The sequence below is a fragment of the Leucopleurus acutus genome (assembly GCF_964270905.1).
Source record: "Leucopleurus acutus genome assembly, chromosome: 17".
In the NCBI taxonomy this organism is placed as follows: domain Eukaryota; kingdom Metazoa; phylum Chordata; class Mammalia; order Artiodactyla; family Delphinidae; genus Leucopleurus; species Leucopleurus acutus.
In genome coordinates this window covers 63,342,413-63,414,501 of record NC_139159.1, presented here as the reverse complement: position 1 = coordinate 63,414,501, position 72,089 = coordinate 63,342,413, and the positions used below count along the sequence as shown (strand labels likewise).

General features: G+C 40.6%; 1 protein-coding gene across 2 annotated transcripts; it reads right to left on the bottom strand.

Annotated features, from left to right (window-relative positions):
* Positions 1-32,493: 32,493 nt before the first annotated feature.
* Positions 32,494-51,498, bottom strand: MED30 (mediator complex subunit 30). Of its 2 annotated transcripts, XM_082858379.1 has the most exons (5): positions 51,192-51,498; positions 43,938-44,096; positions 41,888-41,992; positions 41,732-41,794; positions 32,494-32,679 (listed from the first exon to the last, which is right to left on the bottom strand). In XM_082858379.1, the coding sequence occupies exons 1-4, from the start codon at positions 51,366-51,368 to the stop codon at positions 41,771-41,773; spliced, it is 465 nt and encodes a 154-aa protein (XP_082714505.1). In that variant the 5' UTR covers positions 51,369-51,498; the 3' UTR covers positions 32,494-32,679; positions 41,732-41,770. The 2 variants fall into 2 exon arrangements, with proteins under 2 accessions (XP_082714505.1, XP_082714504.1); XM_082858378.1 differs by lacking the exon at positions 41,732-41,794.
* Between the last annotated feature and the right edge of the window lie 20,591 nt (positions 51,499-72,089).

Here is a 72,089-nt window from a genome sequence, read left to right as displayed (position 1 = left end):
TGTTAACATTGTGTAGGATGCATTTTGGAAAGTACTCATATAGGAAAAAGGCTTTCATTCCCTAAACCTGGTTTCCCAAATGTGACCCAGCAACTCTAATTATGGAACGAGAGGAAAAGAAAGACGTGGGACTCGCCTGGAAAAGGCAGGCCAGGAGCCTTGCAAGCAAGTGAGAGGACAGCTGGTGATTTAGCGGCTGGGCACTTATCTGCAAGCCCCAGCTCAGATCCTCCCTGGCCATGATGGCTTCTCTGGTGACCCCATCCCAGAGCCACATCTCTTTCCTGCTCATACCACTCATTGGCTACTTGACTACACTGAACGTTATATTCATGATGAATAAACATTTGAAACCGTCTTGAAAAACACAAAATCTAGCCCTTTTCTTTTAAGTGACGGAGAACCAGAGTAGATATTTTAGGTTACTTTTTACATGCGTAGATCACTTCACTGCATTTCTGTCCGTACTTGCAGTTGCTGGGGAAAGGGGTATGAATTTTGTGAAGACTGTTGATACCTATTACCCAAATTACCTTTCAGAAAAGTTTTACCAATTTACACTTCCAGTTTACACACTTGGCTGTGTATGGAAGTGACTGTCTTGGTGGACAGGACGTACCTTAAAGTTGCTATTATTATTAACTCATTATACGATCATTAGTTTCTGGGAACAGGGAGGAAAAATAGGCTCCCAGCATATCCTAGAGGCAGCCCCCTCCCAACCCCTAGGTAACTCTTGGGCTTTCAGCTGTTGGTGGCTGCCTGGTGATGGTTACTTGGTGATGGCAGGCTGCCATCAGCTGGCTCAGGAATAACCCAGTGCAGCATCCTAGAGCTTCTGGCACTTCTAGACAAGTGTTTTCCTGGCCAGTTCCCACCTACACACTTTAACTGGGTCTGCACATGGCAGCTTGACAATAGCCTGATATTTACACGTATGATCACCTCGCCCTGCAAATCCAGGGACTACCATCACCAAGGAAGGCGTGCCCAGCAGCCAGGTGTGTCGGATTCTGTTACTGATGTGGGCAACCCATTTGTCAGTCATGCCAGCCCTTCTCGTAAAATAGGGCCGAGAAAAGGATTTGTCCCGTGGATCCTGGTATTCCTTAGACCCTATAACACCAGAACTAAGAAAAATAATAAGAATAAAGCTCACATTTATTGAGGCCATCCCCTATTCAAGACCTGTCTAACCACTTTATATGCATTATCCAGTAGCCAAAGGATCATTTAAATCATAAGATTGTGTCACCTGCTTATGAAACTTTTCAAAAGCTTTCCATTAGAATAAAAGAATAAAAGCCAGAGTCCTTCTTACGAACTTCAAAGGCCCTGCATGGTTCTCCCACCCAGGCTCCTACCTACCCTACTGTAACCTACATGAACTCATCCCTCACTCTGCTCTGGACATACTGTACCACCTCATTTTTCCTCAGACATCTCAGGCACACTTTTGCCTCAGGACCTTTGCATATGCTCCCTACCCCCCGCACCTAGAATGTTTTGACAACAGATATCTCTGGCTACAGACCTACTTCCTTCTGGTCTGTACTCAAAAGTGACCTTCTCAATGAAGTCTTCTCTGGACATCTTACCAATCTGTTACTCAAATCTTCCTTTCTTGATTGATTGATTTTTTTCATAGCACTTAACATGATTTACATGCTTAATTTATCTGGTGTACTGTCTGTTTTCCCCCCTTAGAATGTAAGTCCCTGAGGGGCTTTGTCTCTCTTTGTCACGGTGGTATCACCAGCACTTAGAAGAGTGTCTGGCATATAGTATAGGTGCTCAATAAGTATTTGTGCATAATGAGTAAACTCACCTAATTCTCACATCAGCCCTAGGGGCAAGGGACTATTGTTTTCCTTAGTTTTTCGGATGAAACAACTTAGACTTTGAGAGGTTAAGCAATCATCCCCGCAAGCAGTGGCACTGGGGTTTGAGCCGCCCCCCCACCAGCTTAGCCACTCTCCTCCATGCCCCTCAGAGAGGTGTGAGAACTTGGAATCCTCCATGGGCACCTCATGAGGTTCAGCCTCCAAAGGCAAACATCCAAGACTCCTCGAGCCGGCCCCAACCTAACTTTCTAAACACGGTGTCTTATCTGCCGCACGTTTCAGCCAAACAGACCATGGTGTTGCCTCTTCTCTGATTTTGCTTACACTGTTCCTTTCCTCTCACCCGGTTCAAATCCTTTGCATACATCTAGGCTCAAGTCAAATGCCACGTCTCCACGAAGCCCTCTGATGATCGTTCTCTTGTTCAAGATACTTGCGCGTCAGGATCTTCTTCTTTCTGCAGTTCTTAAGGCAGAGGCCACATCTGTTTGACCTTTGTCTTTTCCACGATGTCGTGCGGAGACTCTCAAGCCCCCAGATCTGTTTACCAAACACACAGACGCCTCTTGCCACAATGGAGTAACATATTCTGAGTGGGGAATATTTTCAAACATGGACGTCCTAGTCCATGAAAATAGAGTTTGGTGCTGAACACAAAGCTACATTTAGGAAAGAGAAGGACTAGGTGGCTCGTTGATTACATAGAACCCGCCAATCCTCTCAATCAGCACAGTCTAGAAAATCAGTCAAGCCAGGTGTTCGGTTGTTTGACATTTGTAGACAGAACAACAAGTCGTAGATTGAATTTCCTCTGCTCTGTATGAGGGTTTTTGCTGTTACATAAAATGCCCTCAGACATTGAAGGTATCGTACAGATACGAACCTGTTACTTCTTTCAGAAACACATGATCACTTAAGAGTGTGGGGTGGAGAATGAGAAGCAGGAGAAAGGGAGGGCGTATTGGAAACAGATACACATCAAGTATTTCACACACTCATAAGTAAGAATGCACTTTAAAGCCACATGTGTAACTTTATTTTGCATGTAACATTAGAATTTAGCGTATCGGGTCAGAAGGAGGACTTGGGAGACTCACCCTTTCTGGTGGCTCCCTTTGTAACCTTGGACCGTTGACTCACTGAGTAAGCTTTGTGATCTCAGGGACCGAATGAGGACACTAACATTCACACCCAAATGGGACAGGCATCTTTTAGACAAAAAAGATACTTTAAAATAAAATAAATTGTATATGTGTGTGTATATATATATATATATATATAACATTTATGAAAAGACCTTGAGTTTTTAGCATCAAAAATACTGTAAGGAGCCAAATATAGTCCTTCCCCCTGTGAGGTATTACTTGGCATCATTAATTAATTAATTAACTGATTGTTTAATTTAATTACCTGTCACTTTAATCCCATCTACCTACTCCTGCATTGTTCTCACTTCTCCTTCAGTGCCTTCCTTTTCTTGCCCTCCCATCTTTTGCCTGTTGCCTCCTTGCTTCTCCCTCAAAACCCAAACCACAGACTGGTGACTGTGGAGGATGAGGATGGGGATGCTGGTTGAACTGGAAGGTGGGGGGCACAGTTAGACTTTGTCTTCCCAAGAAGTCCACCACAGATCCTGCCGAGAGGAACTATGAAATCAATGATAAGAACTTTTATGAACTGCATTATTATTTGTATTGCCAGCACTATTTTCTAAAACTGTATTTTCTAGTAAATCAAAATACGTATTTACAAATGTCTTGGCCAAGGTCTTATACTTTAGGCCAGGAAACGACGAAGGCCAGTCATTTTCAATCCTGACATACCTCTGAATCAAGTCCGTCTTAATTAAACCAAAGTAGTCTTGCCTGAAGCACAAATGCTGACATACCATTAATACACTTTTAAATTGTTTTTCCTCAGCTCTGGGCATAAAGGAAGCTTTAGCATCTGTCTCTGAATCTAGATCCAACCAAACCTGGGTCTCCAGACCGTGATCTTTGTGGACTCTTAATAAAGGTCCATGAAGGAAAATATCTATTGACAAAGTTGATTTTTGAAATACTGGGAATGCGAACGATTTCTGCGTGAGAAATATGAACATTAAACACGACTCTTGTGTAGGGGAAGGGGGCATCCATGAAAGAAAACTCCTGGCACCCAAGAGCCTTAGGAGGCAGATTTGAAATGAGAGCTGAGACACAGCCCAGTGAAGAGATCCTGACTTTCCCAACAGTGCAAGAGAGAAGACAGGACATCGGGTTCTGTTTATTAATTGAATCATAATTAATATGGATTTAATTATAATAAGCGTAAGGTCAGAAGGATTTTCTCATGAAGAATAGAAGACTGCAATCTGTTTTTACATTAACAGGGTGGAACCAAACCTTTTAATTCTCATCTTTCTTGCAGAAATTAACTACCACTCACTTACCATTGAAATTCCATGTGATGGCAGCTCTAGGATCTTCAGCTTCAGCGTCTACTTAGATACATTGCTATGGAGACAGATGCCTCATGGGCATCTTTTTGTGTCTCCAGTTGCTCCTGGTCAGAGCGACTGGTCAGGGTGACTGTTCTCGGGGCTGCTGGAGCTGCGACAGCTCAGTACGGATGGCAGATGAGCTCTGATCTGCGGCTCCTCTCCTCCATTCCTAAACTAGTGATTTCACACCTTCCAATTCCCTGTGAGTAAAACTGAACTAACTATTTAAATGGTCCTTTTGAAAATAGGTTCATTTATTGGCTTAATGGCTTAGGGTGCATTCTTTGTAAATTCAGCCCTAAGGGCCCAATCAGAAGATGAAATATGTGTGGCTTGGCCACTGCAGGAATTGATTAAAGGAGGCTCCTGCTTGCTTCCTGGTACTCTGCCAAACAGGAATTAAAATGCAAGCAAGATGTCCTCAGCTTTAGCAATTCCACTGAGGGGTTTTCCTCCCACTAAAGTGGAAGGGACTGAGGCCAGTTCAAAAGCAGCACCTTGGCTTAAGAAACAAACAGAAAGTCATAAAGGTTTTCAAAAAGGTGTTATTTAGAAACAGACCTATGTGTTTCCAAATATGGCCACCTTGCAGGGATTAGAATAAAAATTGTGTGGTGCAAAGACTGTCTGGCCAGGTAAAGTTGGGCAAGGTTACTTGGGGTCCTTCTTTCTCTGTAAAAATTGGGAGTAGGATTTGACCATCTAGAAGGCATCCCGGCCACTAGGACTCTGTGACGGAAGCCGTAGGGAGTGAGCTTCCCTCTCTTTGTGGCTCCTGTTGAGACCAGAGGAAGCAGACATTCGCGACTCCAGCTGAAGCAGGTCTCTAAAGACCTCACCTGCCTCTTCTACCACCTATCCCGTCTCCACTGTGATTATGAACTCTGCTTAGCTTCTCAGTTCAATCTAATCCACAGTGTTTGAGTGGACCCAAGCACAGAGACAGTAAAAGTTAGGACTCTGAGTTTCAAGTTCAGAAACCCTACTCAAACTGATTTTAAAAGAACAATCATAACAAGAGCAACAGAGAGAGAAAGAGGTTGACTTTATTGTCACTTGTAACTAAAAAGTACAAGAGTAATTTTCCTTCAGGCACAGCTGTATCCAGGTGCTAATATGGCTGCAACAGCGTTTTCATATGGCTCTTTTGTCCTCTGGTTTGGATTTATTTTCAAGCAGTTCTCCCTTCATGGGAAGAAAATGGCCACCAGTAGCTCAATACTTATATTGCAGTTTAGCAACCCCAATGGAAAGGGAGTGCTTCTTTCTTCCTCAGTCCCAAGATTCATTTAACATTCCTCAGATAAGTGGTAGGAGATGCAGCAGTGGGCAGGACAGGTGGAGCCTCTGACCTTGCTGGTTGGCACCTCACTGGAGGAACTTAGATGGAGTGTGTATCCCTGAGTCCGTTGCTTTGTTCAGGGGATTGGGATATGCTCTCTAGCCAGGTTAATCTTGAATGACTCCTGCTGCCATCCAGCAAAGCTGATATTTTGGAGGAGAGCTCTCCCTTGTCCCCAGTGTCTCACTATCTAAATGACACTTTCTGTCTTCATCATAAGGCTAGAACTGCATGGGGCCACCTCATTATCTACTCCAGTTTAGGAAGTAATGATAATGATAGTAAATGTTTATTGAATGGCTTTGCATACATTAACACGGGTAATCCTCGCCACAAACCAGAAGTTACATACTCTTTATGATGTCCATTTAAGGTGGAATAAATGGAGGTACAGAGAGGTAGAGAATGTAACTGTGGTGCCCAGGCTATAGGGAACTGTGAGCTGGCACTTACTGAGGATAACATGGCAGTTACTACTCCTTTCCTCCCATCTGATTCCTGTCCCATAGCAAAAGGAGAAGGTGACCTAGAGAGAGTTCAAGGGAAAAAGAGGGTCATCCTTTCTAAGCAGCAACTGCATGAAGTGTATTTCACCTCATGTAATAGGTATGTTTCTAAAATGTCTTTGAAAATCTCCCTTCTGCAAATCAATTCCTCTTTTCCCTTGATAGTTTTTGATAAAACACCCGATAAGTATCATAGACTCTTTCCCTTTAATGGAATTTTCTTGAATGGATGATTACTTGAAATAATTGGACACTGTTTGGAGCTTGGGAGTCTTTTTATGAGATGGTGGTTTCTGTTACAATGGGTGCTGGTTAAAAATGGGTTCTCACCTATAAGCCATCTAGCTCACCCTAACTGATAAGTTGACTCCGTCTTTTATGACTACTGTGCTTGTGTTCTTATAGAATTGGCCACCCTCTAATCTACTCAAAAGTAATAGTATTGATTTGCACCAGTTTTGTGGATTTTTAGTATCTTTTTCCTCAGCTAGGAAACATACCAGTTTCTTCCTAGCCTATCTGTAAAGGTCACTTGTATTCTTGGGATGCTTTTACTAGAATGAACTTGAGCTAAAGATCAATCAATGTAATGCTATTCCTGACTAGGTTTGGTGAACCCAGGTGACAGCATCATCTTGAAATGGCCAATTACTGAGCCTCTCAACTAGTTAACGATAGAAAAATGGGGGGAAGTAGATTGTTAGATGCCCACTGGCTTTGACTTACTCTTTGAAATATTGATTCTAACAACTGATTTTTGTTATGTTATTGATACAGCAGACCATTTGGATGTGCAGTAAGCCAGCCACCAGATGTGAGGTACTAACCCAGATGAGTGATCATTTTGTAATAGATACATTAAAATAATTTTGTACTTCCTAAGACTTTTAGAAAAGGCAGACAGGTTTTCAAGAAGAACTGACGTTTGTCAGTGGATTAGGAAAATGAAAGATATATCCACTCTTCCTTTAAAAGAGTTGACGTTTCTTGGAGCTTTGGAAACAGAAGACAAAATGCCTTTGACCATCAGGTCATCAATTTCAGAGGCTGTTGTTTTCTGGGTAGAGTTCAAGATTTGTTATGTTTGACAGTCATTGGTAGCTTCCTTCTGAGTAGAATAGATTTCGAAATTACAAACCACCAGGCAAGCATCAAACTGAATGTGAAAATCAATGACCCATCACAGTTACAAGCATGTAGATGGCCATGGCATGGTGAGTAGACCGTTGCAGAGAAGGAAATGCTTGAGGAAGAACAGACAAGGGCGGCTTTATTGACCCACTTCTTATCTCTGCCTTCTGCTCCTACCACCCTGACCTGTCATTGAAATGTGTCCGTGAATTTAAGTCAAGTGATAACCTGTGACTAATCTGTACGCAGCTCCTAAGCCGTTTCCTCTATTTCAGTTAGCAGAGGCATCTGCCTTCAACAACTGCCCTCCCTTCACAGAATCCCTCCTGTCATCCTCATTTACATACGGGCTCATCCTTCCAACAGCTTCTTGTAACCCTGAAGCTCTGTTGGCAAGAAAACTGAGTGCTATTTTTTAAGATCTTCAACTGGAAGCTTGTGGCTGCACAATAGGAAAATCCAGCCTTCTTTTATTATTATTTGTAACAACGGCTACTGTTTCTGTTATGGAACCACACTTGGGTCCGCTTGCCCATGCAGTATAGCCAACCTACTGACACGGGGACGTGGTGCAGGAAAGCGCAGCATTTATTGCAGGCCTCCAAGCAAGGAGTCCAGGATGGCTGGTGCTCAAAAGCCCCAAATCTCTGATGGGTTTCAGCAAAGCATTTATAAAGGCCAGGTGAGGGAGCGGGGTCACAGGGTACGTGTTCAGCTCGTGCGCAGTTCTGCGGTTGGTTGATGGTGAGGTAACAGGGCCATGTCGTGGGGTTAACATTATCCATCCTTAGGTGCCAGTAGGTCTGGGGGCTATTGCTCATGATCATCAAGTAGTTAATTTCTTCCGATGGTGGTGGTTTTAGCATCAGTAAACCAACCCAGGATAAGTGCATCAGATACTGTTACCTGGGTACTTCAGACAGGAGCTACAGCAGAGGATATAGGGGAGGGGTCTGTTCTGGGAAGGCCCCATAGGGTCCTGTGACATTTCTGTGAACACTTTCTATTTGCAGGCACTGTGGTAGCATTTTTAAACCTTGTCTCATAGATTCTCTGGAGGTGTCTGTGAGGTAGACATCGTTCCTCCCATTCTACAGATAAGGAGGAAGAGCTTCAGAGCAATTAATTTCTTCAGAGTGATTTAAGACCAGGTGTGCACTCTCAACAACAGCACAAAAATTAAATTAGAGAGTTACAGTTTTCACCTAGAGATGAGTGTCTCTCTCAGAAGGAACTGGGAAATCCCTCTTTATGAGATCTCTTTAAAAATTTGCTTTTAAATAAGTGTTTATTTTAGAATACTTTTAAAGAAAATTGCAAGGATAAGACAGAGAGTTCCTTTATACCCTGACCCCAGTTTCCCCTGCTGTTTATGTCTTACATTGGTTTGATACATTTAAATAGTATGATACACTTTTCACAGCTAATGAACCAATATGGCCCATTATTATTCACTAAATCTCCATAATTTATTTGTATTTCTTGAGTTTTTGCCTGATACCTTTTTCTTTCTCAGCATCCCGTCCAGAATACCACATTTCACTTAGTTATCATGTCTCCTTAGGCTCTTCTAGACTTTGACAGCTCCTCAGACTTTGTTTTTGATGACCTTGACAGTTTTGAGGAGTAGTGAGCAGATATTTTGCAGAATATCTATTAATATGGGTTTATCTGATGATCTTCTCTGGTATCTCAAGACTGTTACACAAACACATGATAGCTTCACCAGGAGAACTTCTTGAACTAGCTTTAAATTGTCAGAGCCTAGGCACGCAGATGAGGACAGGAATTTAGGCAAAGTATACATATGTACAGCAAGGACAACTACATTCTATTGGGTGAATGAAGGATTTCATCAGAAATCCTTCACCCCAGAAAACTCTCTCTCTCTCTCTGTCTCTCTCTCACACACATACACACACTGTGTGCCAGGTATTTATGAGAAAGTTAGAAATTTACAGAACAATAAGGTGGGTGAAGCCATGATTTCAGTTAATGATAAAATTGTCATTGTAAATGGCATGTTTGTGGCCAAGGAAAACAGATGTCCGTATAACAATTTGGAGCTATCCAACGCATAAAGCAATTTGTAGGTAATCTGCTAAGCAGATATAGTATCAAAATGTATTCATTGTCAATTGGACATACATCCAGGCTGCCTGTCTAATTGACCAGTTAATTTCCAGTGTGTCTCAGGAGCTACTAAACATGGTTTAAAATGGAGCCCTTGGTACTTCACCTAATATTGATGAACAAAGGAAGAGATTCCTCCGCATGTTCAAAGTACAGAGAGTTCAGGGTGCTGTGTTCTGTATGTAAAATCAGGTACCTCATCAAGCTGTTGTTGACTCAGTCTGAATTGGTAACGCAATGGTGAAATAATGCATCATCCCATTTAAATGGCTGGCAACTGAAACTATTGTAAAAAAAAAAAAAAGACCTCTGTCACCAAGACTGGAGACAGAGAAAAAAACCTCATCAGTAAAGCATTTTATGATGGTTTTCTATAAAACACACCTGATTTTGGCCATTTGAGCAGATGACAAGGTCCCTCCCGATCTTTCTTCCCCAGCTCCTGGCTTCCAGGAGATTCTGTCTCAACTCTTGGTGTCCAGTTGAAAGTTCTTCTCAATTTCAACACTGGACCATGTCCATTCTTTGTCTCCCACTTTGATAACTGCAAATAAAGAGAATGATTCCAATTCCTTTCTGAAAGACGAAAGAATATGCATTAGAATCAACAGACAAGATTCATTGCAAGAAGAATATGATCCTCTGAAGCAGCGGTCAAGGTGATTTTTCTAAGCACCCCACTGACAGCCATAGGCTCCTGTTTGCAGTTCTCTGCCACTGCTCCCCAGCTGCCCTTGGCTCCAGGTGTATCCATGATCCTGGAATGCAGCCAGAGAAAGAGCTGGAAGAGGTGGGAGTGCTCTGATGGTTGAGCAATGTGAGGGCTTTATCCTCCCCTCAGGGCTCTAAATATGCTTCATGGCACTTGGATTTTGAAGCGCCTCATCGTCTGGAAGCCTGCACCGCATCAGAAGTTGGAAAGCAGCCTGTTATTGATTGCAGCTGCATCCTTATTTGGCGGAGGAAGAAGGGTGTAGAAAGCAAATGTGGTCCCATTTGGCAAGGACACCTTCCAGGTGAACAACAATCAGGAAAGATGTCTAGAGGCAAGGTTACGAGCCACAGAGACAGAACTGACAGGCCCAGGGTAGATAATAAGTGCCTTGTCTTTTAAAGGGAACCTCTCTCTCAGAAGTTTTGGGAACCAAAACCAGATTTCTGTGTACCTTTTACTTATTAGGTCCTAGGACAAATGTGTGTGTGTGTGTGTGTGTGTGTGTGTGTGTGTGTGTGTGTGTATTATAAGCCCTTAACAAGCTTGCCTCGACTCCACACACACTGGTGTTTCAGAGGCTCAGTGTATTTCACACATGTCATCAAATGCTATCTCGCTTGTTAGAGAAAACAAGTATTCTAGTGTTTGTGCTTCTCCACATCTGAATTGGGCCTATAGGATCGTATTCGGGGCTTCACCGTGGAGGTGTTCACCACTCACAAAACCCCTGAAGATTCCTGAGATGATGATCTGCCCTTTGGCTGAAGCACACATTTACATTTTTTCCTGCAAAGTTTGAACTACCTGCTGAGTGGACTTAACTGCCGGAGCAGCAGGCACATCACGGGGAAGTTTTGTTGTAGAAGAACAGCAGCGCTTAAGGTAGAATCGTGACTTGATTTCTTTGTTGGAAACAGGAAGTCCTGAAATGTATCCATTTGCTGGATTGAAAATGGCAACGGAGAGAAAGTCAAGAGGACTTCGAGTTAAATGTGGAAGATTACATACAAAGTGTGTACCTTCTTTCCTGTTGTAAATGTCACTGAAACCGAGGAAGGGAATTTATCAAGTGGAAACTAATAAGAACCAAGAGAACAAAAGAAGAGACAATAGGAGGCAAAAGATAACAGATTTTTGAGAAATGGGAGTGGATTAAGGAGTAGTGACTGACTGAGCAAAGCAGAGGACTGTATGTGGTGTGCGCCCGCAGATGTCTCACTGCATGAGTCAGACACCCAGGATCTTGGGAAGCAGGAGAGAGGCATAGGACTGAAAGCAGGTGGATTGATAGAAAATGTTGTACTATGCATCTGGATTCCCAGGTTTTTTTCCCGGTCCTTACAACCAGGTGTTTTCTCCTCCACTTGCCCCAGCATACGCGTGCGTGCGCGTGCGCACGCGCGCACACACACACACACACACACACACACACACAGAAGTTTATTCCTTGGAAAAACTTAACCATAGGAACAGAACCAAGCAAAACAGAACTGAACTACAAAGTGGAACCAAGCATAGCAGAAAAAGTAGACGTAGGTGAGGCTGAATTTGGGGCAGGGGAGCTAAGTGAAAGCCTGCAGAACTGAGAGACCCAGTCCTGGATCTCCACAGACAAGCATACAGCCAAGTAAGAGATGCAAGGATTTGCCAGTAAAGAAACTGAACAGCTACAGAGAAAAGTCTTACAGATACTGCTACACAAAGACCGTGAAATGTTTTCACTCAATTCACTGCTCAATCACCCTATGGTAAAGACTGCCAGTCTACAAGCCCCACCTACTTACACAAAATTGAAGTTTTAGTGCCTCCTCCAAATATTGCCTAACATTTGAGGAAAATCTTCAACATGAAAGACTGAGGCCAGTATAACAAACAGAAGAAAGGAACTGGGATGAGAGTGATGTGAGTGGAAAAAGAAATGCTGAAGAAAATACACACGTATACACACACACATTTACCTCAGGGAGATACAAGGATATATTGCCTCCCTGCCCTGGGAATAGGAACAATCAATTAAAAAAAAAAAGATTGCTAAAATTAAAAATTCAATTCAAAGTTTTGAAAATAAAGTTGAGAAAATAGTCTAGAAGACAGAATCAAAGGACAATGAGAAGAAAATTCAAGAAAAAGATATAAGAAAATTAGAAATCCAATATTACATTTAAAAAATTCAACACATAGAAATTCCAGAAGAAAAGTGAGTAAATGGAGAAGTAATACAAAAAAATTGCCCAGAACTGAGTAACATCAGTTTCCAGATTGAAATGGCTCATGGGCAATGCCCAACACAGTGAATAAAAGAAAACCCACACCAAATACAGTATGATAAAATTTCAGATACCGGATATACAGAGAAGATCCTAAAATCAGAATGAAGTTGGCTCAGAAGACAACAAAAGGACATTACAAACATTCCGAGGAAGCATGTCTTCACCTTCAAATTCCAAATCCTCCCAGGTCTTTTTTTTTAAAGATGTCTTTTTTTTTTTTTTTTTGATGCGGACCAATTTTAAAGTCTTTATTGAATTTGTTACAGTATTGCTTCTGTTTTCTGTTCTGGTTTTTTGGCCGCGAGGCATGTGGGATCTTAGCTCCCCAACCAGGGATTGAACCCACACCCCCTGCATTGGAAGGTAAAGTCTTAACCCCTGGACCGCCAGGGAAGTCCCATCCTCCCAGGTCTTGATCAAGTGAGAGAGTAGCATTAAAAATATTTTCAGATATGCAAGGACTCAAAAAGCTTACCTCCTAGGCCCTATTACTCAGAAAAGTACTGGAAGATGTGCTCTTGCTAAACAAGGTAGTAAACAAGAGAGCTCAAGACACGAAACCAAGAAATAGGCCACTGAGTATAAAATGAGATGAAGAGAAGTCCCAGAACAGTGAGAGACCTGGCCTAGAAGGCAAATGCTCAGATTTGGGCAGGAAGATGAGGGCTCCAGGAAAGAGTTGGAGCTGATAGATTATCAGATGCATTTGACAACGTGGAGAATTGTGTGTGTGTGTGTGTGTGTGTGTGTGTGTGTGTGTGTGTGTGTGTGTGTGTGTGTGTTGGGGAAGGGGTGGTAGAGTAGATCTTTCAGAGCCGTAGGGAAGAGGTACTGATCAGCACATAAGAAAATTAATCAAGTAAAAAAAAAAAAGACAACATAAACTCCAGGAAAAATAAAAAGAAAGGAAAATTTGCTCAGCAGAGAACAATATTCACGTAGTCATAAAATATAAACACACAGTCTGACTTAACCAAAAAATGTGGATAGAAATAATTTTAAAGGACAGGCTTATGAGTGAGACTTTGTGTGTTAGTGTCTGTGAGGAGGGGTGCTAGCCTTTATCTGCTGGAATATAAGTAGTCAGTGCCTCAAACTGATAACACGAAAAAATAAAATCAGTACATTATGAAATTAAGGAGGTATATTCTAGAAAAAACAGCTAAGCGAGTCAAAAGTAGCTGCTGTTGGGAAAAAGAATAGATACTTCCTCTTTAAGCCCTTTTCTACTATTTGGCTTTTAACGATGTTTATGTATTGCTTTGATAAAAATCAAAGTTCATTAAAAATAAAGAGCATGGATAAAATTTTTTAAAAAGGTATTGAATAGATCTGTGCCACTGATGACTGGTTCTTATCCGCGGCATAGAAGTCCAGGATAAATTAAAAAGTGGAATATGCTGCATTTTTAAAAAAACAAGCATCTGAAGATGTCAGACTATTCAGTCATACTTTGCTGAATTTTATTGGGGCAGGAAGCAGAGAATATGTTATAATGACCTTTTGCATTTGGAAATTCTTGAAGATCTCTGATTATATCCCTATGAATGTCAAAGATTTATTGAACTAAATCCAAACTAACAAAGCAAATAAATTATGAAGAGATATTTTGGCATTAGGGAGAATTCCTTTGTTTTTTGAAGTGTTTGTGAGAATTCCTTTAAATAGCCTCCTCTGGTACACTGAAGTTTTAGTAGATATCAACCTCTAGCAAGAATCTAGGGAAGATCAAAAGAAGAGATACTTAAATCTAAAAAGCTAGGAGTTGCTGCTGTTCCTTGATTTCTCAGGAGATATGATAAAGCAGCTCTGGCACGCAGTGTGAGTTAACAGGAGAAGACTTTCTTCGCCAAAGTTTGGCATCTGTGCCGCTTGTGAGGAGCAGACCCACGGCTTTATTAAGCAGGGTGCATGTTTACAATCGTTGAGTGCAATGACCAAACATGTGAACTCTTCCCAGCTTGACTTGGAAACTGCTGAGATTAAGAAACTTCCAAACGACTGAAAACATTTTTTTAAAGAAAGAAAAATCAATCCCCTTGAACAGAGCTAAAGGTGAAATTTACATCACTTTGGAAAAATTTCTGGCCCTTGTTGCAAAAATAATGTAACTGTGAGAGTTGCCTTCACTGGCAGGAAAGTAGCAACCTGTACTGTCTTGAGGAAGTAAACACAAAGGGTAGGTCGTCTTGAAGCCTCATTAGGCAAAGCTCGCTTAAGACTAGGTCCCCAGGGCTCTGTGAGTGGCTGGTGATAGCCAGCCCCTTTTCTGTCACCTGAGCCTGAAAATTCATCCGCAAGTGATAAGATGACAGAGCTGGTTAAAGAGCGAGGCTGAGAACAGCTCCCTCTCGGTGCATTTTCTCACCTTTGTTGACTTCTAGAAAGCTACCGCCTCTGCCATCAGTACCTCCAGCACATCCTAATGTCTACTCGAGGCATCCCCGTCCCCACCCCCAGGTGGGCGGATGCATCCAGTTCCCCCAGAGTGTTTGGGGAAAAGGAGAACAAGAAAATCGAAGCAGCAGCCTCTTTTGTTGCCATTCCAGAACAGAAGGACATTTCAGAGTCTTTAAGGCATCTCACCAGGGAGAGAAGATTCCAGTGTAGCAGGAAGGAGGCCGGCAGTGTTCTGCAGCAGATTTAGATTTACACAGGGCCGGTGAGAAACAGCCGCTGGCTCTGTCGGCGCCGAAAGGACGTATGAGCCCTGAGCGGCAGCTGGGCAGCCTCTTTTTGCAGGGAACCTAGGAAGAGGCCTTCCCGCCTAGTTTCCCTGTGAACCTGGGCAGCCCCTCCTTCCCCCACCCTTTCCCTTGCTAATTTCAAAGGCCCTCACAGATGCCAAGGCCAGCAGCCAAAGCTGGCTGAGAAAGTTCAGCAAGAGAAGAGCTCGAATGATTCGGGATGACGATTCCTTCTCCTTCGTCTGCTGGGTATTAATAATAGTCACTGCTTCATGGGGTTGTTGTGAGGATTAAAGGAGTTATTAATTAAGTGGAAGATGATTAGAAGGATGTGTGACCCAAAGAGTGTTAGCCGTCTTTAGTCATAGTAGCTGTGGCAGTATTCAAAAGATCAGCAAGAACGTGAGAGATGAAATTACACTTTATCTAAGGAGGCAGTTGGGTGACCAGATGACTCGATATTATCTGATTGAAGTGAAGTGTCACAGCTTTGAATGAGGACTTCTGTGCTGGAGGAAGTGGGTCAACAGAGCCCTGAAAATGAAGCCTAGAGAGGTTACAGAAACTGAACCCATCGGAAGTTGGCTATTGATTACAGAACCATTGAATGTAGGAGAATAAGTGTTACTAATTTATTCATTTATGAATATTTTGGAGACTTTGGTCCAAAGCCTTCTTGAACAGTTGAGAACATTGAGGGGTCAGGTTAGATCAACTTTTCCTAAGGACATGCCCCCCAAGAAAGTAGGAGACCCTCAGAAAGCCTTCATCTTTCATTCCACAGTGTCCTCCTATGAAAAAAAGGTTGCAGGACGGAAAGCCCACTCTTCCTCAGTTTGTAGCCAGTTTTGAGCCTTGACAGTGATACAGGTGGAACACAGTCTGGCTCCTTTAAACAAAGGTAGAGCAGGTGATTTCGTTACACATGTAAAACTTGGTCAGGTATGCTACCTACCTCTTAGAATTGTGAGGATTCAAAGGTGCTTGACCCAGAACCAGGTAACTGATCAATAAATGTTGATTTATCCCCCTCCTGAGAGGGATTCATAGTAGTTTCTGTGGAACGCAAATAGTATTGTCAGAATTGAAATTTGCACACAGTACTCTCAGACTCCAACGCCTGCTCCCAAACTCAACTATAACGTAGGCAACTGTGGTGCAAAGCAGAGAGAGAGATGCGAAAAAGTTGTAGCTCTGTGTCCCAAGTACTGCTCCAATGCTCACATGAGATTCCAAACTTAAGAGAGTAAATTAAATTCTTAAGTTGGCACTGTGGTTGCAATGAGACGCTAATATATATTGCTTTTGTATCCATTCTGGACTGGTCTGAATTGCCAGTATCCTGTTCAGTGCACAGGGAGCCCAAGGGAGAAGCCCCGAGTGAGGGAGATTGGCCCAGGCGTGTTGGGAGGTAGAAAGTGGGAACTGGCTCCTGACCTTCAGCTGCGATTCCCCAGGCAGTCACTTGGCTTGTGAGAACCACAGTGCATTCAGCAAAAGTCTTCTTTTGTCAAGGATGAATGGGAAGAATCCCTCTGGAAAAAGATGGCAGCTCTTAATATAAGGAGCTGCAGAACTGGTACGCTGAAGAGGTGAAAAAAAACTCTTATGTGCCATTAAACAATTTGCATCCTTGGAACAGGGCTGGATCCAGAAACTTCTAATATACGTGTCTGGAGATCTGGTGTCTTTCCCAAAAATGCATGTGCCCCTCCCCTACCATAGATGAGCATTCATTCATGCAACAAATACTACTACATGCCAAGTGGAGTTCTAGGTGCTAAGGAAATGATAGTGTTTCGTTGTTGTTTTCTTTTGTTTTAATGTGGACAAAGCTCATGGGTCTTATATGCTAGAGAAGACAGACAACAAACAAGGCAAGAAATACATAATAAAATACCAGGCTATGGTGTGGAGAAAAAGTAAGCAGGGTAAGACATAGGAAATGCTTGGAGATAGCTGTTATAAACTGGGCTGTCAGGGAAGGGCTTTCTGATGCATGATTTTGATCAGAGAATGATGGGAATAAGCAAGCAGGTATCTGGGGAAAGAGAATTCCAGGAGATGGGAAGGGAAGTGCAAAAGCCCTGAGGCAGACACGCGAGGGATGTGGGCTGGGGCTGGGGTAGTCAGAGCAGAGACAGCAAGAAGGAAAATGCAGGAGATAAGATCAGACAGGCAGGAAGCAGAGCAGGCGGGACTTGATGGCAGGGAAGCTTGACTTGCCTTCTGCGAGAAAAAGTCTCACTTCTCATTTATGTTTTAATAGTATCATTTCATCCAAGATGAAGGCCAGAATGTTTGGTTCCTAAACATTCCAAAAGGAACAGCTCATTAGTGCAGAAAAGGAGCCAGTAAAGAGGAGGGTACCTTGTAGGAGAGGTGTGTTTACATTCCTTCAGATTTTAAGTGAACATAATTCCTACACAATAGAGGTCTGCTTTCAAGCACGATAGGATAGCTGTCCATCAACCCCTCTCTGCTGTGGGGATACAAAAGGAGGAGAAATTGTACATAGAAAGTTCAAAATAAGCAGGGCTTTGTTTGACTAATGTCTGAAAAAGTCATATAAAAATTAACTAGTGTCGATGGCAGGGCAATAGATAAAGGAGGCAGGAGTCCAGTGGTTGGCCTGGGAAAGCCACACCAGTTTAAAAACTTGCTAGAAATGGCCCACAAAGTGGATAATCCACAGGTGAGTAACAAGCGACTGAAATACAACAGTTAAGAGAGCAGTTTTGATGAAACAGCCTCCAAAGCTTTTTAAGCGATTTTTCAAAAGAAAACAAATTGGCTTGAGCCTCCTCCTAAAATAGGCAGGTATCTGGCAAACTATTGATATAATGATCTTGGGAGGTTAACACAAGCCTTGCTCTGGCCTTTTGCTTCTTGTTGCTCTCCTTGTAAAACCGTGGTCTCTGGAGTGTTGATTAGGAATAGCTTTGCTTTTAACGGTTCAGAATCCTCCCAACACTGTGGCCTTGATGTGGAGAAACCCTTCGTATTATGACACCTTTGGACCTTTGAATCTCCGAGCCACCAACGTGTACAGTCCTGCTACCTCGACTCTTCTACTATCGTCATTCTCAGTCCTGAAACACAGGAGCTGGGTCTACAGAGCCCAGACTCTGGAATCGAGCTGCCCGTATTTAGACCTTGGCACTGAACCCTGGCTCTGTATGTACTGGTTGGGCTTGGATGTACCTAGATTTCCTCATGCATAAAATGAGGGAAAATAATAGGGTACTTGTAGGAGCTCAGTGTAAATACAGTCACACACACACGGAGTAGTGTGTGATAAAAAGAGTTCCTTAATGCTAGTTATTCAAATAATTAGTGATATCAGCTTATAGTTTGGTTATTTTTCTTTCTTTAATTCCTTCCTTCTCCTTTTTCTTTTCTTCTTCCTTCTTTTAAGATTTCTCTCGTTGTTTGTTTCTTCTTTTCCCTTATTACCATCATTAATCTTCATCCTGTCATTATTGATATTGTATCCCAAAAATAGGCTGTAGACCCACTTGATTTTGGCAGATAATATGGCAGCATGATGGTGAGTGGAATGTAGGCGGAGTCAATGCTAGTACTTTACAGATGACACAGAGGCTAATAAACACACCCTCTTACAATCCCTGGCCCAGGAGGAAGGTGGGTGGAGGAAGGGGCAAGGGAGGGGAGGCGTGAAAGGGGAGGACGGAGGGGGAAGGTAGAAAGAGAATAGGGCGAAGAAGAGCCACAGAAAATCCCGAGGGGGACGATACCCACAATGTACAGAACGTAAACATGAATTATTTCCTGAAGTGCTTTACCGTCTTATCACGGGGATAATTTATCCTTGGTTATAAGCACTACTGCTGTTAACACTTCAACATAAATACGTGCATCAGGAAAACCTGCTTTTGTACGAATGAGGCCCTTATGGGCCACCATAAAGGTTGGGAAGATGTAAAAATGGAGTGGGGGGTGGAGACCAAGAGAACATTGGAAGCTTTAGGGAAATGGATGAGCAGGTTGATACAGTATCAGCTAATGGGGTGCATCTGAGGCAGATAAAAAGAGCACTGACTCACAGGAGGAAAGTCAGGAAACGCTCCATCTTTGGGGAGCAGCCGTGTCGTCTTGGCCATGACGAGCTACAGTATGTCTTGCTGGCAGTACATTTTACAGTGCTGGGTGGCATCGGTGAGAGTGAAGAATCCTTATTTTGGTTTTCAGGTGACGCCAGGGACTGCAGAGAGAGACGTTTTCTTCTGGAACTGGGGAGATGGACCTGAAACCCAGAAAAAAACTGAGCCATTACCTAGAGATAAAGGGATGAACTCCCTGGCCGGGAGAGGGGTAGGGAAATGGACAACCAGGCTGGGACTCAGACTCACACCATCCCACTGAGCGCCAGGGTGCTTCATCCGTCTCCCGACCGGAGTGTGCGTCTTCTCGCTTGCTTACATCCTGGTCCTGGAACCCGACCTGCGGCCGAAGGAGAGGTAAGGTTCTGCCCCATCTCACCATGTGAACTTGGGCAAATTGCTTACCCCTTCAACAGCTCAGCCTCCTAATCTGCAAAACGGGCGATGGAAGAGTGCCTTCAGATCAGGTTAGTGTTATTAAACGGTGTCCTTTGGAAGCGCTTCAAGGACAAAGGTCTCGGGACAGGGAGAGTGGGAAAAGGTTGTGTTTCCGTTTTCCTTACATCCACATTCATCCCCTGCCCCGCCGCCACCGTGGAGAACAGCTTTTTCTTGCATGAACTATTTGTTTGCACTGCAGGGCAATGTTAGGTCTGCGAAAGGCTTTTCAAGGCTAAGATTGAAAACCTACCGGCGTCGGCCATCTCTAGGATTGCTTCTGCCTCTTATTTTCTGTTTCTGTTTTTCATGAGGTGACATGAGAGTACCTTGTGCTGAACACACGGCGGGAAAAAGGCCCAGAGAGAAGTAAATTGGAAAAATGAGTGTGTGGAGGGTACCAGGGCTTTGGCTGAGGGAACCCCCAGGGCTTGCTTAGGAAGAGGCAGAGGAAGGGTCTGTGTCTCGCTGGAAGGGGTCGTTCTCCCCTACCCCCCACACAGTGGTCTCTCTCAAATGCAAAATTAATTCCTCCTACTTTAGATTACAGGGAGAATCCAGTTTGGAGCACCTACTTCTTACTAAGAGTGTGCTATGTAGTCTGTAATTTAAGATATATTACCAAAGACAGTATGATAAAAATAGGTGTTGCTAATTGCCCTAATTGGGATACACATTGCAGGGCTGGTTCCCTACAGGGATGGTTGCCGTAAATGCTCAGCTTTCTTTATCGCCAGTTGGCGGCAGAGCTTCAGATATTAGCATGTTGTTATAATAGGTTACCATTGAGATTACTGGTGTTCAAAATATGTGGATTCTAGAAATCTCATATTATAAAAACCCATCTTGTAATTGCATAGAGCACTGCAATCCAGGGAACTCAGCAGTCTGTACTCTTCACAGTGGTGCCTGAAGCTTGATTCTGAAACTGCCCTTTATCTGGCGGTAGATCCTGCGATTGCCTGATTCATCCTCTAAAATGAACAGAATCTCCGCTTCCAGAACACCGTCACTTTGGTTTATGCAAGGGCACGGTCAGAACAACTAAGAGGGCAAAGTTCGGGGAGTTCATCCAGTTTATAGAGCAGGTTGTACGCCTCTTTTGTTCCTTTGCAGACTTTGGTTTGAGGCCTGTTTCTGATAGAACCTAGGAGCAAAGTTTTGGGGGCAGAAACTTACATGTTTGCCACTCACAATGGTGGATGCCACCAGCAGCGTAGTTATCACCTAGGAGTTTGTTAGAAATACAGAATTGGGCCCACGCCAGACCTACTGAATCAAAGTCGGTATTTTAATGGGATCCCAGGCGATTCATGCACATTCTGTTACAGACTTCGCCTACCTCTGACTTTAGTTGTTGATACCAAAAAGAATCCAATAATTGTGAAACATGAGATTGGTTTAGGCCAGTTTGCAACAGAAAGGAGAGTTTCCAAGGATTTTATGCTGAGAGGAGCTGGGAAGGAAGAGGGAAGGAGAAGCAGGGACGGACGTAAAGCTTAGTGAAGGTTGCAAACTCACATTCTTCCATGGACAAGGCCAGTATGGGAATCAAGGAAAGTGGGCGTGATAGGAACTACTGCGACCTGGAGAATTTGTGCCGCTTTCAAACACAGCCATCACTGCTCCGCTCTGGACGGTTGCCACACAGAAATGTGGGCCCAGCATTGTCAGACCTTCTGACTTTTTCAAGAGCCTGGAACATACATTTTAATGGGAAATTCTCTCATTTTTATTCAGTGAGGCCCAGTAGACTAAATCTAATTCTATCAGCTAATGACAGCTGAGCTTACACAGTCACTAACTGCTTAAAAGGGCTGTGGCAAGTCACTTCTCTCTATTTCTATTTGTGCATTCCTTTCATGGGTTATTATTAGAGAACATGTAATTTCCCAAATCCATGAGGATAATAATGACGTGCTTGGGAGACCTGAGCCAAAGGCTCTGAGAATGCATCGCTGGTTTCAGGTGGAGATGATATCCCTTGGAAAGCTGGAAACCTGCAGTTTTCTTACGGGGTCTCAATTTTCTGATGGTGAATCCAAGGGTTTGGAAAACACGCTACTTAACCATCCATTGCTATGTGAACAGGTGGCTACTATAAGCTTTGCAATTTGGTGTTATGTAACTGAGTTCAGAGTTGAGGTGTTTGATTGATAGAACTTTATTTCTCTAGGGAGACACCAGGCATTGGGAGTGAGCAGTGGTAGAGGGTGGGAGAGCTCGGAACCCCCAGGTGAATGCAGTGAGCTGCCTCCCTGGGGATGTGCCTCAGAATTGATCATTTTCAAGGCTTTGTCTAAAGATCACCTCCATTAAAATCGCTTGGAGTGTATTTTGAAATGCAGAATCCCAGGTGTGATTACAAATCTGCTAAATAAAAATCCAGGGAATGAAGCTATGAAGAAATTTTAACAGACACTCCGGATCATTTTTATAATAATTAAAATTGTAGGGCAATAGCATTTCAATGAGATAATGCTAGGTGGTAGCTGATTGTTCTCCATTTCTACTGAAGATAGAGTAAAAAGAAATGCACTTAATCTGCTGCAAAAAGAATGAGACCGTGTTGGACAATAGGATTGAGATGCTTGAATGACAGTATCATGCCAGTGAGAGAGCACCCCTGACTTAGACCAGGTCCATATGTTGTCCTGTAAGCCAGTTCTCTGGGAGGAAAAATACTATGACTTGTAGTGTCTCCCTATTTCTGTGGTGTAAATACTCCCATCATGGCCAATTTCTTGCTACCAACATGTCATCACTGAATGGGAAGTTGGGAAGGGACATGAAGAATTGGCTCTCATGAGCCTGTGCCAGCTGGCTCTAGCTGACCACAGGCAGCCCCTCACAAAGCAGTCCCAGAGGAAAATGTAAGTGCATGGAACAGTTAATGCTATCGGTACATACAGGAATTAGATATAAATGTAGCTATGTATCTAAATATAATTATATATATAAATGTAAAAAAGTATATATATATATATATATATATATATATAAATTAATATAGTTTAACCACATAGAAATTTATACGAAATCCCACTGCAGTGTTCCAGATAGCTAGGTTGGGCTAGGTGCAAGGTTTCTTTACCTGAAGCCAGTTTACACACCTGGGGCTGTGCTTCCCAAAATGTCCATGTGAATCACCTTTGGATCTTGTTAAAATGCAGATTCTGGTTCCATAGGCTGTGGGGCGTGGCCGGAGAGTCTGTGTTTCTAACAAGCTTCCAGGTGAGGCAGTGATGCTGGTCCATGGACCACTTTGAGAATGTCAGCCGAGAGTCAAAGCAAGTTGACTCATTTTGCCCCTTTCCCTTGAACGCAAATCAAAGCCTCAAAACTTATATTCCAAGGGGTTGAAAAGTCATACCTTAGTTAGCACCAGTGCAAACAGAGATGGAGAGCTCCAAACATGAGAAAAATTGTCCTGGTGTTTGGTTAACCAGTTCCACAATGTTCTTCCTCAAGAAGGGAGTAATTGGAATGGGTAGAAAGATTTCTTTTGCCTAGGGACCAGAATCAAAGGGCAGTTCCCTGCCTGTCTGTGTGACTGAAAATAGGGATCATCAACAAAAGCTGACTCTGAAATCTGCTTTACTAAAGATGCCTGCAGACATGATAAATCGATTGCCTATAGAGGCCACATTGGACTTGGGAGGACCAGGGACATCCACTGTAATGAGGGGTTCTGCCTGATGTCCCTCTTTTATATGTACCACTTTAGGGTTCCTAAACAATCTTTAAGGATTAGGACTGGCTCTTGGGGCTAAGAAAACCAAGTTTGATAGTGAGACAATAAACCTCTCTTCCGATTGAACAAGAATAGAGTGTTTTGAGTGTTTATGGGTGTTAAGCATTGTGCTAGTGTTTCGCCTGCTTTTTTTTTTTTTTTTTCCCAAATCCCCAACCAATTATACAGGGAAGGTATTACTGTCCTAATTCTCAAGTGAGAAATTGAGGCACAGTGATATGATTCAATGTGCCTGATGTCAAAGGGCAAGTAAGTGGTGGAGCCAGAATTTAAACCCAAATCTGCTTCTGCATTTGCTGTGTATGTTTGTCCTTTTTGCGTCTTATCTGTAAACTTTTGTGAATAAGGATTATGCCTTCTCTCTCTATTTCATCATTGAATACCCAGGTAGGATTGTGTCTGTTGTTTATATACACAAAAAGTCTATACACAATGCTTTGTTTCTTGGAGCTCTTGGGGACTGATAACTGTGCAAATGAAAATGTTAACTCCACATTATTTATATGCTTATATGGTCACACAGTCAGTGTGTTACAAATAATTCCAAACTATTCAATAATTATTGTATATAATTTTCAATATGCAACTGATAGAATTGGCTAATAATGTACAAGAAAATGTGTATGTGGTATGGTATGAGCACACATGCAGACCGCTCAAGGAGAAGTTAACAAACCCAACAGCAGAATGGAGCTGGAGAAGCTCTGTACATCGCAGTGGGCACACGAGAGAAAGACATGTAAAAGCCTGGCAAGGTCAGATCAAGATGATGGAGGAGGAAAATCCTGAGCTCACCTCCTTTTGGTGTAGACACACCAAAACTACAACTACGTATAGAACAACTGTCTCTGAGAACAACCTGAAGACTAGCAGAGCAGATTTTCTATACCTAAGGATATAAAGAAAAGGCCCCATTGAGGTGGGTAGGAGGGGCAGAGATGTGGTCTAATCAGAACCCACCCCCCCGGTTTGGCAACCCACAAGCAGGAGGGATATCACAACCACAGAGGTCCCCACTGAGGGGCAAGGGGTCTGAGCTCCACGTCAGGCTCCCCAGCTTGGGAAACCTGCACTGGGAAGATGAGCACTCATAATATCTGGCTTTGAAAACCAGTGGGGCTTATGTCTGGGAGAGCTGGAGGGGTGTGGGAAACTGAGACTCTGTTTTTAAGGGGGTTGCACACAAACTTACTCTCCCTGAGTCCCAGTGCAGAGGCAGCAGCTTGAAGAGCACTTGGCTCGTACAAGAAGGAGAGTCATTGACTAATTTTAGGGCATGTGCTAGAGGGACAAGGGTCTATTGGAACTTCCTCTGGGTATGGAGACACTGGCAGGCCACATTTCTTTCTGCTCTCCTTCTACCTAGCTGGCCCAGTGCCGGTGGATATCATTTCTGACTTTGGCCATCTACCTTGCTAGCACCTGTCCTGTTGCTCACCTGGAGACTTGCCCCAGCTGACACTCCTCCAAAGTGTCCCCCTGCCACATCACACCTGATGGGCAGCCTTAGACAGCACTGGTACGCCTCCAAAGCAGCTCCCACTCTAGGGGGATCAGTGCTGCTCACCAGTGCCGCCAACAGCAGCCATAGCCAGACCTCGTAGACAGCTGGGCCAGGGACCAGCCCCGCCCAGCAGAGTGTCTGCAGCAGCTGTGGCCCAACCACAATGAAAGCATTCATGCAGCCCACACAGGGGATACCCTTAGGGCCCCTGGCTCTGTTGACCAAGGGAGATTGCACTACTGGGCCCCACAGGACACCTTCTACATGAGGCCATTCCTTCAAGACTGGGTGACTTAGCTGAAATAACTAATGCATAGAAACAAACACAGAGAGTTAGGCAAAATGAGGAGACAGGAATACCCTCTAAAGAAAAAGCAAGTCAAAACCTCAGAAAAAGAACTAAACTAAATGGAGATAAGCAATACCAGATAAAGAGTTCAAAGTAATAATCATAAACATGTTCACCAAACTTGGGAGAAGAATGAATGAACTCAGTGAAAACATCAGCAAAGACATAGAACATATTAAAAAAAATTTGAAGAATACAATAACAAATGAAAAATGCACTAGAGGGACTCAGCAGCAGATTAGGGGATGCAGAAGAATGGATCAGTGATCTGGAAGACAGAGTAGTAGAAATTACCCAATTGGGAGAGCAAAAAAAAAATTTAAAAAGAATAATTTAAGGGACCTCTGAGACAACATCAAGCATACTAACACTCACATTATAGGGGTTCCAGAATGAGGAGAAAGAGAGAAAAGGACAGAAAGCCTGTTTGAAGAAATAATGGCTGAAAACTTCCCTAACCTGGCAAAGAAAACATGTCCAAGTCCAGGAAGCATAGATTTCCAAACAAGATGAACCCAAAGAGACCCAAACCAAGGCATATTATAATTAAAATGGAAAACATTAAAGAGGGAATCTTAAAAGCACCAAGAGGAAAACAAAAATAGGTACATAAAAGGAAACTCCCATAAGACTATCAGCTGATTTTTCTGCAAAGTTTGCAGGCTAGAAGGTAATGGTATGATATATTGAAGGTAATGAATGGAAAAAACTTACAGCCAAGAATATTCTACCCAGCAGGGATATCATTCAGAATTGAAGGAGATATAAAGTATTTCCCAGAGAAGCAAAAGCTAAATGAGTTCATCAACACTAAGTTGGCCTCACAGGAAATCTTAAAAGAACCTTTTTTAAACAGAAAAGGCCATTACTGGAAACAAGATAATTATGAATGAAAAAATCTCACTGGTAGAGGCAAACATATAGTAAAGGTAGTGGATCAACCAGCTATAAAGCTAGTACGAAATTTAAAAGACAAAAGTAATAAAATGATCTATATCTTAAATAATTGATACAAAAAATAAAAATACGTAAAATACGATACCAAAACCATAACACATTGGAGAGGGATTAAAATGTAATGCTTTTAGAATGTGCTTGAGTTGAAGTGACCATCAACTTAAGATAGACTGCTATATATAGGTTCTTATATATGAATCATGGTAACACAAACCAATACCTGTAACAGATGCACAAAAAATAAGAGAGAAAGGAATACAAACAAAACACTTAAAGTCATCAAATCACAAGGGAAGAGAACAAGAGAAGAACAGAACAGAGAAGAATCACAAAAACAACCAGAAAACAGTTAACATAATGGCAATACCTACATACCTATCAGTTACTTTAAATGTAAATGGATTAAATGTTTCAATGAAGAGATATAGGGTGACCGAGTGGATGCAAGACCCATCTATATACTGTCCACGGGTTACTTCAGATCTAAAGACGCACACAGACTGAAGGTGAAGGAATGGAGAAAGATAGTCCGTGCAAATGGAATCAGAAAGTTGGGGTAGCAATAACATAGCAAATAAATAAATAAAAATTTAAAATAATAATAAAAATAAAAGCCTGGCAAGTGCCTTGACCTAGTGAAAAGTCTGCATCAAGCCAGATATGAGACGCCCTTCTCAGATCCCCACCCATTCTCAGACCCCAGGAGTGTGGGTTCAACTCTGGCAAGGCCTTCTCAAGCGGAGGTCTGCCTGGCTCCCTACAGACCTCAAACTCAAGGGACGCTCGGGAAAGGGAGTCGGATCACCCATGCTCTGGAGAAGGAATCTCAGTTCCACAGCACCATCAGTCTTCTTGGTAGCCTTCCATTTGTTCCTTTAAGAATAGAGCACTGGTATTAAAAGTTGTGGGCTGCTCCCATCTGAGGAAGGGTTTTCCTTCCTTATGCTTCTGCATACTGTGGGATAAACGGTACATGCTTCTTGAAGTGAGAGTCAGCTCTATCAACCTCTAATCTTTGTAAGTGTGCAGACACTGTGTATGTTGGCCCAGTTCTTCTTCTTCTCTGCTTCCTTCCTGGCAAAGCTAGCATCCAGTGCCAATGACTAAAATGCTGTATACCCACTTGCCCAGTATCCCTTATGGCTACAGGTGGTCATGCCATTCATTCCTGCCAAATTAGATTTAAGGAGAAGTGTGTTAGGGAGTTCAGGGTAAAATTTTCTTCCCTGATGAAAAAGGGTGCTGTAGTCAAAGAAGTCCCAGCTCCCCTCCATCTTGCTTGTGGTCTGTGGTGTAAACATGTGGTGTCTGGAACTACAACAGCCATCACACAACCATGAGACACAAGGCCTAAAGATTGTAAGCCAACATGTCAAAGATGGAGGAGAGGAAGGATGGATAGAGCTAAGGTCCCTGATGTCGTTGTTAATTTAATGACCCAACCCTGGGACCCAGACTTCCAGACTCCTTGTTCTGGGGGATAACTTGAAGTGTTTTTGTTTAAGCCATTGTTAGGTATTCTGTTGCTTGTGGTTCAAAGCATCTTAAGTGAGACACAAGTTATGTGATCTCTCTGAACCTAAACTTTCTCATCTAAAAAGTGAGGTCAGCACCACCTAGGAGAATTGGGGGTAACTAATTTGATCTACGTAAGTCACCTGACAAAATGCCATCTCACAATAGATACTCAGCACATTTTAGTTAAATGTAAAGAAAAATTGGAAGTGTGATGCACTGCTTTGGGCTGAATATGAATATTGCTACAGCTATTTTATGAACCTTCTAATGTATAGAGTGAACAGTACAATGATTTTTTTTTTTGCTTTACATTGCTTTATATTATTACTTTGTAAATATCATGAATGTGTAAATATGCATACCCACACCTACACGTTTCTTTTTTCTCCTAACATCTTTTTCACTGCTTAGTTGGGAAGCGGACTATTTCTCCCTTCTCTGGGAAGGAAGGGAGATTATCGCAGTAGAGTTCAAAGGCTCAGAAAACAGTCTGAGTACTTAACAATAGCTCTCCATTTAAGAACTCTTTCTACAGCTGGCTAGACTGGCTTAAGCCTCATCATATCAGATTTTCCTGGTAACATTTTCCAAGTTTGTATAAGCTTCAGCAGGCTACAGACTTGACCAGAACCTTGGACAGGATGCTCATTGATCTACTATGAAATCACTGTGAAACCCATCTTCCTCCCAGATGGAGGAAATGCACTGGCTGGTAAAGCTTCCTCTCTTTTGTTTCTCATCTCTTCGTCATTTCAAAAGTGGCTGTTCTCACAGACTCTTTGGTGGTTGCTGAAATTGGCTTTATTTGTCTGCTTCTTAGAAAGCAATCAACTTGTCTATGAAAATCATCTTCCATTGTCAGGCCAACAATGGCTCTTGCAGCCTCCTCTGTGTCTTCAAGTGGAATTCAAAAGGCATTGGTCTCTTCCACTTCCAAAGGGCCAGAAAGCGCCCAAGGCTCGGTTCTTGAACTGCCTGACTAAAGTACCCCTGTGTCTTCCTTCCTTCTCAAGGAAGTGTACAGAATGGCCCTTCCTCACTGGAAATTTTCAAGAGTGCTGGAGTGGACAACTTCTTATATGCTCCTCTTATCTACTTTGTTGCAGTACACTATACTGCAAGGTGCAGAGACCCATGTCTTTGGTAAAAGTGGCTGCAGGCCCATCTGGCATAGGCTGGTGCTGAATTGGACCAGCTGCCAAGGAAGGCAGCCCTGGTCCCCATACCCACATTTACCTTGCCTGCTGAGGTCATATGGTTGTGACATCTCACCAGATTCAGAATCAAAACATTGCTCAAGATGCCCCTTTCATGAGTAGTGTGAACTGGAGGCAGATGCTCAGTACAGACGGTCCCTGACTTACGACTTTTCGACTTTATGATGGAACGTGATAGGCATTCAGGAGAAACTGTACTTTGAATTTTGATCTCTTCCCCAGGCCAGGGATATGTGGTTCGATACTCTCCTGTGATGCTGGGCAGGGGCAGCAAGCCCCAGCTCCTAGTCAACCACACAGTCACGAGGTAAACCACCGATACACTTAAAACCATTGTCACTTTCCGTACAGTATTCAGTAAATCACATGAGCTATTCAACCCTTTGCTATAAAGTAGGCTTTGTATTAGATGGTTTTGTCTAACTTTAGGCTAATGGAACGGTTCTGAGCAAGTTTAAGGTAGGCTGAGCTAAGCTCTGATGTTCGGAAGGTCAGGTGTATTAAATGCCGTTTCGACTTACAATATTTTCAACTTGTGATGGGCTTATCTGGGACATAACCCCAACAGAAGTTGAGAAAGTTCTGTATTTACATTCCAGAACATTCTGGAACATAGTCAAGCAAAGCTGCTCCTTCAAGAGTGGCAATGAAGCATGATTCTTAGGAGCATGTGTTGTTTTTTTTTAAAACGAATTTATTTATTTATTTTTAGCTGCGTTGGGTCTTCGTTGCTGCACGTAGGCTTTCTCTAGTTGCGGCGAGCGGGGGCTACTCTTCATTGCAGTGCACAGGCTTCTCATTGTGGCGGCTTCTCTTGTTGCGGAGCATGGGCTCTAGGCACGCGGGCTCTAGAGCGCAGGCTCAGTAGTTGTGGGCCACGGGCTTAGTTGCTCCGTGGCATGTGGGAGTCTTCCCAGACCAGGGCTCGAACCCATGTCCCCTGCATTGGCAGGTGGATTCTTAACCACTGCGCCACCAGGGAAGTCCCAGGAGCATATGTTTCAATCTAAGGTTATCTGAATGTCTCCCGGGCAAGCTACTTCACCTTAGTTTCCTCATTTGTAAGATGAGGGTTTTAATAAAACCTACCTCATAGCAGTGTCTATAAGGATTAGGTGAGGCAGTGGTTATAAACCACAGGGCACAGAAGTTAATACCTGTTGTGTATTATTTTCATAAATTCTTTATAACCTTATGAGTCATTTATTCAAGAAATATTTATTGGGTGCCTATTATGTGCCAGGAAGAGTCCCTTCTTGTTGATGTTCAGAATGATACATTCACCTTGAATGACGCGTGGCCGACAAGCCCCATCACGGGTCAGTTGTTCATGTCCTCTGAGATGCTGCTGTTTCTTCAGGAGATTCCTCCAGAAAGCACTGCCCTGGCTGAAGAAGGCAATCTACACCCCCCCCCCCACCAGGAAGTAAACCCCCCTCTTGCCCAGCTTTTGTGCTCTGTAACCAACGGTGGCTTGTAAGAGCATTTCGGACTCCGCCAAGAGCCCTTGGAGCACAGGTGGTCTTGAATTCTAGCTAACAGGCCTCACAGAGTGGAGTGCTGTGCTCAGCCAAAGTACTGGTCTGATTTGCTGGATGCATTTGGATTCTCCTTATGGTGAAATGCCTGGTGGCTTCTGAACAAGTATGTAACTAGAGACAAGGAAAATAGATGAAAGAAAGTACAAAAGATATCTGGGGCAGGAAATAAAAAAGGAAGACGATGTGAGCTCTGTTTTTTCAAATATTACTTTCTTTTTCCTTTCCACGACCTGCCTGTTCAAATAGTCCTTTATAACACTGCAGAAGGAGAAAATAAGATAAAGGGTGCTGCATCTTCTCCTGTGAAAGCAAGCAAGATTCCAGTCTCATGTTCTAGGAAGTCATAGTCTTGAAGTCGTGCTGGTCCTCCCACTGCCCCTGAAGGGAAAACAGTGGTGGCCATGGCAGGAGTGCCTGACATTTACCAAGCGCCTGTATGGACCAGGCCCACGCTAAGGGCTGTACTAATATCATCTCATTGTGTGTGTGTGTGTGTGTCTGTGAGGGGTCACCTGATTGCTAAGAGGAGCTCAAGGTCTAGATCTTCCAGGGCCATTCAGATTTGAATACCATGCACATCCGTCTATGTTTTACCCATGTTTTTGAATCTTCTAGTCCGTGTACTGGTTAAGAATGAGGACATTGGAGCCAGACTAAGATTTGAATCCAGTTCAGCTACTTTCTAGCTGAGTGGCCTGGGGCAAGTGATTTATCCCTGGGCTTCCATTTCCTGATCTGTAAAGTGGGAGTATTAATAGTTACTATTTCACGAAGTTGTGAAGGTTAAATGAGTTATTACGTGTAGAACAGGGCCTGGCACACAAAATCTATCATTTTGGTTGATCCTCTATGATTAATTCTCCAAGGAAAATATATTCTTTGCTTTCAGTCCTCACCCCCTTTCTAGCACCTGTAAAAAGGGAAGGATAATATCTTATTCATATGATTGTTTTAATGACTTAGTGACTTAATGTATAGAAAGTATTGCCCTCTGTACTGTCTGTTCATAGATGGCACTCCATCTATGATGGAGTTTGAACTCCTCTTGATATTGTAGTATAGGAGCTTATTCTAAGATTTTTGGTTTATCTTTAATTTTATGCGTGCCAATCATTAATAATAATGCATTCATTAATGTATAAATTTAATCATTAATATGGAAATATTTTGACCTCAAAAGTATTGTTTCTTGCATCAAGAATAGTGAAAAGAAAAGACAAATAACGGCTTAAGGTAACATACAAAGTAAAAAGATCATTTCCTAATCAGTAGAAATTTACGAACTAAAATGAATTTTGATTCAAACAAGTTTGAACACTATTAACTGAATATCTGTGATGGTTATAGCATTGTGCTGGGTGGAGGAAGAGGGAAAATTCATCTGAATCCCAGGGAGCTTTCCGTCTACCTGGGCAGACAAAGCACACACATGAAGCTGGAACATACGAGCAGAAGGTAGGGTGTGATTGACCCAGGAGTCTGCAGAGTTCAGAGATGGTGGAAATCAGTGTGGAAAGATGTGAGGGCCAGCAGTGGGTTCACAGGAGCCTAGAAGGATTGTTAAGGATTTAACCAGACAGAAGGAAGGGAGGACAGGGCATCCAGGTTGAGGAAGAGGCAGGTGAGGAAGAGGCAAAGCCAGTGCTGGATTTGCCAGAGTGTGACATGGAAAGGCTGGGAGCAGAGCCTTCTGAAGGGCAGCCATCAGCCACCCGGGTCTGTCTCAGGCAGGTTAGAGTTTAGAATAAAACATAGCCAGAGGGCTTCCCTGGTGGCGCAGTGGTTGAGAGTCCGCCTGCCGATGCAGGGGACACGGGTTCGTGCCCCGGTCCGGGAAGATCCCACATGCCGCGGAGCGGCTGGGCCGTGAGCCATGGCCGCTGAGCCTGCGCTCCGCAGCAGGAGAGGCCACAACAGTGAGAGGCCCGCGTACCGCATAAAAAAAAAAAGAAAAAAAAAAAGAAACTTTCATTCTAGTGACTAGAATAAAATAATCTTCTTTAAAGGGAAAAAATACTTGAGGGGAAAAAAATGGTATAACATGTGTAATGCTGGAAATTTAAGTATCAGTTTAGTTCCTCATTGCTAACATGGCGTTTATATCCCAGATGAGATTTCGTAATTGATCCATAATTTGCTTCAGCTGTTGATTCTTCTGTTTGAGTTTCTGTGAAAACAAAAGAATTTATCAGAAACGTTTCATGAAATATATACCATGAAGGTAGAAGACTAAAATGTCACAAGTTAGAACTCCAGTGATCCAGACCCAAATTAAGCTAATTTCCTTAAGGCAGAAGGTCTCAATCCTTTTCTGGCCGCAAACATTCGCTGCAAGGCGTGAGGAAGTCTAATTCAGCCCCCAGAGGCCTACAGCTCCATCCCCCACCTCCCTTCACTCCTCCATTTCTACCACCAAAGAAAATAAGCTAAATATTTACTTTTTATAAAACCTAAGTACATAGATTTTCCAAGAGGCAGTGTAGCATAATGGTTAAGAACACAATCTCTAGAGCCAAACTCTCTGGGTTTATACTCAGCTCCTTCACTAACTAAATATATGATGTTGGCCAAATTACTTAAGCTCTCTGTCCCTCAGTTTCCACAACAGAAAAATGGGGATAATAACTGAACCTACCTCATAAGAGTTTTTATGAGGATCAAAAGATTTGATTCATGTCAAGTGTCAGAACTCTGCCTGGCATACAAGTAAGCATTCAGCAAATGTTACTGGTAGCCACAGAACAGAAACCGTCAATATAGAATAGAAAGTATAATAAAAATGCAATGCCTGATGCAATTGGTCTTTCAAACATGTGGCAGAACCACTGTTTGCTCTCAGCATGAAGTGCGACCTAATGCTGAAAACTGAAGACAAGATGGCACAGCCCTGATACAAGCTTCTTCGTAACTGAGATTTGCTGGATGCCCTGAATGCACGTGGCAGGTGTCCCTGTATCTCTAGATCTGGGTTTCTACTAGACCACAGTTTGTTAACTTCTTTTTAAGCATCCTTTCTTCAAATCCTATGTAGTAAATGTCTATGTAGATAAAACAAGATAAACACAGAGAATTTCAAAGTGCTTACTAGTTATTATAATAATCATTACTATTAAGTAACCTCTTGGAAACATTACATTTGGAAGTACTATTATTTAGTTAGATAATTTTAAAGATACTATATTAAAATACCTCCAGATCAAGTAGTACATGTTCATTATAAAGAGACTTAAAAATCTTAATCTTGATTTCATTAAAGAGCAAACTAAGATTAAATAATTGCTTATATTCTATCTAGAGTTAGAGAGGTAACAGGAGGTAAGAAGGTAAAAGGGAAGAAGAAATTCTTATTGGAAAACAGAAAAGCAATTTAAAGAGACTTCAATATTAATTAAATTTAATTCATATTTGAAAAGAGAATTAACACAACACAGTCAGATTAAAACATATGACCGTAGAGTACACAGGGTAAGCATACAGTATTCAGTACCATAAAGCTCACTTTAACATAGTTCTGGGGAAAAAGATACTATTAGTACTTTAGGTATTCAGTCTCCTTGTTCAGTTTCACACGCCCGATCTTCTAAGTTCTGTTGTCATAAGTATGTGGTAGCTGCCTATTAAGTCTTTGTCATCCTAGAGACCAAGAAACTTCTGCCAGCAATCAAGGGTGGCAGCAAAACAGGAATATACGAATAAAGGTGTATATTGGGAGGTCGAAAACCTCAGTTCCAGTTCTGACTCTGCCTCTAACTTGCTATTTGATCTTAGACAAATTCCTTATCCTCAGTTTTCTTCTGCAAGAAATTGGATTATATAATCTATTAGGCCCTTGCCAGTTCTAATTTGTTTATACCCATACATAAGATGAAAATCAGTTACACAGACACATGTAATGAAAACCAGTAAGCTTAGTTCAGGGAACTAATTCAAGGCTTCAAAATGATGCAGTCAGCTGCCCTTTTCCACCAAGCCATCATTCCCCTAAGCTGTGAGAGACTTCAGCTACCATGATTCCTTGCTCAATTCTCAGTTTTCAGGAGGAAAGTAGAGAAGAGCAACTGAATAAGAATAAAAGGAAGAGAAAGAATATGAGTTGATTTTTAAAAAATTATTTGAATTAGTACCTTCTAACATATCTTGAATATGGTCACTTAAAAAAAATTCTGAACTTCTCTTTGGAATGGAATTCTTAGCCTGTAACACATTTTGTTCCATAAATATTTACTGAGGGTATATTATGTGCCCGGCTCTGGGTTAGGCACTGTAAGGGAAGAAAAATGAGTAAGAAACGGTCCGTTGCCTTGAAGAAACTCCACATGAAGTAGGAAGAAGCTACTGCCCAAACGACTAGACCATAACCTGGTTAAGGCAGATGGCAGGGGAAAAATATCAGATGCTGTGGAACCCCAACTGGTAGGGTCAGCAAACAAGGAAAATATTTTTGTTTGGGGTCTAGAAAAGTTGGTGGTGAGCAAAGAGTGGAAGGAAGGATAAATTTGGTCTTGTTAGTAGATAATGGGGATCCATTAAAATTCTTGAAGAAGAAGAAATATGATTTAAACTGCAATGAAAAAGGTTAACTGGGCAGATGTGTGCGATGGGTTCTCCTAAATAACTTCAATAGTGACAAATCTGTATCCATGGAAAAGGAGAAAGAGGAGGTATTTAAGTTTTTGAAACAGTTGAAGACCATTCAGAGGCCAAGTCTGGTGAATGAAGCAGTGATCACATTTTCAGTATAAATTAAGGAGTAACTAGAAGTAATAAAATTATATTCTTGAGTGGTTAAAAACAGACTTTCAAATCAATATCAATACAGAGGTTACAGATGGCTCCCACAATGGTTACATCACTGGAATAAATGCTACTTTCAAGAATACTCATTTGGAAATATAAATTCTGATATACTCATTTAAAAAATTTAGCGTCATTAACTCTTAAAGTAAGAGAACTAAAAAATGTGGGAAATTTTCAAGGTAATATTCAACTCTAGGGAATAGTAAAACTTTTTTTAAGTATGATATGTCATAAGGCATTTGGACAGTTTGTCTCAAAGAGGCCACAAAGTTTTAAATTAAAAGAATTAGCATACAAGTAAAATACCTAGAGCCAAAACACATCATGAAAATATCAACAGCAAAGCTGACAGTCATGCTTATTAGTGGTTAAACTAAATAAATTTTCATGACATGATATAGGATTTAATATATACAATCTTGCCACTGATTGATTTTAACAGAGGTTGACAGCTGCTGTCATCAAAATCCATCATCTGTGCCTAATTTGTTACATTAACAGGTGAATGTGTAAGTAGAGTAGATACTTAAAAAAATATGTTTATGCTAAGTCATACCATGTAATTTACTATTCATACAATTTACTATTCATACAGAGGCTGTGACAATTGGTCAAAAATGCTTTAACTTATAGCTTGAACTCAATTATATGTCAACTCTGTAAAAACTACCCACATATCTCTTTCAGTTTCATTTTACCATTAACAGAATACTTTTAAGCAAAATAGAACTCATTCTGATATCCTTAAAATATAGTCTCAAACAAGTGTTCATCCTTTACTTGGATATTAAGGCTTATGGATTCAAGCACATATGAAAAGAAAATGAAGTATTTTAAAAAGCCAAAAATTTGACTATTAAAATTAGGCCATTCTTCATCTGATGATTTATATCAAATACTGATTACAAATTTCATGCCCCAAAGTTTCATGCCACTATGGTAGACATCAGTGATATATATGTTGTTAGAAACCAGACTGACCATCAATATGTTCTGTAAAATCTCAAGTACACAGTGATACTCAGCTGACCCTTAAACACTGTGGGGGACTGGTTCCAGGACCTGCCGCGGTACCAAAATCTGAGGATGCTCAAGTCCCACAGTCTGCCCTCTGTATCCATGGTTCTGCTTCTGCAGATTCAGTCAACTGCATATTGTGTAGTACTAGAGTATTTTATTGAAAAAAATCTGCATATGAGTGGATCTGCACAGTTCAAACCTGTGTTGTTCAGGGGTCAACTGTAGTTGAAAAATTAACTCAGTTAATTTAAACTACTTTTAATAGCATCTGTGTGATTATGTAATTAGGCCAACATTTTACCATCTGAAGGTGGCTATTTAAAATAAACATATTTTTCACAGAAACACTCAGGTATGTGTGCCATTAAGGCAGAAAAATATATATCAATTGATCATGAGTTTACTCAGTGTTTTAAATTTTTTCAATTATATTTTAATCTTATATTCTAGAAGGGAGGTACAAAGTTGGAAGAAGTGGGGGAAAAGAAAAAATAAAATACCTTAGTACCACTAATTATACATAAGATAACTTGGTTAACAGTCAGAATATGTATTATATTCAATTCACATTTATGATGTTTTATTTAAGGAATGAGTCAAAAATCTCTTTGGGTCAAAAGATCCACTTTGGTTTTCAGCTGTTAACTTTATTCTCTTCTGCCTTTTTTAGGGGAATTTCAATTTGAGTTAACCAAATCTTAGTCCTCTCCCTTTTTTTTTTTTTTTCTGGTTTCTGTTTACTGCTTAATTCTCCAGTACTCTCAAATTACAGTAACAATTCCCAGGAAGTAAGAGAGAGCCATGAGGCCAATCAAATAAATACTTCCTGTGCCATTCAAGAGAAGATAGTTTCTCTCTAAATTCTCTTAAAAAAAAAATTCCCATGGAAATATAGGGCTAAGCTTTAAATCTGTTTAATTTAAAACATGTAATGGATTCTTTCCTCTTTGTAATAATCTTCAGTTCAATACTATGTTAACTAAAACAAGTTTTATGCCAAAGTTAGAAGTATGTACAACAGCAAATTCAACAGATTCAAATGGTTTATTCAAAATCAAAACGAGTTCTCAAATGCCTGAAGTATAAATGGGAACACAGAATTTAAAATATGGGCTTTTATTCCATAAATAGATGAACGTTCAGAAATACTACTTTGTGCATTGAAGTAAGCCTGTTGCAGATAAACACTGTGGACTAAACACATGTGTTTATCTTTTCTTTTTTCTCAAACCCTAATAAAATGGCAGGAGAGGAATGAAAAAGCTATAAATCCATGTGGAGAAAAATGATCAGAAAGGAGACAACAGTAGATGTCAGGTGGCACATGTTAAGAATGAAAAGTAGAAGGGGAGCAACAAATGACATGGGAGGAAACTACTGTACAACCCAGATGGATGCAGGAAGGACGCCAGTGAGAACGGGCTGATCCGCCACGGAGACCTGGAGACAGGTGCCATCGCAAAGTCAGCACGTGAGGCCCCGGGAACAGAAACTGGAGGGAAACAGCTACAGGGACGCGCGAGAGCCCAGGTGCTCACTCCCACTCCTCACCAACGGGGGACTGAGTACCCTCTCCCGCGTCCTGTCCCACGTTTCAGGGAGCGAGAGGTTTGTTTCCTGTGAAATTGAACCAGAACAGCTGGGGATTCAGTGCCACCAGCACAGCAGACGGCAAGAAGACATGAGACTACACTCTATTTAGGGCACTGGAAGATTCTCCTCAGAAGAAATGGAATAGCCCTAAAGAAAAAAAGGCTCAGTAAATGATAGTTGGGGCTCCCCTCAAAGAGAAGAGCCAACTTGCTTCCAAATCTCGCTATGATGAAGCCAACTCACAAAGCCTACGATAGGCTTTCCAGTGCTTCCCTCCCAAATACAAATGGCTCATGTTTAAGCATCAGATGCTCACCAGATCTTTTAGAGCCTCCATCTGCAAAGACAACAAAACATAACAGGGGTTGGCAGACTATGGCACGTGACCTGTTTTTGTAAGGCCCATGAGCTAAGGATGGTTTTTACATCAGAACAAGGACCATGGGCTTCCCTGGTGGCCCAGTGGTTAAGAATCCGCCTGCCAATGCAGGGGACACGGGTTCGAGCCCTGGTCCGGGAAGATCCCATGTGCCGCGGAGCAACTAAGCCTGTGCGCCACAACTACTGAGCCTGTGCTCTAGAGCCCATGAGCCACAACTACTGAGCCCGTGCGCCCAGAGCCCATGCTCCGCAACAAGAGAAGCCACAGCAATGAGAAGCCCATGCACCGCAAGGAAGAGTAGCCCCCGCTAGCCGCAACTAGAGAAAACCCATGCGCAGCAATGAAGACCCCAACGCAGCCAAAAATAAATAAATAAAATAATTTTTTAAAAAAAAGAACAAGGACCACATGTCTCACAAAGCCTAAAATATTTACTATCTGGTTCTTTAAAGTTTGCCAAACCCTGTATGAGAAGATTATGGAAGAATACCTTCTAATTTCTGAGGGAACTTGATTTACAACATAGAATTTTATATCTAGCCAAACGATCAACTGGACAGATACGTGAAGGCTGAAGTCCCTGCATTCCTCCTAAAGAAGCCACTGACGCATGGACCTTACGGAGGCAGAAATAAACCAAGAAAGAGAAAGATAGGAGATTGAGGAAATAGTGAAACCAACAGAAGAGGCGAAGGAAAGCCCCAGGGCAATAGATGAACAGCAGGCCCAGGGAGCATTCAACCAAGACCTGAGGAGATGGGAGGACTTGGGGTGGGGGTGGGGGGGGGAACCTGTAAGTCGTCTGGTAATTTGATTCTGGAAAGTTGGAAAACAGTACTGAGGAGCGGCCACAGATGCATAAAGAACTAACCAAAATTTTTCAAAATTACAGAACTATTAACTTAAGGAAAACAAAATAATTATTCAAGGAAATGTAATTCTAGTTTACTATGTGGCTTAGCAATAAGCAGTATTTACGTGCCACAATAATATGAACACAGAACATTTATTGAACCCCAATTATGACAACCGCATTGAAAGGACTGGGGGAAGGAAAGTATGTAGGTGGGTCCAGGACAGAGAGAGACTGTACAGAGAGCTACATCCTCATGTGGAGAAAGAAATACTCTTATACATCACAGTCTTGATATCAATTACATCCTTTACTTAAAATTCACAAAATTCTACGTCAATAGCTAGTAAGAGTTTTTTGATTACACACTGTCAAAGTATTACTATAGTCTGATTATATGATAGGTCTTTAAAAAAAATCAAGAATAGGTTATGACTAAACCATCATATTAGGAAAAAAAGAGGAACTTAGAGAAATGGAAAGGGAAATGAAACTTACCTTTAGAAAAATTACATCTTTCTGAAGTTACACAAGCTTACCCCCACCCTCCCCCTGACCCCCCCCCTGCAAATATCATAATATCTTCTATGGTAGAGAACAAACTATATGTATGTCACATGTGGTACTCTGAAATCAAAGTTACCATCACAATTGTGTTTTATTTATATATACATTTCATTGTATTTTATAAATAATATCCTTACTATAGAGAAAAATAATAGAACACATCCATTGTGAATTAATACATAGATTATCAACAGAAACATGTAACACTTAATAAATGAATGTCTTGTATCTCTGTACTACCAAACACCACTTATTCTTCAAGATCTAAATTAAAAGTTCCCAATCCCCTCGTAATTTCCTACTGTAAATTGTTTATGCTTATTACTGTCAAATTTGCTGGAACTATTCTTCTTAATTTATATTTCACCTCTTAAAAACTGTTTTAAATGTTATTTTAGAAAAATCTATCCATCTTTTTCTTTTTTCCTGAGTTTTGATATACATTTTTCTTTTAATTTTCCAATACTTTGTTTTGCAAGTCTTATTTTCAACTCTGAAATTCATTTTGACACATGGTGTAATGTAAAAGCTAGCTTAATTTTCCCCCAAAGTGTCTCTCTTGAAAGACTAATTTTCCACACAATCCCTCTTAGGTCATATTAAATTCTCATATACAATAGGAAGACTTTTTCTGGCTATTATTTTACTAATCTATTCTTGTGCCGGTATTTCACACTTAATTATTGTTTTTACAATATACTTGATATCACGTTTTAGTTTTTGAAGCAAAGAGTTCTTTATTTTATTACTCTTATAGGAATTGTTTTATATATGCATTTTAGTATGTTCCCAAGAAAATCCAATTTGCATTTTATTTGGATTTGTTTTTTGATTGGTATTGCGCTAAAATCTTACTAGTTTTGTGCAGTTTCAAGAGAATTCATATTTGGATTTGGACTGTTACTGTTTAGAATAGTTATTGCCCATATAAGAACTTAATGTGTTCTTTCAACTATTCAAAACTTCTTTTATGTATCTTAATAAGTTTAGTTACATATATCATGGAAATAATTCCTAACTACTTAATATTTGTTGCTGCAATTGTGAATAGGATCTCATATTCTAATTTCTTTATGGCATTATAGAAAAATGGTATCAATCTTGTATTAAGCTCTTCTTTCAAACACTTATTGACTCTCATCAATGAGCTTCTTTGAGCTTAAGCTTGAGTTAAAATGTTATGTACAAGCTTCAGGAACTTAACAGATTTGTACATAATATTATAACCCGTTTCCTAAGGTTTATTTCAGTTTCACTGGCTGTAACTTCTAAAATAGTATCAAACACAGTGGTGTAAGGCATCCTGTTTTATGCCTATGTTTCATCTCAATGAAAAATGTTGGCTACTTATCTGAAATAAGTTTTTTTTAAAAAAAGGCTATCTTGTTAATAGTTTTAAGCATTCTTTTTTTCAATTTAATCTACTGATATTATATGTAAACTGAGTCATCCTCCTCTACCTCAGAAAACCCTCTGTGGCTGTGGTGGATTAATTAATACCCTGATGAATTCTATTAACTAGCATTAAGAATTTCAGGAGTGGGGCAGGAGGTGGGAGCATGTATTTGTAAGTGAAGGAGCGAGATTGGTAGTTTTATTTACTGTGCTATTTGTTAGGTTTTGGTAACCATGTTTCCACCACAGAAAGAACTGACAACATTCCTTATTTCCCTGTTTCTAGAGAACTATCTGAACATTATGTTCTGAACTTCTAAAAGTACTCAGCAATAAATTCAAGTTAGGAACTTTTGTGGGGTGGAGGGTGGGATGGCGCAGTGCTTTGATAACTCAATTTCTTATTCAGCTGTTGAGACATTCACCTCTCCTACTTGTAAATTTTTATCATTTGCTCCTCCAAATACGCTCTAAGCTAGAGAGCTACAATTCTGCCTAGAAAAGAAGAAAGTAAATGGGTTGTGACTGAGTGCCTATGAGGCTTTTCTAAGAGCTTTACTGCCTGAATTCTGTGGTCTCTCTTCTGACTATTCAGATGGCATTTCTGCTTACCTTTTAGTCCTGGGTTGTACTCTAAGTAGGTTAAATTTGTCACAGAAACAACTTCAGGTAATTCTATAATTCAAATTATGTTGTTGAGTTACACAGACTCCCCTGTAATTTGTATCAATAATTCGGAAATATAAAACATACAGACAAGCAACTCACTTTATTGACTTCAGCAATTTCTCGCCTCTCTTCACTAGCAAAACGAGGTGGACCGGCCCGGTCATCATTCTTTGAGCCATCGTCTTCCACGTATGGAATAAGTTGCTGGGAGTGACAGACAAAAGTTAAAAAAGTCAAACATATGACACACAATTTCCAATTATACTGGTATAGATAATGCATCCAATTAAGATCACTTTTTATACTTTTCTCTTAATAGTACAAAAATATATTTTAATTCAAATGACAGCCTAAAATAAAAGCCTTAGAAGTCTGTCATTTCAGTGCACTCTACACATTAGCTTTTCAGATTTCTTTTGCAAAATAGTCCTTTTAGCAAAATTAGTTGTCACATGTAATTAAGTAATATCCTACTCAGTCAATCAGCAAATATTTAATTGGCAGATAGTGGCTGGGGAGACACTGCAAAAATAATGACAAGTAAGACAAATGACAAATAAGTCCTACCCTTACGAAATTTATAGTTCGTTGAGATGGAACAGGCTTTCCTTCATCTATACTAAAAAGAAAGGAAGTTCATGGATGCATATTATATAAATGTCATTTACTTACTATCTAGTATCTGTGCAGATTTCTAGATGTCTTTTAGTTGGGAGAAAGTTTTTTTGTAAGAGAAGAAAATTTATATAGCAATGAAACTTCTAGCAGGATTATAATTAAATACGTATGATTTGTGATGAAGTTTATTTGATGAAGCCTCTTGTAGATGTCACAGAGACTTCAGGAATTATCTAGTCCTTCCATCTTATATTACCAATGCAGGAACAGGACAGAGGTAAATAACTGGTACAATCAGGAGTCAATCTGCCCAAACTTCTATGAATTCTTGGGACAAATATAGACTTGCCCACATTCACAGCCACTTTCTTCCTTTCCTCTCTCCTAACGCAAGCAGAGTGGTCCTTCCTCCTGAAGACACTTTGTCTCCATTCCTGTGCCCTGACTCCTCTGCCCTCCTGTCTTCATTTATTTTCCCCAACCTCACCCTACCATTTTCTTCCTTTTTTATCTAAACATGTTCTCCCATTTGGAGGAAAAAATCCCTAACCCTCAACTCTATCCCTCCTTCCATCTACTGCTTTCTTCTCTTGCTTTTAATCTAACCTTCTTGAAAGATGGATATCCACTTTCTGGCTTCAATTCCTTATTTCCTGTTTAATCTTCAGCTCACTGTGATCTGACTTCTTGTTGCTACCTTTTCACAGAAGCTCTGCTCAATATACCAACAATTAATCTGGTGGACAGTTTTCCTTCTTTATTTTCCTTAACTTCTCTGCAGCATCTGTCAATGTCAACCACATTTCCCATCTTCCACATCTCTGACCCCGTCTTTTCAGGCTGTATTGCAGTTTACTCTTTCTCTGTGCACTCTTTACATGCTGATCACTCAAAGAAGAAAGCACCGATCACAGGAAACTGTTCCTTATATGTAATGAGAGAACATCCAAACCTTCCCAGCTACCTTTGGTGGCAGACATATAACTTGTCAACAGGAAAAGGGCACCTATAAAAATATATACCTAATTAACTAAAATATATCTATGATCCGAGATTAAATTTAAAAAATATTTAAAAACTAGAGTGATTCCACTAAGATAATTTAAATTAATAATGATAAAAATAGTTATAACCTTTTATCTGTAAAGAACTTACATGAAAACCACTTTAAAAGGATTTTACAATACTATTAATATGCCTACTAAAACATCATGCACTGATTTAATTAAAATGAGACACTGGAAGCAATAATAAAAATTGCCACAGACAACCCTCTCCTCCCAACAACAAAAATTTACTATCAGCCTGGATGTTAAAGTCTACTAGAAATTATTAACAAGAAAAGACAGTAATAATTCTATGCATATATATATCTATCTATATATATCACAATTTCATCTTCTCTAGTCAAAAGCAAAACCAGTATGTTTCATAATCTGGAAATATGGTGAAAACAGAAGAGAGAAAGGAAAAAATTACAAATGTCTTGAGACTATCTTAGACTCATCCTCCCTCTACCACTAAAACTTGCCTCTACTGGAATGGGATCCATCCCTCCACAGTTTTCATTGCATTTATCATAGACCAATCGCAGCTTCCTGAAGAGAATAGAGAGTTGGCGAAGATGATCCTGTAGCTTTGCTAACCGGTCTTGATATGTTCCAGTATGGTAAGTGACACCGTTTGGCAGCTTCTCAATAAAGAAAAAGAAGAAGAAAAGAAAAAAATTAAGATCAGGACTTTTCAGCAGAAGAAAAAGAAGAGTATGCTGCCACTGTTGCAAAAATAATCTCAAAATACCTTAAATATGATAAGATAATTAAGATACTCAAGGTATGCATTAAAACATAAAGCTGTCATCAAAAGTTTTACTTTAAGGGCTTCCCTGGTGGCGCAGTGGTTGAGAGTCCGCCTGCTGATGCAGGGGACACGGGTTCGTGCCCCGGTCCGGGAAGATCCCACATGCTGCAGAGCGGCTAGGCCCGTGAGCCATGGCCGCTGAGCCTGCGTGTCCGGAGCCTGTGCTCCGCAACGGGAGAGGCCACAACAGTGAGAGGCCCGCGTACAGAAGTTTTACTTTAAAAGGAAATCAATAGCAGGAGATAGGTGCAAATCAATCTGTACTTGAATATCATTAATAAATTATTACAAGTAACTGCTATGATCATAACTGTGTTGGATGCTTATATATTTTTAATTCAGGAATTTTATCAAAAGAAGCCAAAAATATATACTGAAATGACAAAAATCACAGATAAATGGAAAAACTACTACCTATTTAGAACTAAATGCACCTTTTGTGCAGTGCTGAAACTCACAAACAAAATCTTCCTTTCTCTGTACATCTTTACAGTATTTTATTCCCACAATTTGATCTGTGAAATCATCCTGAAATTAGAATTAACAAAATTTGTACCATGTTTTCTAGTATACGAGGTAATTTCATTATAAGCACTCATACATACACTTACCTTGGGGAATAAAGTGACTTAAAACCAAGACCCAAACTACTGTCTAATAGCTAGAAGATCAGTCCAGTCTTTCTAAACCTCAGTTCATCCTTTTTTTCTTTTCTAAACAGATGAGGTAGGAATGCAAAAAAAAAAAAAAAGAAGAGCCTGGTAGAGTGTTCAGAGAAGAAAGAAAACAAGACACACTATCGTTACAAGTAGGTAAAACCATAAACACTAAAAAAAAAAAAAAAAAGACTGTAAAGGCCTATATGTAGTTGTTAAAAGGTGTAATAGTTGATAAAAGATGTAATAGGAAGGTAGGCTTAATAATTCATTTTCTTCTTTTCTCTCATTTCCAAATTTCCTGTAATGTTATGTTTATAAGTTAAGGAGATGGATCTTCTGAAATTCTTTGAAATGAGTTTTATTAGGATTTTTGGAAATTCTCAAGAATTAAAACATTCTGAGGATTATATCTCAAAGAAATGTGATAAAAGTACCAAGGACTGAATTAGTCAAAACCGTTTAAAGGATAAAAGCATTATAAGAGTTCACCCCCCAATACAACATAGGATTTCTCATGACCTTTCAATTTATGAACTTTCACAAACATTATCAAATAAGAGAAAAGTTTCAAAGGGTCACTGCTTTCTTGTTTGGGTGACAATAAGTATAATGATTACATCTTGCATACAGAAGCAAGCTCTACCTTTATTATGGTACTGACTACGTTGAGTACTTTGCCCATATTTTGTACTTAATAAAGACTAGAAGCAGCTGACACTTATATCCCTGTATTTAGTATAGTGCACACACACAGAAAGTCTTGAAGTACAGTCTGGATTATTTTACTTTCATGAATTATTTTTTCCATAAATGGACACTTAAAATTCACTAAGAATTCTGTGTTATGCAAAAGAACTCTTGATAAATCCTTTCATAAAGGAAAACAAAATCCTTTGAAATACAAAGAACCACCCTCCTCAAATTCACCCTCTTAGCAAGTTTGGGTATTAGTTTTCACATAGAGCATCAGCTTCTCAAAGAAGGGAGCAATTAATTCATTCAAAAAATTTACTTTTCATGTTGTCAGGCACTGTTCTAGAAGCTGAGGTAGAGCAGTGAACATGAGAGAGATAAGTTTCCTATACCATAGTATAAGTTATCATAGTGCCTAGGAGCTCTTGGGATATACTATATAATGTAGATGCTTAGCTAACAAGCTCATCAGTAACCATCTCACTAATGAATATTGAATATCTGTAAATAAATATGTGATCATACCGCTAGACACTAAAAAGGCATTCAACTAAATTCAACATCCATTCTCAAAACAAATATAAAACTCTTAATAAAAATTCCCCAACACAATAAAATACCTTTATCTCAGTTAAAAAGTCAGCACCATGATGAATGTGGAAATATTACAAGCATCTGCACTAAAGTCAGGAACAGAACAGGATGTCTGCTAAGACCACTAATACTACCAGTGAACACTGTTCTGGAGGTACCGGCCGATGCAATCAGAGAAGGAAAAAAAAGTTGAAATATTAAAAAGCTGTGGCATAATCGTCACTATTTACAAATGATATAAAGTTCTACTATCAATAAAGGAAGTCAAGAGAGAGATGGGTACAAAAGTAATACAAAGAAAACCATAGCTCTGCTTTCATATATAAAAACAAAAGAGAATGAGAAAGGAAAAAGACCCCATTTACAACACCAACAATAAAGATAAAATATCCAGATAAAATATTTGACTTAAAAAATGTTAAGATAAATATGAAAACTTAAAATACTTCATAGAGACACAAAAAAGGATATTTTGTGTTCTTGGTTAATAAGACTCAACATCATACCAATATAAAGTCTCTCTATGTTAAATCAATGGAATAAAAGCACTAACAGGATTTTCTCAGAACTATTAAGGTGATTCTAAAGTACATGTGGAAAGATAAGCAAGAATGGCCAAGGCGATTTTGAAAAATAACTGTAAATACTTTATAGAGCCTCAATAAATGTAAGAAAGTTTGCCATTACTACGTAAAAGAAGGCAGCTAAGTGGAATAAGCATCCATAAATTGATTCATTTATATGAAGTAGCATCTGAAATCAGTGGAGGAGGAAAACCAATTATTCAATCAACTTTTTGGAAAAAGTAAAGCTGGGGCCATGCCTTACACTTCATACTAGGATAAATTCCATACAGATCAAAGTTTTAAGTATAAAAATTGAAACAAAACTGAATTTTTCGTGATTTTGGAGTGGGGAAGGACTTCCTGACTGAGACATTGAACCTAAAATGACTGATAAATTCAGCTACCTTAAAAAAATATATGTATGGCAAAAGGTAAACAGACTGGGGGAAAAAATTCTTGCAAGTTATATCATACAGAGCAAGTTTTTCTAATATGTAAATAGCCAAATCTTATAAGTTGGGGGAGAGGGTAAAAAAGACCAAAAAAAAAAAGATAGAAAAATGGGCAAATAATATGAACAAGCAGTTAACGGAAAAGGAAACAGAAATGATTCATAAAAATATGAAGAGATGCTGGAACTCATTAAGACTAGGAGAAATGTAAAGTAGATTTTCACCTATCAAATGATCAAAGATCCAGAAATATAATTTGCTGTGTTAGTCTCAGCCTGATGGTTGGCCAGGAAATGGTAGCATAAGCTGGTACAACTCCCATGGAGTGCAATTCATCATAATTTATCTAATTACAGAAGCACAAAGCCACTTCTAAGAATTATGCTGCAGGTATACTTGAGCATTTATGTAGGAAGGTATTCACTACAGTATAACAGTGAGAGATTAAAAGCAATCTAAATGCCCTTCACTAGAGGACTGGCTAAATAAAGCACAGTATGTCCATGCAGTGGATTACTATACTATACACCTTAAAAGGAAAAGGAAGTATTTTCTGTATAGATATGAATAAACTCCAAAATGTACCAAATGAAAAAAGCAAGGTGCAAAGTGTGTATAATATACCAGTATTATCTGTGCAAAAAGGGAGGAAATGAAAGAATATACATTTGCTTAAATATGCACAGACTATGTGGAAGGATATATTAGGACAGTAATAAAAATCAATAATAATCATCACCTGTGGAGAGAAGTTAGCTAGCAGATAGTGATGGGAGGGGGAATGTTCACTGTAATGTCCTTTTTTATTTCTGAATTCTTCATATGTTCAGAATATACGAATATATTCTATTATATATTCAAAACAATTTTTTTTTTAAGATTTAAAGCATAACAAATAGAACCAAAGCAATACTTTCTTAAGCAGGGAATCTTAATCTGGGATCTAGCGATCTTTAGGGAGACATCTGTTAACCCCCTGAAATTTTATTCAAAATGTTTACATGTGCATTTTTCTCTGAAGAGAGTCCATGGTTTTCATTAGATTTTCAAGAGGCTACAGGACAACTAATAAAGAACCGTTTCTCTAAAACAAATGCTCAGAAATAACCTCAGCAGTTGATATTTATGGCACTTCATCCTTCTAGATTAATATAGAATATAATTTTTAAAATTTGAATATTTAAAAGAATGCATTAATAAATAGCTTATATGTAGTCTTGTTTGTACCACTTCTCTCAGCTTTTTATAAATGAAGGAGCACACTGTTGCTTCATTTCCAGCCAATTATAATATGGCCCACAGGGTCTTAGAGGAGTTAAATCACAGGATTCACAATATAAGAAGCACAAAGAAATAACTATTGTAGTCCCTTACAAATTGGTTTAGAATATATGTCCACATGTAATCTAGTTATTAATAATACTTTTTTGAAAGAGTTCAGTTCTTTCAGTGTCTGTTATGGATGTGTATTATATTTCTGTTAATAGTACAAATTGTTTGACAGCAAGTTAGTATTATAAAGAGGTTAGTAGGACGAGCTACCAGTCATGTGTGACGTTGGGTAAAGTCTTCTCTCTTTAAGCCTCAATTTCCTTAACTGTAAAATAGAGATAAAAATACTTCTTAGAACTGTTCTTATAACAGTATACCTGACCAAGGAAAGTACTTGATAGATGTTAGCTATTAGCTCTACTAGTCCAATACAGCAGGTTGAAAATAAAGAAATATTTGCTAAATTCTGAGATCATTTAACCCATACTTTAATCATCTTATATATTAATCCATTAATTTTTAAAACAATTGCCAAAGATTTCATATCTTCTCTTGGATTCCCTTTGTATTTTATTTCACGCTGGCTTTATTGACATGGTCTTAAAATATTTCCATACAACTGTATTACTTCTAGAATCAACAGGAAAAAAAACCCTCAACCATTAAAAAAAAGAAAGGCAATAAAACATTCTTTAGTGCACCAACTGAAATAAGAGTTCTAAAGTTCTAAGAGTCTGAGGGCCTGGATTCAAATTTACCCTATACTGACTAGATTTGGACAAGTCACTTCACCTCTCAGAATCATAGAATCCTCATCCATAAAACAAGAATGATATCCACATCCCATAGTAGTAAAGATAAGCATTAAAAATGGGTTAGCGGGCTTCCCTGGTGGCGCAGTGGTTGGGAGTCCGCCTGCCGATGCAGGGGACACGGGTTCGTGCCCCGGTCCGGGAGGATCCCACGTGCCGCGGAGCGGCTGGGCCCGTAAGCCATGGCCGCTGGGCCTGTGCGTCCGGAGCCTGTGCTCTGCAGCGGGAGAGACCACAACAGTGAGAGGCCCGTGTAGCGCAAAAAAAAAAAAAAAAATGGGTTAGCAAGGGCTTCCCTGGTGGCGCAGTGGTTGAGAGTCCACCTGCCGATGCAGGGGACACGGTTTCGTGCCCCGGTCTGGGAAGATCCCACATGCCGCGGAGCGGCTAGGCCCGTGAGCCGTGACTGCTGAGTCTGCACATCTGGAGTCTGTGCTCCACAACGGGAGAGGCCACAGCAGTGAGAGGCCCGCGTACCGCAAAAAAAAAAAAAAAAAAAAAAAAAAGGATAAGCAAAATGGTGCTGAAATAATTGGATATCCAAATGCAAAAAAAACAAAATCCATATCTATCATTATATAAAAAAATTAACTCTATGCAGATCATAGAACTCAATGTAAAACCTAGAACTATAAAACTTCCAGAAGAAAACATAGGAAATCTTTGCCACCTTGGGTTAGACAAAGATTTCTTAGATATGGAACCAAAAGCAAAATCTGTAAAACAACAAATCAATAAATTGGATTCCATCAAAATTTAAAATATCTGTTCTTCAAAAGGCAATATGAAGAGAATGAAAAGCCACAGACTGGGAGACAAAACAAAGACATACAATACAGAAAAAAAAAGAAAAGACGTACAATAACAAGCGCTGGCAAGAATGAGGAGTAACTAGAAGGCTCAAGCACTGCTGATGAAAATGTGAAATGGTGCGGCCACTTTGGAAAGGTTTCTTAAAATGTTAAACAGACATTTCCCTTATAACCCAGCAATTCCACTCCCAGGCATCTATCTTCTTAAGAGAAATGAAACACATGTTCACACAAACACTTGTAGCTGAACACTCATAGCAGTATTATTTATAAGAGCTCCAAAGTGGATACAACCCAAATGTCCATCAACAGATGAACAGATACGCTAATTGTGTTATATTCATACGGTAGAACACTGTTCAGCAATGAAGAGGAAGGAACTACTGATATATGCTGAGTGAAAGGAGCCACACCGCCCGCCTGTACCAAAAATCATAGTGTATGTTATATGAAACTCTATAAAATGCAAACTAATTTACGGTGCCAGAAAGCAAAGCAGAGATTTGGCTGTGGATGGAAGGCCAGAAGTAAAGATTTAAAAGGGGCACGAGGAAACTCTGTGGGGTGATGGATGGATTCACACGTCCACCCACATGTGTCAAAACTTTAAATGCATTGTACTGTACGTCAGTTATACCAAAATAAAGCTGTGTAACAAAATGCTTAGCAGAATCTGAATTCAACACCTTGGACCCTCAAAAAGTATTCTGTGGAAAAATATGAAATAATCCCAAGAGCATGGCGGAATGAGACTCACCTCTACCTTGAAAGATAACAAGAGTTCGCCTAGAAACCTGAGAACCCGGTCGAATCTAGAAAATGTAGCTTCAATCTTCCAGAAATCCGGCCTAGAAAACATCACCTCCACATCTTGGGGACAGACACATTATTGGGGAACGCTTCTGAATGTAAATGGGGGCGACCAACATACTCGAGGTTTGGCCAGGGCAGACGCGTCGACGCCCGGGGGCCCCACATAACAATTAAACCAGCAGCCCCCTCCCTCGCAGAAACATCCCGCTTTCTCCACGCACGGCCGTGACCGGAGCCCTCCTTCCTTCCCACCTGCATGTTCCTCAGGAGCTGGAAGATCTCCATGGTGCGGTACACGATGTCCTGAACCGTCTCCTGCCCGATCCGGCAGAGCGATGCGGTGTTAACCTCCCGGGCCGCCTGCTGGGCTTGGGGCCCGGCGAAGGGCCCGGGCGCCATCCCTGACGCAGCCAACGGAGGGGTGGACATGGCGTGGCAGCGGCGTCAGGTCAGCAGGGCTGCAGAGTAGGCGTCAGGGGGTCCGCCCGACCGTCGCTGGCCTCGGCGTGAGCAGCAGCTTCTAAGACCGGGCGATCTGATTTCAACACAGCTGCCGTGACTTCCGCCACGGTGACGTAACACGTCATCAAACGTCACGGGGACAGCGCCCTCGGCGGGGTCCCTGGGAACCTGTGTCAGCGCAAGGTCGGCTGGGATTGGGCTGGACGGCTGGGAGGGGCGGGACGGGCGGGTTGAGTAGCCAATCACCAGCTGTACTCTAGCCAGAGGGGGCGGTGCGCGTGGTGGAAGGCCGGTGGGCTTTCCACCGCTTGGTTTCCCAGTCTCAGCCAATGGTTAGAATTCTTGATAGAACGCTTACTTCGTCTTAATTTCCTTGCTGATCATTTTTTTTTTTATAACAAGCGTACGAAGTGTGTAGTAGTATTGTTCTTTCACAACTAGAAGGCAGGCCCAGAGGGACTACTTTGACATGTTTAGTCGCATACAGCTTGCAACTGATAACCTGCGATTTGAGTTTTTGATCTTCAAGCTTCACTGTAACCTGACACCAACTCCCCATTTGTTGTTGGTCCCTGCTGAAAAGTCGGTTTATTCGGGAAGCTTTCCCGATCACCGGAAGTATAAAATTAACACTTCTCTCTCACATACACTATCCCCCCACCCCCATCCCCTTTCTGACTTTGGCACTATGTTGTATATAATTTTCAGTTTGTTTACGTTCAGACTTCTCCTCGCCTTATTCACACACACTAGAATGCAAACTTTGTAAAAACAGAGACTATGTTTTATTCGCTTACTGTATTCTCAATGCTTAGTGATTGGCACATAGAAGGTGCTCGATAAATACATGGTATGACATTATAAATGTAAGAAAAATTAGAATAAAGCCATTCTCTCTCTTACCACTTCCTGTCCATTTCCAAAGGAGGGGGAAAGTCCAGAATGTGAAAACTGGTGATAGGCACTAAATTACTGTGTTTTAAGTAGTATCTGAACACTCCACTGGTAAGGACTTCACAGGAAAATGTTATTAAAAATGACATAGGAGCCATTGTGGAGATTTTAAGCATAGTGATTTACAGCTGTTTAGTGAGCAATTGCCATTTGACAAATATTTACTGAGCACCTACTATGTGATGGGTGCTAGAAGTGGCGATAGAGTAGTGGACAAGTCAGACAAAAACTCTGCACTCCTGGGACAGACTACTAAATATTGTGATGAGTGTCTAGAAGCAAAAGTTCAAGGTCCTAATATCTAGGTGCTAACAATTTAGGGGATCAGGGACAATCTGAAGGGAATAAGTTGGGCCCTGATGGTGAATGGCAGAGGGTGCAGAACACTGGAGCCTCTTCTGTGAGGGGATAATGGGGCAAGGGGACCTCCAGATGCTTCCAGGGTCAGAAGTTTAGCATCAGGGTGGGTCAGGAAATAAGGCTGAAGAGAGGCAAACCTCGGAGGACCTTCTAAGGCATGTCAAGCAGTTTGGGCTTTATTCTGAGTGAAAGAGCAAGCCATTGAAGAGTTTCAGGAGACAGGAATAATTGCCAGAAATAGTCAACTTAGAAGGTTTATTGTGGCGGCTAAATGGAGAATGGTGAGTATGTACTGTCTCCTTGTTCCCTGCCAAAGGAAGGTGATAATGATGGTGATGGTCTGTATTAGAGAAGTAGTACAGTGGGTAACTTTGAATAAGTATTTGGTAAGTAGAATCTGGAGAACTTGATGTTGGCTGGATTGGGAGTGTGAGGAGAAGAAGAAGATGGCACATGTTTCTGCCTTGAACAAACAGCTGATGTTTATGCCATTTACCAAGATAGGGTACACTGAAGGAAAACATGTTTCAGTGAAATTATGACTTGTATCAGTTTCCTATTGCCGCTCTAACAAATCACCACAAACATAGTGACTTAAAACAACACGAGTCAATGCAATCCCTATCAAATTACCAATGACGGGCTTCCCTGGTGGCGCAGTGGTTGAGAGTCCGCCTGCCGATGCAGGGCACACGGGTTCGTGCCCTGGTCCCAGAAGGTCCCACATGCCGCGGAGCGGCTGGGCCCGTGAGCCATGGCCGCTGAGCCTGTGCGTCCGGAGCCTGTGCTCCGCAACGGGAGAGGCCGCAACAGTGAGAGGCCCGCGTACCGCAAAGAAAAAAAAAAAAATTACCAATGACATTTTTTTACAGAACTAGAACAAAAAATCTTAAAATTTGTATGGAGTCACAAAAGACTCCGAATAGCCAAAGCAATCTTGAAGGAAATAAAATGGAGCTGGAGGAATCAGGCTCCCAGACTTCAGACTCTACTACAGAGCTACAGTAATCAAGACAATATGGTACTGGCACAAAAACAGAAATATACATCAATGGCACAGCATAGAAAGCCCAGAGACAAACCCATGCACCTATGATCAACTAATCTATGACAAAGGAGGCAAGGATATACAATGGAGAAAAGACAGTCTCTTCAATAAGTGGTGCTGGGAAAAGCAGACAGCTACACGTAAAAGAATGAAATTAGAACACTCCCTAACACCATACACAAAAATAAACTCAAAATGGATGAAAGACCTAAATTAAGACTGGACACTGTAAAATTCTTAGAGGAAAACATAGCAAGAACACTCTTTGACATAAATCACAACAAGATCTTTTTTGACCCACCTGCTAGAGTAATGGAAAAAAAAAGAACAAACAAATGGGACCTAATGAAATTTAAAGCTTTTGCACAGCAAAGGAAACTATAAACAGGATGAAAAGACAACTCTCAGAATGGGAGAAAATATTTGCAAATGAATCAGCAGACAAAGGATTAAGCTCCAAAATATATAAACAGCTCAATATTAAAAAAAGAACCCAATCCAAAAATGGGCAGAAGACCTAAATAGATATTTCTCCAAAGAAGACATAGAGATGGCCAAGAGGCACGTGAAAAACTGCTCAACATCACTAATAATTAGAGAAATGCAAATCAAAACTACAATGAGGTATCACCTGACACCAGTTAGAATGGGCATCATCAGAAAATCTACAAACAACAAATGCTGGAGAGGGTGTGGAGAAAAGGGAACCCTCCTGCAGTGTTGGTGGGAATGTAAATTGATACAGCCACTATGGAGAACAGTATGGAGGTTCCTTAAAAAACTGAAAATAGACTTACCATATGACCCAGCAATCCCACTACTGGGCATGTACCCGGAGAAAACCATAATTCCAAAAGACACATGCTACAGTTGTTCATTGTAGCACTATGTACAATAGCCAGGTCATGGAAGCAACCGAAATGCCCATCGACAGACAAATGGATAAAGAAGATGTGGTACATATATACAATGGAATATTAGCCATAAAAAAATGGAATTGAGTTATTTGTAGTGAGGTGGATGGACCTAGAGTCTGTCATACAGAGTAAGTCAGAGAGAGAAAAACAAATACTGTATGCTAACGCATATATATGGAATCTAAAAATAAAAAAAAAATGGTACTGATGAACCTAGTGGCAGGACAGGAATAAAGATGCAAACATAGAGAATGGACTTAAGGACACGGGTGTGGAGGGAAGCTGGGACAAAGTGAGAGTGTAGCATTGACAAATATACACTACCAAATGTAAAATAGATAGCTAGTGGGAAGCAGCTGCATAGCACAGGGAGATCAGCTCAGTGCTTTGTGACCACCTAGAGGGGTGGGATAGGGAGGGTGGGAGGGAGGCTCAAGAGGGAGGGGGTATGGGGGGAAAAATAAAGAAATGCATGAATTAAATCACTACTTCACACCAAAGAATGGTTCCTCCCCCAGGTTTAGAGAATTTGTATGCCCTGGTCAACTGTTTTGGGTATTTAAGTGCCTAATGTCTTTTTTCCTTAAGCGTCACAGTTATTGCCAACCAAAGTCTGCTATTCAGACACACTTAGCCAGGATCAGGAGATATTTGTAAACACCGTCAATGAGAGCATGAGGCTTTAAAGAGACAGACATGTTTTGGGATGAAAAGGCTCAAACTGTGTATGAATTTGCCTATTGTCCTGATGATGGTTGTTCCTTTTTTGGGCTAGAAGCAAATATTCTACTCCTCCTTTTCAAGTTTTATGGTCATCAAACAAACTAGTAAAAACTAACTATAAGGGCTTTGTGATCATTGATACTTCATGGTGCGTAGTAAATGAGGCAGAGTAAAGTGAATAATTCACCTGCCAGAATTTCTTGTACCCTTGTCTACTACGACTTCTCCTGAAGTTTTTTTGTTTCAAACTTTTTCATAGAGTACTGGATGGAAAGCCTTCTGCATTGCTGTTCATGGTCTAAAGCATGGTCTTCAGATTTCTTAATATATTAGAAGATTGGATACTTGTTTAAAAATACCAGTGTTGACTACATTCACCCTGCCCCAAACTGCATAACATCTACTGCTTCAGTATCTAATGGGATGCCTGGAAAACTATTTAAAATTACACCTTTTTTTCCCCTCTCTCTCTTACTCTTTCTTCCCTTAGCCTCTCACTTCCATTTGTATTTTGATATAATTTCTTTCCCCCACCTCCCACCTTACCCTATTGAGAACTTCTGATCTAAAAAAGAGAGCCCTTTGTCAATTGCTTTAGCGAGAATCATCTTACAACCAATTTAGTTAGGATGATGATGTAAAGTGAAAAATACCTACATTTAAAAATATTTACACACATTCTGAGGGGCAAAAAAATAAAGGTAGGGTAAGTCAGGGCATTTCTCTTAGGGGGACATCATGTACAGCCTGAATTTTGAGCAGATTTTGAGAGAGGAGTAACAGGTAATGGTGCAGCAGCAGAGGAGGGAGGCATCTTGTGTATTGGCAGAGGATGAAACAGACAAATCAGGGGTGAGAAATCACAAATCTTCAGGATAGAAATAATGTTGGAAGAAAGTACTTTCTTGTCACTGGCCAAATTTTCGGAAAGGACCAATTACGAGAAACAGCTCCTACTTTGATTCACTGTTTCACAAGGTCAGAGAGGTGATTGTGTGATGAGACCGGGTCTGGGATCAATCAATCAGTCTCCCCTCCCCCCCGCCCCGCCCCCTATCTTCTTTCTCTCCCTTAGGCTAACCCTCCCACAGTGCAGTGTCCTCACCTCCTCTCCCTCAGGCGCTGCCCCCACCCTGCCTGGGACTGGCAGATGTTACAAGAGAAGGGCAGAGCTAAAGCATATTCTATTATCTAGCTTTAAGAATAAGGCTGATATCTTACCTTCATCCCTTTGATTGTTCTGTACGTATTTCTCATCACATCTGATCTGCTAGGTTAAAAGAAAGGCAATATTATGGCCTTTAAATCTCAACATATGGTCTAATTGCAAAAGAAGTAGAGAATTGAGATAAACCCCCTGTCTTCCTGAGACTACTCTTCCATCGTGTTAGTCTCTGTCTATGTCCTTCATATGATTCCAGTCATCTCCATAAAAAGTCTCAGTTTCCCTGACTTCTGAAGGCCTCCCATTTTTCACTTCTATTCTGCTTGAGCAACCTTATTTCTTGCTGTCTTGAGCAGATCAGTCATGGGCCTTGCCATCCTCAGGGTCCTTTCTGAAGGAAACTGCCCTTCCTACTTAGGTGGCCATTTCTGTACCATATGACTCCTCGTCCATCCTGCTACCAGGGATGTGACCCAAGGGCAACCAGTTTATAAACTGGCCAACAGTGTATCGCTGGCTTGGTACAAAAAGCTCTGCCCAAACAAGGATGAAGGTAATAAAGTGGGATGATCAGAAAGTGTTTCTCAGGACTTTGAAGGGGAAAGAAAGAGTGAATCAGGCAATAGTCAAAGGGAACAGGATGGTTGGGGGCTTTAGAAGTGAACCCAAAGATAAGTAGACTGAGAGAGGCTGGTGGTGTTGGGAGGGGTGATTGGAGGAAGCTTATGCTTCAGGACCATATAACCTCACGTACCATCTTTCTACTGTAATTTATTTGACCTCAGAGGGCATGCTTGTTTTACACAACTTGCTCACAAATTTGCAAATAAAATCTGGACTCCTGGACATGCCTGGTGGGGTCCTGCATATCCTGTCCATGTTCTACCTTTTCTCAACTCTTGCCTCTCTTGCACCCATGCACCGTGCATTGTCACATTGTCCTTGAAGCTTTTCAAAGGTACCAAGTACTTTCTGTCCTCTGAGTTTTCATACAAGTTCTTCTCTCTCTGTGGATCGCTTTACCCCATCCCACTCACTCCCAACCCTTTTATTTCCCTGCTGGCTTCCCTTCATTTAAATCCCAGGTGAAATGTCACTTTCTTGGACCCTCCCAACTGAAATATGATCCCTCTTTTATTCATAGTACTTCCCATTCCATCCTTTCATAACACTAACCATATTTTGCAATTTTATATATATATATATATTTTAACATCTTTATTGGAGTATAATTGCTTTACAATGGTGTGTTAGTTTCTGCTGTATAACAAAGTGAATCAGTTATACATATATCCCCATATCCCCTCCCTCTTGTGTCTCCCTCCCTCCCACCCTCCCTATCCCATCCCTCTAGGTGGTCACAAAGCACCGAGCTGATCTCCCTGTGCATGGGGCTACTTCCACTAGCTATCTGTTCCTACATTTGGTAGTGTATATATGTCCATGCCACTCTCGCACTTCGTCCCAGCTTACCCTTCCCCTCCCCATGTCTTCAAGTCCATTGTCTGCGTCTTTATGCAATTATTTTTTTATTTGCACGTTTATTTATTTGATGACTGCTCCCTCCAGTAGTCTGTAAGCAGCATATGGGGTAAGGAGTATATGCATATTTGTTCACCACTGTGTTCTTAGCATTTAGCTCAGTGCCTAGGACATTGTAGATTTTTAATAGCCAATGCATGAAGTAAGGAAGGAAGGAAGGAATTACATTAAATGGTTCCCTTACTTCTCATTCCCATCTATCTTTCTCAAGTCCAGACATAAGATCCTTCACTCCTTTCTCTATCTCAGTGCTGCTTTTTTCTCTTATCTTTTAATTACATTTATAGTTTAACCACTGCAAGCACATTTGACATTTATTATTATATCATCTGTTATTCCTTAATTGTTTAATGCATGCTTGGTTAATTTATCCACTGATGAAAGCAGGGACAGTGTCTCGTGCCATGTATCCCCTCCTTCCACAAAGTGCCTAGCAGAGTACCAGACACGTTATGAAATTTAATAAATAGTTGGCAACCTAAAACAAGTCCCTTTCAGTGAATGCACCATAAGATGGAGATGTGGGGTGCTCTGAAGTTCCAGAGACTTACTTTTAAGTCTCACACATTAGGAAAAGCTCTTCAGGAGAAGGAACTGTACTTTCCATCGTCATTGTCCTCATGACTGAGAATTAAAGGCCCACAGATGCAGAGCTCTAGAGTAAGCACAGGGGAAGTTTTAAAGTCCATTTACAAACATAGTCCTAATATGTTTTTTAATTAAAACTTAAACAGACAACTGAGACCTGCTTTATGCTTGCGGTACACGGGCCTCTCACTGTTGTGGCCTCTCCCGCTGCAGAGCACAGGCTCCGGACGCGCAGGCTCAGCGGCCATGGCTCACGGGCTCAGCCACTCCACAGCATGTGGGATCTTCCCGGACCGGGCACGAACCCGTGTCCCCTGCATCGGCAGGCGGACTCTCAACCACTGCGCCACCAGGGAAGCCCATATGCTTTGAATATTAATAATCAGATTCATTGGTTACCTTTGCATGAACAAAGTCATAAATGGTGAGAAAGCCCTGCTGATTCATCTAAAAATTAGAGTTTAACATTTACTAGCATAAAATTATTTTTTTTATGTGTACTGAAATTTTATTTCAGTTGCACAGAGCATGTAGGACATTTAAATGAAACAGTATGGTAAAAATAGCAGAGAACCAAAAAAATCTAAAAAAGGAAGTACACCTAAAGCATGAGAATTCAACATTCATTAAGTATTGCTTTTCGTTCTACTTTTTGGACCTAGCTACCTTAATTAGTAAAAATTTTACTGTTTCATCTTTATCTCATCTCCATATCTAGTTTACAAAAGTCTTCGAGAGCAGGCACCATCTCCTCTTTTTTTCAAGCAAGTAGTGTTTATTAATTTAGTTTCACTTATTATTAAAATAAAACTTATATACAATAAACTGCACATATTTCAAGTGTACAATTTGATGACTTTCGACATATGTTTACACCCCAAAACTACCCCAATCAAGGTACTGAACATTTCTAACACCTCCGAAATTTCTATGTGCCCTCGTACCTCATGTCTCACTTTATTCCTTATGTTATGCAATCACTGATCTATTTCTATCACTATAGGTAACATTTCATTTTATAGGCTTTTATAAAAATGTAAACATACAGTACATGCACTTTTTGTTGCCTGAATTCTTTTATTCAATATAATAATTTTGAAAGTCATTCCGTGTGGATGCAAATTTTAGTAGGTGGTGCCTTTTGGCTGTTGAATACTATTCCATTGTATGGTCATACCATACTTTGTTTATCTGTTCACGGCTGATGGCTATTTGCATTATTTCCACTTTTAGAATATTACAAATGAAGCTTCTACGATCATTTGTAAACATGTTTTCATATGGAATTGGGTAATAGTGTAATCACTGGGTTATACATGGTGTATGTTTAAATTTTTAAAAATCTGCTGAAATGTTTTCCAAAGCATTTGTACAATTTTACATTCCTACCAGCAGTTTATGAGGACGTATCACCCCCAACAGTTGGCATTACCTGTGTCTTTAGTCCTAGCTCTTTTGAAAAGTGCTTAATTTAGGTATATCATTGTTTAATTTTTTTCTCTTGATGACAAATGATGAACACTTTTTCCCACGTGCTATTATGCATCTGTGTATCTTCTTTTGTGAAATGTCTGTCAAATCTTTTGCCCATTTGTAAACTGGCAAGTTGATAGAGTTCTTTATATATTCTGGATTCAAGTCCTTTGCTTGATGTAATTTTCAGATTTTAGCTTCTTGCAGTGGAATTTTAGGTCATTGAGAATGTGTTGTATTTTTCTGGTTCTTTGTATTTTGAGACATTTTGGATTCTATCATGGGCATTCTGAAAGTTTTGTTGTATAGACTCTGGGTTCTATTATATTCCTCTGAGAAATGTTGTTGATGTTTCCTTTTTCACCATCAATTAACCTGGTAAGACATAAGCTATAACTCTTTTATTACTTTCTGTGGACAGTCATCTAAATTTTAGTTCAGTTCTTTAAGCCATTGCTGTAGTGCTTTAAATCTGTCCCACATATGCATGGTAACAGGGTCATCCTTAACCTTTTTAAAAAGTTCTCATTCATAGAATTAGGGGATTTACTCCTCTGGCTTTCTCCCTCTGGGATTTTCTTCCCACTCTCCAGTGGTGGCTGTTGTCCAGGCTCTTTCCTTGGTTCTTCCAGCAAGAAAGATGGTGGGGCTTCTCTTACAGTTTTAGCTTCCTGAGTTGCAATAAACTCTGTTACTGCAGCCCAACTTTGAGGCAAAGCCATAGGAAAACACAAAACTCACCCCCATGCTTGTTGCTGCTCCAGATTTCTAGTTCCCTCCATAATCTGCCTGCTTTTGTTTACTCTTCAAAATCTTTAAGTGTTTTTTTCCAGAGTCTATAATTGTTACAAGTGGGAGGACTGGTCTGTAAGGGAGATACACCACCATATCGGAAGGGGAACTCCACCATATCTTCTGTTATCTCTTTTATTCCTTGCTGCAGTCTCTTTAGAGCCAGAGCAGGAGCTTAGAGATCAGGTCACCATTTTTCTTTCTGCTTCTACGTGAATGTGCATAGCCGAGACAACTGAAAGGGCATACAGGAGACGAACAGAAGTTGGGAGGCTGGGGACGTGGCTGAGGGAGAGATTAGAAGGGTCACAGTTTTCCTAAGCATCGCAAAATAGATATTTTGGATCATAGTTTAGAAGTAGTGGAGCACAAATCCTTTTCTTTCTGTTACCAAAGCCCTGTCGCTTTCTCTTCATCACCCTACTTCTCAAGCTTGAATTCTGTGCTAGTGTCTCTACCTCTCCCTGTTATTTTGACATGGCATCATTTTCTTTTGTTGACTTAGGGAGCTGTTGATCCCTCCCAGAGGGGTTACCATCTATGCAAGGTATGTCCAGATCTAAACAAAAATTGGGAACCGAAAGAAAATCCTGTATTTGCATTACAAAGGGAAGGCCAGTCTCATTTCCCTTTTTTTTTTTTTTTTATCAAAAAGTACACTCCAGGTATTTGCTCACACAAGCCTTCAATAAATGCTTGTTGAAATGAATTGAGCCCTTGGAAAAGCGTTTAGGGAGATGACGTGAAGAATCATGGAAATAACCATGCCAGTACAAAATCATATACAACTTAAGATCTATTAGCACCTTCAACTGTGCCTTAACACATACATTGTAACAACTTGAAACTCATTAACAGCTTGTTCTCTGTCTTGTATGATCAATGGTTTGCTTTTCACTTACAAGATTTTTTTTCTTGCTCTGCTTCACAAAAGAAGAGATGAGGACTAATGGATAAACATACCAAAATCAGGCAAGTTTTATGCATTCTTAAGAAGTTTCTTAACATTTCTTAACATCTTTCAGAGTTAAAAACATAGGGGTTTATGTCCAGGAGTTCTTTTCTTTCCCTAACATTTTCGTTCTGTTTGTGTCTGTGAACCTGGTTATTTCTGAAAAGGCTAGGGATTTTTCTTTCTATGACTCACTCATTGTTCATTTAACAACATTTATTGAGCGCCCAATATGTGCCAGACGCTGTTGCAAGCCCTGGAGCTAAAGCAGTGAAGAAAATAGAGAAACATCCTTGCCCACACGAGCTTACCTTCCAGTGGGGGAGACAGAAAATAAACTAATAAATGAATCAAATAACAAACAACAGAGGGAAATATATACTATGTCAATGGTGATAAGGGCTATGGAGAAAAACAAATCAGAGAAAGGAGATAGACAATGCTGTTTAATTAAACTCGTCAGAGAAGACATCACGTAGTAGATAATCTTTGAGTCAAGACCTGAAGGAGATGAGGAATCAGGCTCTGATGTACTGAGTAAAAACATTCCAGATGGCTTGAGAGGGACAGCTTGTCATCTCTCTTACGTGACCAGTGGTTTGAGGACCCTGAGCAGGGAGGCACTAGGAAGGGAGCTGCCTGGTACGTTCAAGACCCAGCAAGTAGGCCTATGGGGCCCGCACATTGCAACCGCAGGTGCGGAGCTGGTGGACAGAGGTTGCTGTATCATGTAAGGCACTTATTCTAGAAAGACACGGGGGTGGAGGGCTGGTTTGAGCAGAGGAGGGAGATGGTATGACCTTGATTTTAGCAGGATTTCTCTGAATAGAATAGACTGTAGAAGACCCAGATCAGAAGGGGAAAAACAAACAAACAGTGGAGGTGATTAAAATAATTCAGAGGCAGGATCCTGAAAGGTTGGACCAGGGTAGTGACAGAGGAAGAGGTGACGAGCGGTCATACACTGGACTTGTTTTGAAGGGAGAGCTGGAAGGAACTGCTGAGTGGCATGAGAGCAAAAGAGAAGTCAGGGATGCATCCAAAATTCTGGCCAGAGCACCAGGACCAATGTAATCATCAGTAACTGAGAGAGAGGGGGCCTTGAGAAGAGTATATTATGAAAAAATAATAATATAGTTATTATATGTAAAGTGTGAATGAAATGTCCATTAGACACCCAAATACTGGGCAGTTGAACACAAGAATGCAGAGTTTAGGGGAGAGGTTGGACTAGAGATATAACGGTGAGAGTTTTCAGAATATAGGTGATGTTTAATACCATGAGGATGGTTAAGATTGCTGCTGATTTCTGGAGTGCTGTAAAATTAAGAGATCCAGGAGATGAGGATCGATAAGGACGATAGGCTGAGAAGGTAAGGCTAGTGAGGTGGGAGGCCAGCGAGGAGAGGAGAGTGTCCTAAAACCCAAATTAAGAGGGTATTTCAAGGAAGTGATCAGCATGTCAGATGCTACTCACAGGTCAAACAAGGTGAGGAACAGCAACGTGGAGGTCATTGGAGATCCTGATCATATTAGAACAGTTTAATTAGAGTGAAGACTGGCCGCAAAATATTTTAGAGATGATTGGAAGAGAGGAACTGTCGCTGGTGAGTATAGAGAATGCTTTCCAGGAATTTTCCTCTAAAAGAGGGGCAGAGAAATAGTGGGTAGCTGGAGGCAGCTGTAAGGTCAAGAGATTTTTTTTTTAATTTAATAAGATGAGAGAAATTACCACATGGTTGTATGCTTCTAGAAATGATCCAATAAAGAGAGAGAAATGGTGGTGCAGGAGCGAGTGGGGAAAATTACTGCCAAAAGGAGCGAGAAGGGCTGGAGTCTAGTGCACAAGTGGAGGCGTTGGCCTTGGATAAGAGGATGGGCAGGTCATCCAGAGTAAAGAGGAGGGAAGACTGAGTGCCTTGGCAGAGATCCAGGTGCATTTGGATTTTTCCTTCTAATTGCCAAAATTTTAGTTGGTTAAGAGGAAGATTAAAAAATTTAAAACCATGTTGGCACATAACATAAAGGCATAGTAAATATTATTGATTTTACTGGGAAAAATCAAAACTGGAAGGGGTCAGCTTCTCAGGTCTTTAATTTTTCAAGATGAAGAGACCAAGGCCAACACGTTAACAAGCTAGTTGTTGCTAGAATTGATTTCATCTCATAATCCTGTGCTTAGCTCATTACATTGGTTCTTAAAAAGGTACCATCCCGGGGCTTCCCTGGTGGCGCAGTGGTTGAGAGTCCGCATGCCGATGCAGGGGACGCGGGTTCGTGCCCCGGTCTGGGAAGATCCCACGTGCCACGGAGTGGCTGGGCCTGTGAGCCATGGCCGTTGAGCCTGCGCGTCTGGAGCATGTGCTCCACAATGGGAGAGGCCACGGAAGTGAGAGGCCCACGTACCGCAAAAAAAAAAAAAAGGTACCATCCCCATTGTTAAACATAGTATATTAAATGGAGTATCTGTCTGTGAAAAAAATTTACATCAATAAGCAGTATATACACCAAGTAAGCATATAGTAATAGGAAATCATGAACTACAGTCTTTTATATTCTTTCACCCAAGCATCACAACCACCATGAGTTATGAATTATTGTTAGCAATTTTGCAGATAAGAAAATTGGGATCTCAAAGTATTCAATAGTTAAGTAACCTGGCTAAGGTTACACAGTCATAGGTGGCAGAACCAGATCTGAAATCCAGGTTTTCTGACTCAAATCCAATATATTCTATAATATATTTTGTTATTTCTAATAATGAAATCTCAAATCATATTCCTGAGTTATCCAAAAGTTTCTGTTATTTTCAATGTCTTCTATTAAGGTAGGAAAATAAATAAGTCAAATGCAATTACAATAAATGTTTTAACACTTTAGGGAGTAGTTTCAGTTGACTGAAGATATCACTCATCCAAAACTCCCTTTTTCCCAATGATAAATGAGATGTGGAAACACAAGAGAGAACTGATGATTAGAAGGCAACAGATGAAAATAAAACTTTGGGGGTGAATTCAGCTTAAAACAAGGTAGTTTAAATGTCATTGATCCTTTGAGGTATGGGAACATTTTTAATATTTCTTAGGCCTTGAGATCATTGGTGGGAAGAAAAGCTGGTATTTGAGAGATGTGATTTAAAAGATGGTCCTGACTCATGTTAACTTGCAACCCAATGAGCTGAAACATCCAAATATTTCAGAATCCAAGTTTTTACATTAGTACTGTGCCCGATACCCATGAGCCAACTAATGTGAGCAAAAGTGATTTTGAAGCTAGTTTTCTCAGGACTGTAGAAGTAGGAAGTTGACTGGATAACACTGCCCTGCTTCCTCTCAGTTAACCTTGGGACACGTGGTGTTATCCCTGGGCCAGTTTATCCCAATCTGGGTGCTAGACTGTTCCTCTGGATCTCTTCGTAGACTTTTTTGTTGTCCTCTGGGTCAGTCAGTTCTCTCTCGGAAACCGAGGTTTTGTCATCTACTTTCTTATCTTGGACTTCCAGCAGCTTTTCACTGTGGTGAAATGTTTTCATCAAGAAGTAATAACAGGGCTTCCCTAGTGGCGCAGTGGTTGGGAGTCCGCCTGCCGATGCAGGGGACACGGGTTCGTGCCCTGGTCTGGGAAGATCCCACATGCCGCGGAGCGGCTGGGCCCGTGAGCCATGGCCGCTGAGCCTGCGCGTCCGGAGCCTGTGCTCCGCAACGGGAGAGGCCACAACAGTGAGAGGCCTGCGTACCGCAAAAAAAAAAAAAAAAAAAAAAGAAGTGATAACAATCATGACAATTTATGGAGTATTTACCAGATGGTAGTCATTTTACAGAACACTTTAAAAAATGTGTTTTTATTCATTTTTATTCTACCAATGACTTATATTCTACCAATATAAGTACTATTTTCATCCTACTTATTATACACATGAGTAATCTGAGGTTTAGAGAAGTTAAGTAAATTGCCCAGGGTCCTATAGCTAGTAAACATTTCTTATGTAACTCTGGGCATTCTTTCACAGGTAGGAGGACTTAGGGAAAGGCTTGGAACTGTCTTGTTTTTGTGAGAGAGGCCTTGGAGAGAAAGGTGGAAAGTAAAAGGTAACAAGTTGACAATACAGTGTTTCTAGTAGTTGAGAGTCTCCTTCTAGCTCAAAATCTCTATTGTCCTCAGAAAGAGAATTGTTATGGGGCCACCAATGGGGAGGTGCACCAAGAAAGTTTCGTATGGCCTCATCTATAAGCTGAGAATCATGTTCTAATTGAGTGGATGCTTCAAACTCACGTTGGTATTGTAGTCAATGCTTTAATAGAAATGAAGACTAGACAGAAATCAAAAGCCAAGTGATTTGGGTTTTATTAACATGTTACATAGTTTGCTTTCCTATCTCCTGAAAGTATCTAGTTAATTCACAGTGACATGAACAGAAATATACTGTTTTTATCCCTTTTCTGTTTCAAACTGAAAACACTGGGTTGGTTTCCCTGAGTCTGCTCACTCAGAGTGGGATCCACTGAGCCTTGCCCTTGGTTCCCATTCATATGTACTGTTACTGGCCTCCTTTGTCCTTCCTTGTTCCTTAGCACTGCAAACCCATCTTACATTTGGTATCACATCTTGGAGTTTCTTCCAAGGGATCCTGATCTTTCTGGGATTTTCAGGTTGTTTTCCCTATACTGGTACATTTCAACACTTTATCACTTCATTTTGGCCTTGCCACCCAGCTGTCCAGGGCCATAGTGGGTAGCTCTAATTTCAGTATCTATCTACTCTCCCTTCCTTGACTCTCTTGTTTTGGACACAGGATCATGTTTCATTTATGCAGCCTGATCATTCATTCATTCACTCTTCATTTATTTAAATCAACAAATGTTTTTTTGAGGGCTTTCAAGATGCCAGGCCTTTTGCTGTGTTCTAGGTGTATATTAGTGAATAAAATAGACAAGTTTATTTCCAGTGTTGAGAAATTCCTTTACTGGTATTTCTTACTGAAAATCTCTGTCTACTATAGTGTTTCAATCAGGTTGAATCTAGATGAAAATATATCCTGGTGCATTTCAAGCATTAATAGAAAATCTTAAGGAATCAAAATTTGTTTGCAAGCACATTTCTATGAAAAGTCAACTAAATGGGAAAGTCAACTAAATAAGAATAAAAGGGAAAGGGAAAGCTAGTTAAATAAATGCACTTTTACGGTCTATTATATTATTTTTCAGGTCTAAATATAAAGAAATGTGCAAATTTTCATAATTGCTTTGGGTAGAGTGTGAAACCGAGGGAATTGCCTGATTCAGCTTCCACCACCATCCAGTGGTTATCTCGCATTACATCATTTAAAGTATTTTCTTGTTTTAGGGGCACTTATTTTTCATATGGTTGAAAACATACCCAGGTTTGCCTTCTTTTCATTTGCTGGGAAGAGAAATTATCTATATGCTGAAGACAATTTTTTAAAATTCACAGTTCCCCTTTCCTTCAGTTACCGTCGTTGTTGGAACCATTGTAGGTTTGTGACAGTGTCTAACTGGACAAGCAATCAGGAGACAGCATTAATGTGTTAGGCACTTTTTAGGAATTACACATCTTTGGTTCAAACTGTGAAGTTAAAGTGGATAGACTACATTGAAACTGATGGAATATGCATAATTTTTTGTAAAATGTGTGATGTTTAGGATCTGGAGAAGGTAAGCAAGAGTCCTGTAGTGGTGCTTCTGAAGAGTGAGAAAAAGCTAATAGGAGAGCGTTTGGGGACAGAACACACAAACCTGCCACTAAAACTAAGCAGCTGTAGCTCATTCTTTTTTTTTTCAAGAACAGATTAATGAGGAAAAATGTCTTAAATATTGTGCTGTTAAAACATGCACGCACACACACACACACGCACACACACTAAAATCTCAGAGCCACTTTGGTAAATAATAATTTGATTTTTAAAAGACCCCCAGTCACGGGACTGTGCAATTATAATTTTAATAAGTAACTACAAACTTTAATTTCAGAATGAAACTATCCAACTTAATTCTAGTAATCAAGTTAATACATAGGAGATTCATTGAGTATTATCTTTTCCTACATTGTATTAATGGTTTGTGTCAAACTCAGCCACATAAAATGCAGAATTGCCTCAATACTTTGTGAAAGTATTTCCTTTCTCTCCACAATGGATGTGATGCTGAATGTGGCTCAGCCAACACTCACCTCATTATGTCCGATGACCAAGGAGTGTGTCATGTGGATGTATCAAATGGATTCAGAAAGGCATTCTGAGAGACTCAGCTTTGTATTATGTGTCCTGGGCTTCCATCGGTTCACCTTTGGACATCATCACCGGGATATAGACATGAGACCCAGCCACCATTGGGCTGTAGGACCAAGGATTTGAATGGGTATAGTACTCAAAGGAAGGGTGAAACTTGGATATGAATGGCTTTGCGAACGCCACCACTTCCGACTGGTCTTGCTTGCCAGGACTAGGCACAGGCTCGTTGTCCTAATATGACCTTGAGGATGGCGCCAGTGACTCACTTCTAAAGAATAAAAGTGTGGCACAAGGAATGGGATGACCTTTCCAAGATTTGGTGATACAAAACTTTGGTTTCTGTCTTGGGTTCTCAGCCTCCCTTGCTCTCTCACTTGCTTGCTCTGAGAGAAGCCAGCTGTCAGGTTGTGAGTTGCCTTATGGAGAGGCCCATGTGACACAGACTTGAGAACGGCCTCTGGCAAACAGTCAGTGAGAAAGTGAGGCTTTTTGGTCCAATAGCCTGTGAGGAACCGAATCCTATCATCAAGCCTGTGAGGGAGCGTGGAAGAAGAGATTTTCCCAGCAGTAGGAAACCAGCACACTCTCTTTGATACCAGGGCATCACTGCACCACAGTGTCCTCAGAGAAAGATTTATTTGAGGTCTCCTACCATGGGCTACCTAGGCACTGCGCTAGGCAGTAACTCAAAAATCAAAAAAGACAGGTCCTGGGACCTCCCTGATGGCGCAGTGGTTAAGAATCCGCCTGCCAATACAGGTGATACGGGTTCAATCCGTGGTCTGGGAAGATGCCACGTGCCACGGAGCAACTAAGCCCGTGTGCCACAACTACGGAGCCTGCACTCTAGAGCCTGCGAGCCACAACTACTGAAGCCCGCGTGCCTAGAGCCCGTGCTCCACAACAAGAGAAGCCACCACAATGAGAAGCCCGCGCACCACAACGAAGAGTAGCCCCAGCTCACCACAACTAGAGAAAGCCTGTGCGCAGCAACGAAAACCCAACACAGCCAAAAAAAAAAAAGACAGGTCCTTTCTTCTTCTCCTTCTTCTGATTGTCTTTCTCTCCAAAGCTATTTCCTGCCTGCCTATAGGCATGCTCAGTTCTTAACCCTTCCCTCAACACCCATACTTTCTTAAACTGCTATCCTCTCTCTTTTCAATGCATGATGAGTCCTTAGAACAAAAAAACTGCCAGTGTGACTTGGACACAGTAATAAATGGAATAGTACATGAGGTGGGGTCAGAGGAGAAAATTATTAAAATGCATGTAGAGCATTATAGATCATGGTACAAAACTTGGTTTTATACCAAGTACAATGAGAAGACAGCATCGTTAGAGGTAACCAAGTGGCAGTTTTATCCATTAGGCACTACAGCCTTAGTAGTAGTTGCCGTAGACTAGTATATGAGCTTGTCAATAGCTTTTTTAAGATCTGGAAAAAAATTCATAAAAATTTTAAAAACCTTTCAAAAAATTTTTAGAGAACCTATATTTAACATGTGACATGGGTGTATTTTTATATGTTTGAAATTATATGGGGTGGGAGCCTCTAAACTTCAGAAAGGTCTCATAGTAGCTGTGGACCTGTTTGTAAATATCTAAAAAGAGCATAGTGTCTCAGGGGACAAGAATGAATCAAAAGGTGAATAATATCCATGTATATAAGTAACTGTAAATAATACCCTCTAGACCTCTGAGATAGTAAAAATGCATGCATAGACATAATAGTGGATATTAAATATCACACATTAAATATATATTTCAGGCAGCTGTTATTTTTTAATTTCTATACACAATGTATAGAATCAAAACTTCAGCTATAATATATACATCACTAATATATAATCCTGCCCATTGAGTAAGGATCAAGTTTATTTTCAAAGTCATAACAAGATGTATCTAGCAGTTCTTAAAACTAGACCCCATAAATACTTACTTGATATTTTCCTTGACAAGTATCTGAGCATTTATTTCCTAGCTGACTTGCAGACTGAGTACTTTTCCCCTTTGTTAATTTTTCTATCATGTTTATTAGATACATACAAAAACACACACTCATGCACAAACAAACACATACATATAAAAACACAATTAGGCATCAGGCATCTCACATTGCCAAGGAAAATTGAAGTGAGATTTTTGCTTTTCCTTTATGTTCCAATACAACCTGGAACACTGCCAGCCACATCAGAATTGGATACATCTGTGAAATTAATTTGAAATTCACTACGTTTAATTTGCTTGCCTCTACATCAGCCATGGCTTCCTTCCAAATTTATTTCTCCAAGTTTAGGCTTTAATTTTACTCTGAGATCCTTCCCCTGAGTATATTTTGGTCCCTTTCACTAGAGAACTGTCCATTTTAACCATTAACCATTTATATTTCCTGTCTTCCCATTATTTGAGTTAGTAGTTTGTGTCTCAGACTAAGCCTTAATATAGTTAAGAAGGAACAATGTTTTTTAGCTCAAGGAAGTAATTCCCAAGTCATTAAAAAAAACTTTAGTTGCTGGTTTTTACAAATGTTCACCCTGATTTGGAAGTTGTACATGGCAGGGAAGATGATGAAGGGTGAGAAAAAACCCAAAGCAGTCTTTTTTAGTCTTTTTACCTCAGAAGAACCTTTGAAATAATTTTCAGGTCTCAGGGAATCCCTGTATAAAATTATTATATCTGTAGCTCTCAATACATTAGTGGGATCAGTGAGTTGTAGATATAGTAATCCAATAATAACCCTCAACACTCTTTTGAGTGTAGAAAGATATTTTTCTGTAGATAAGTTTATTTGACCAACTTTTGAGATATTCTTTTTGTATGGTTCTTCCTTCTCACACTCTTATACTAGTCAGTAATGAAGGTGCAGTAAACATCAGTTCTTTTGGTTTTTAAATTCTTGCTTGATTTTTTTTTTTTTTTTTTTTTTTTTTTTTTGCGGTACGCGAGCCTCTCACTGTTGTGGCCTCTCCCGTTGCGGAGCACAGGCTCCAGACGCGCAGGCTCTGCGGCCATGGCTCACGGGCCCAGCCGCTCCGCGGCATGTGGGATCTTCGCGGACCGGGGCACGAACCCATGTCCCCTGCATTGGCAGACGGACTCTCAACCACTGCGCCACCAGGGAAGCCCTTGATTTTTTTTTAAACCTCATCCCAGTAGGTTTGAAAGTCTTATCACCACCCAGTTGCTGAGGAGCTATTGTATATGGTAGATGACATGTACAAGGGTAGTTTTACTCCCTACTTGAAACTGAAAATATCTTTGTAGCCAAACTTTTTTTAAAAAAAACTCTAGTAGGTAAGCTCAGCTTACCTTTTTTGAAGTTTTTTTTTCTTTCCTTTTAACAATTTTTTTAAAAACTCATATTCACTTGAATATTACATGCTGGCATTATTAGGTTCTTAACAATTGTGTTACCTTTACTTTTCTGGGCAGTTCATACTACCACTAAATAACTTGGCTCCTGAGCCTTTGCACTGGAAAAAATTATCTATATCTCTATATACCTATAGATGATTTCTTTAAACAAAAGCATTGGCATTTAATTGCAATGCCAAATGTCGTGTGTGTGTGTGTGTGTGTGTGTGTGTATGTTTGTTTCACTAGTGCAGTGAAATGACTCAGAAGATTTTAATTCTTCATCAGTAGACATATCAGACTTGTTTATGAACCAAAGACTAGAATCCTTCTCTTCCATCTTATATCTGCCTTAAAAACTTACCACATTATATCATCAGATGTGTTTTTAAACACAAACGTTAATAATATATAAAATATAAGGGCCTAAAAAACGAAATGAGAAAATCACCCAAAGTGTAAAAACTTCATAACAAAGTTGAGTTAGCATTTACGCAGTTCATATTTTGCAACATTCACAGCAATAGCGAAATGCAGGGTGTGGCTAAGCCATGGCATGTGAAAATTCCTTCC

Coding starts and splice junctions, on each gene's coding strand:
- MED30 (XM_082858378.1), bottom strand. CDS start 51,368: ATGTCCACCCCTCCGTTGGCTGCGTCAGGGATGGCGCCCGGGCCCTTC. Junction 41,993..43,937: donor TGGATCCCATTCCAGTAGAG/GCAAGTTTTAGT, acceptor TGTCACTCCCAG/CAACTTATTCCATACGTGGA. Junction 32,680..41,887: donor AAATTGCTGAAGTCAATAAA/GTGAGTTGCTTG, acceptor TTGTTTTCACAG/AAACTCAAACAGAAGAATCA.